This window comes from Cannabis sativa, chromosome 7 (assembly GCF_029168945.1).
Source record: "Cannabis sativa cultivar Pink pepper isolate KNU-18-1 chromosome 7, ASM2916894v1, whole genome shotgun sequence".
NCBI classification, from domain to species: Eukaryota; Viridiplantae; Streptophyta; class Magnoliopsida; order Rosales; family Cannabaceae; genus Cannabis; species Cannabis sativa.
The window spans coordinates 59,170,395-59,242,483 of record NC_083607.1 but is presented as its reverse complement, the minus strand read 5'-3'; the positions used below and the strand labels follow the sequence as shown (position 1 = coordinate 59,242,483).

The 72,089-nt window shown below is 32.0% G+C and overlaps 1 protein-coding gene, 1 long non-coding RNA gene and 1 other non-coding gene across 3 annotated transcripts; 2 read left to right on the top strand and 1 right to left on the bottom strand.

Annotated features, from left to right (window-relative positions):
- Positions 1-36,119: 36,119 nt before the first annotated feature.
- On the top strand, positions 36,120-37,433 carry LOC133039785 (uncharacterized; the record flags this gene model as incomplete). The annotated part of the gene is made up of 1 exon (XM_061118736.1): positions 36,120-37,433. A coding segment is annotated over exon 1 (1,314 nt), but the record flags the coding sequence as incomplete, so codon positions are not given.
- LOC133029422 (small nucleolar RNA R71) lies at positions 36,405-36,511 on the bottom strand. The gene has a single exon (XR_009683543.1). It is a non-coding gene; the product is annotated as a small nucleolar RNA R71 (small nucleolar RNA).
- A 32,023-nt stretch (positions 37,434-69,456) lies between the features above and the next one.
- LOC133029243 (uncharacterized) lies at positions 69,457-69,714 on the top strand. Its single transcript, XR_009683391.1, has 2 exons — positions 69,457-69,598; positions 69,640-69,714. It is a non-coding gene; the product is annotated as an uncharacterized LOC133029243 (long non-coding RNA).
- The last annotated feature ends 2,375 nt before the right edge of the window (positions 69,715-72,089 follow it).

Sequence of the window (72,089 nt, the reverse complement as noted above, 5' to 3'; positions counted from 1 at the left end):
TAGTATTGTCACAAAAAATAGTCAAAACACCCAAATCAAACCCATAATCAATCAACATTTGTTTCAACCACAATAGTTGAGTGCAACAACTGCCAGCAGCTATGTACTCGGCTTCGGCGATGGATAAGGAGATGGAATTCTGTTTCTTGCTATGCCAAGATACTAGATTATTCCCAAGGAAGAAACACCCTCCACTTGTGCTCTTTCGATCATCAGCATTTCCTGCCCAATCTGCATCACTAAAACAAGCAAGATTTGAATTGGTATCTTTCGAGTACCAAATTCCATAATCATGAGTGCTATTAACATATCTAATAATCCTTTTTACAAACTCGATACATGAGATTCCATAGGATTACTTTGATATCTAGCACACACTCCCACACTGTAACATATATCAGGGCGACTAGCAGTTAAATACAAAAGACTTCCAATCATGCTACGATAGAGTGTAGTGTCTACCTTCACTCCATTCTCATCTTTTGTTAATTTCAGTGTGGTGCTCATAGGAGTACTTACCTGCTTAGCCGATTCAAGGCCAAATTTCTTGACAAGGTTCTTAGCATACTTGCTTTGAGATACAAATGTACCTCCTTCCATTTGTCTCACTTGAAGACCAAGAAAGAAATTAAGCTCACCAACCATGCTCATTTCAAATTCACTTTTCATTTGATCAACAAATACCTGCACTTCATGGTTAGATGTAGACCCAAAAACTATATCATCAACATAAATTTGAGCAATGATAAAATCAGATTTTATATGTTTGATGAAAAGAGTTTTATCCACACTACCTCTGTGATAGCCATGAGAAAGTAAAAATTGAGTCAACCTTTCATACCAAGCTCGAGGAGCTTGTTTCGTACCATACAAAGCTTTTTCAAGTTTGTATACATGGTCCTGAAATTGAGGATCTTCGAATCCTTTTGGTTGCTCAACATAAACTTCCTCATTCAAAATACCATTAAGGAAGGCAAGATTTCACATCCATTTGAAACAATTTAATATTGAGGATACAAGCAATACATAAAAGTAAACGTATTGATTCTAATCTTGCAACAGAGCAAAAGTTTCATCAAAATCAATACCTTCTACCCGAGTGTACCCTTGTGCCACCAAACGAGCCTTGTTTCTTACAATTGTACCGAACTCATCACTTTTATTTTTAAACAACCACTTTGTTCCAATAACATTTATACCTTTTGGTCTTCGGACCAAAATCCATACCTTGTTGCGAACAAATTGGTTGAGTTCCTCTTGCATTGCATTGAGCCATTCCTCAAAGGTCATGGCTTCCTTCACATTTTTCGGTTCATATTGAGAAACAAAGCAAAGAAAGCCGATTAAATTAATATACCTTCGCGTGTTACCATGCTTTCTTCGGGATTTCCAAGGATGAGATCTTTTGGATGATTCGGTTTGACTGCGGTGCTTGGTTCTTTACGAATAGAGTCGTTGATGATGTTTGGATGAGTCAAGATAGGCGGTTACGGTTCTCCGGTTTCGGTTGCGGCATCGGATTCGTCATTTGCGGCATCGGCAATGGGTTCCGCCGCATCGGGATCCGCCGTTACAACTTTTGGAGGAGTATCCATGAGACTATCTATCTTGGCTTCGTGGAAAATTCGAAAAATCTCTAAAATCATCAACAACCACATTAGCTGATTCCAAAACAGTTTGAGTTCTCATGTTATAAACACGATAAGCTCTACCGTTTAAGGAATATCCAATAAACACACCAACATCACTTTTAGCATCAAATTTACCAATATGCTCACGATCTCTATAGACATAACACACACATCCAAAAACATGAAAATGACTTACATTGAGGCGCTTACCTTTCCGCATTTCATAAGATGTTTTTGAGGTACTGACGAATAAACACTCGTTTATTATGTAGCAAGCCGTGTTAATAGCTTCAGCCCATAATCGCTTAGTCAACTTCTTGCTATTTAACATCACTCTTGCCATTTCCCGCAAAGTTCGATTCTTCCTCTCAACAACTCCATTTTGTTGAGGAGTTTTGGGAGCCGAAAATTCATGAGTTATACCCGTAGACTTGCAAAAATCATCATACACAGAATTTTCAAATTCCTTACCATGATCACTTCGAATTCGAACAATTTTCCCAATATTACAACCTTTCTCAACTCTTAATCTCGTACAAAGAGTTTTAAAGGCATCAAAAGTGTCGATTTTTCTCTTAAGAAATCTACCCAAGTAAAACGAGAGAAATCATCAACACACACAAAGATATATCGTTTACCATTCAAACTTTCAACTTGGATTGGACCCATAAGATCCATGTGAAGCAATTCCAATACCTTTGAGGTATTGATATCAGACACAGGCTTGTGAGTGATTTTTAATTGCTTTCCAAGTTGACACGGTTCACACTTACCTTCACTTTCCTTACCAAGCTTGGGAAGACCTCGAACAATACCTGCATTTGACAATTTTTTCAGGTTTTTAAAATTGATATGCCCAAGCTTGGCATGCCACAGATCTGTGGTGTTGTTGATAGCTGAGTGACAAGTAAACACAGGGGTTAGAGTGTAACAGTTATCATTGGATCGAAATCCTTGCAAGATACATTCATTGTCATCATTCATAACATAACAATGATCACTATCAAAAGAAACAAGAAACCCTTGATCACGCATTTGACCGATGCTAAGTAAATTAGCCCTCAGTCCTTCAACTAACATCACATTTTTCAGTCTAGGTAACCCTTCAAAATTTAGAGTTCCCATACCAACAACTTTTCCAGATAAGCCATTACCAAAAGTGACTTCTCCACATTGCATAGGCCGTATGTTAGTCAAAAAATCCTTGTCACCTGTCATATGTCTAGAGCAACCACTGTCAAAATACCACATTTGAGATGCAAAGCTTTATCAGAAAAACCAGCTAGACACTTCTTTTTCACCCATATTTGTTTCAAACCTTTATGTTTCTTTTGAGATTTTTTCAAATTATCAAAATAATTTGTTTTAAACAGGTTATTCAATGTGAAACATTTAGGTCTGATATGTCCTTTTCTACCACAAAAATGACAAATGGGAACAAATCTTTTTACCTGAGATCTTACCCTTTTCGAAAATCCTGGAGATTTTGCAGCATCAGAAGGTGTTCTTGCTGCCACAGGCTGTGAAACTGATACGGCAGAGTTTGTAGCCTCATGGTGATTCGTTGGAACACTTGATTTTACAAACTTCGTGACTCCAGAACTTTCCATTCCATTAGAACCAAGGCCTGCAAAACCTCTCTGACCTGCATTCTGAGCTTTTTCAAAAATAGAAGATCCAGGATTAAGCATTTGAACATTTTTCTTAAAGTTTTCGAGTTCCTTCTTCAATAGAGAGATTTTTTCATCTTTATCACAAACACTTGTCTCATATTCTTTTATTTTCAACTCACACATTTCAATCTGATGAGACAATTTTTTATTCAATTTATTCAACTCTCTATTTTCAGAAGCAACCTGAATCCATTTTTCATACATGACTTTGTATGATTCAAGAAGAGATTCTTCACGGATTTCGGACTCATCCGAATCGATTCCTCTTGTTTGGTGGTATTATTCGTACATACCAATCTATCTTTCACCCGTGAGTCACACAACACATTAGTCATAACGAGAGGTTAGGGCAACATTTTCGCAATATCTTCATCACTTTCGGTTTCATCATCACTCCAAGTGACATTGAAACTTTTTTTATTCTTTTTCAAAGTGTTTGCACACTCAGATTGAATATGCCCAAAACCTTCACATTCCCTGCACTGAATTCCCTTTTTGTTAGAGACAGATGGTTTAATGAAAGTATTACCTTTTGAACCTTTTGAAATATTCTTTTTATTTCCCATCTTTTTCATATATTTCTGAAAATTCTTAGTTAATAAAGCAATCTCATCATCACATTCACTATCAGAATTTTCATTATCGGCAACTTTCAAAGCAATACTTTTACCTTTATCAGCAATGGATTTGGGTTTGTCCTTTTGTTTAATCTGTTGATTTAATTCAAAAGTACGTAAGGAACCCATCAATTCTTCCACTTTCATAGTGCTAAAATCTTTAGCTTCCTCCATTGCCAAAAGTTTCGTATCAAACCTTTCTGGAAGGACTCTAACAATTTTTCTCACAAGAACAGAGTCATCAAGCTTTTCTCCAAGAGCAAAATATTCATTAGCAATGTCGTATAATTTTTCATAGAATTCGGTTAAAGTTTCATTATCGGTACATTCTAAGCTCATCAAATTTAGTTTGAAGCATGATAAATCTAGATCTTTTCACATCGAAGTTCCTTCAAACCGAGTTTGAAGAATCTCCCAAGCTTCCTTAGCGAAACACAAGATGATATAAGTTTAATGTAACCCTCACCTACACCATTATAGATAGCATGCAAGGCTTTGCTATTGTAGGCAGATAGTTTATAATCTTCAATAGACCATTCCAGTTCGTATTTTATAATAGTATTACCCGAAGAATCTGTCTCAACCGGAGGAGACCAACCCGATAGAACCATTCTCCACGCCTTCTCATCTTGAGATTTGATGAAGGCTCTCATTCTAACTTTCCAGGAAGGATAGTTAGAGTCATTAAGCAATGGTGGTCTAGAAATAGAACTTCCTTCTGCAAAAAATGACATTCTAACAAAAACGTTATAGGACCACACTAAGAGTTTAGTGTCCCGCTCTGATACCAAATGAAAAACCGAGTTTTTGCAAATATCAGTTGTATATACGAAAATATAAAAACTGTAAGCATTTGCAGCAGCAGAAAGTAATTCTGCTACAAAGAAATCGAACAGTGTAATATAAAATATTTGCAGAAAAATAAATAACTTGACACAAGAGATTTGTACGTGGTATCAGTGTTCTCCCGAACACTCCTAGTCCACGGGGCCACGCCCAGAGAATGAAATCAATTAATAAAGTATCAAAATTACAAAGACAATTGACTTAAACAAGTTTAGACTCCCTCTAAAGTATTGCCGCAATCCTTTGTAATCCACTTTATGAATCTGACTTCTTGAAACACCTTCAAGCCCGAACTCCCTTCGTCTTTGAAGTGTGAGTGCTTACTTCCTCCCGAAGTAAGGCTTTAGCAAGTCTTCTCCCGAAGACCAAGTGCTTACTTCCTCCCGAAGTAAGGCTTTATCAAGTCTTCTCCCGAAGACCAATCTCTTGTTCAGTCAAGTAGTTCTTCACAACCTCTAGGATAGAGTAAGAACAGAAATAGAACAACTAGAACCTAGGTGAACAACTAGGCTCTCACAAAACAAAGAAAGACTCTCTTCTCTCAAAAGATAAATGTAGAAAATGAATAATGGAAGAGGTAATTCGAATGGTTGCTCTCTAGGCTCTATTTATAGATCATAGAAACCAAAGAGGCAACCACAAGTTCGAATTAGCAGCTGTACAAAAACTTTCCAAAAACAAACACGATCTGCTACAACAGATTCGGTTGCTGACGAAGCAGATCTGCCCAGAAACGGGAAACTTACTAAAATCGGGTCCGATCTTCTTTCAAAGCTAGATTCCTGCCAAAAACAGATTATACATTTTGATTGTATCAAGATACAATCGAAATTAAAAAGGAAAAGGCAATAATCAAAGTTTCCCTTAAAAGGACAACTTTCCAAAAGGGAATTTCTTCTCTTTTGAGAAGTTTTCAACAAAGGAAAGTTCAGCTGAAAGTGCAACTTTCCAAACAAGGAAAATGGCAACTTATAACCGAATAAAAGAGGTAAGATTTCGAAAATGAATGCATAGCAATCTTACCATAAAAAGGAAAAATTATTTTGTCACCTAACTTGCCAAAAAAGGACTTTACATAAAGGGTGATAGATGGCTTTTTAACATTTGTGATTCGAAAACTACAAAATAGTACATTTATACACTTATTTTTAAGAGGGGTACCATAAAAGCACCCTATACAAAGTATAAACATAAAGGTTTAATTAATTAATATTGAAATATGTGGAATCATTGATATGTGTAATTAATGCATCATTTATTTAATTTTTATATAAGAAAGTTATTGGCTCAAATTAAGGGTGAGATAATAAGGGAGTTAAGTCGAGTTGTTAATAAATAGTCCTCAAGCCAGAAAGAAACGGTTGTTGAGCACTTAAACAGTGCGTATGTGCATTAAATTAATAATTAATGATATAGAAAATAATATTAAATGCATTTTTTTCTCTCTCATTTTATTGTATTTGTTTTTTATTTGATACAAAAAAAGTACAGTAAAATATTTATTTAAGAATAATTTATTCAACAATAACTTTTAATTTATTATAAAAAAATTAAGTCTCAAATTTAAATCAATTATAAATAATAATATCTTCTAAATTGTAATTAGTTATACATTTCTTAAGTCCCATACTAACAAAATATACTTCTATGTAAGAATAATTATATTTTAATAGAAAATTCTTAGGTGAGAGCATCACTTTTGCTCTCACTCACCAGGGCATTTTTTAAACCATTGATTTTTATTATAATGGTAATAATTTGTTGTAGTTTATTTGATTATCATGAGGTATCACACATAGGATTTTTATTATTTATTTTTAATTCTCTTATAATCTAAGCATGATCTAATTTTTTTTTTTACCTTTCTAAAAAATGAATACGTTAGTTTTTTTTTTTTATGTTTTTAAATTCTCCTATCTGATTTTTTTTTTTTTTAAATTACTCCCTATTTAAATTGTTTCCAACAAAATTATTTCAACTTCACTCTCTATTCAAATTATTTCCAACAAAAATTATTCAAAAAAAAAAAAAAAGAAATTAGTATTTCTAAAAATAAAACCAAAAGCTTCATCTATTTCTATCGCCACCACAACTGACACTACCGAAACCACAGAAGCCAACGCCGACACTGGTACTAAACAGGTTCTATATGTTAGGCTCTCTCTCTCATTTTTTTTTTTCATACTTAATTTTCGTTGAACTTATCATATTTGAATTATATATAGTATGGAAGTTGTAGCTTTTGATAACATATTGAAAACTTTACAAATGTTGGGAACATCCTACGATGAGTTGAAAGAAAGTGTCCGTACAATACGATCTGATATGCCTACCCTATCTGAGGAGGGTAAAAGGCGAGATGAGGATCGAAAACAATTTCAATAAAAAATTTTAAATTTTATCTTGGGAGTTTGGATGAGGGTTCAAATGAGCTAGATAAGAAGAAGAGCAGAGAATTTAGAGTTAAAAATGAATCTGGTATACTTATTAACAGAAACAAGATCATTTCAATCAACAGTATGTTGGTGAGAAGTCAACTACTGAGCCCGTTGAATCGAATTTACCAACACCTTCACCTGCAGTTGATTTTTTTAAAAGTGTCAATGGTAAGACTTCCACAAGTGTATGGGGTACTACATTGAAGAGTGGTTGTGTGCGTGGAAAACGATTAACCTTTGACGATGCAGTGTTTTAAAAGACCATTCAGTTTGGTTAAATTTTTCTTGAACGTGAGATGGGAAATACAGTAAGTGAAGAAGTTAATGGTTTAATCAGAATAATTTGTATATATGTGTATATTAAGTCCTTATGTTCATAGCATCTTTTGTTAATATTTATAATATACTTTATGTAGAAGTCATCAACACGCATGATTAAGCGTTCAGTGAAGTCTACTAGTGATGAGAAGTCTGGTGATAGTGTTGGAGCAGTTAAGGGAGAAATAATAAATCAAAGAAGATGAGAGAGAGAGAGACGGATCAAACCTGTAAGAGGGGTGGCGTTGGTGGGTGAGGTATGATGCATGAGATGATGATGGCTATAGAATTTAGGGATGATGATAAAAGAAGAAAAATAGAAAAACACTTACTAAATTGTTTGTTTTTATTTTTTTTTTTATGTTATACAATACCTTTTTATACGTATATGGTATTCAATTTATTTTTTTTTTTAAATAATATTAATATAACTAAATAGCAGTTTTTTTTTTTTTTTTTTTAAAAAATAATGACCTTCATTATTTAACCAATTAGAATACACCAAAAATGCCCTCATAGGTGAGAGCAAAAGTGATGCTCTCACCTATAAGGAGTACCCATAAAATATATACATATATTTACACTAGATGAGAGTTACGTGGCGAGCCACGTAAATATTATTTTTATATAAACTCTAGTAGTTTTTGTTTAAGAATTCAGTAACTAAGTAACGACAACAACAATGATAGATAGATCTATTTAAGTTTTTCATATTTGTAAAGATTATAAATCTAAAATTTTAATTTTGATTTGAGATTTTGAATTGTTCTGATTTATTTGTTTATGAATTTATTGAAATACTTGAATATTTATTTCTTCTGATTTTGAATTGTTCTGATTTATTCATACTTGAATATTTATATTGACGATTGTTAATGAAATTAGTCTGTAGCTTTATGTTTTTAGAAAAAAAAGGTATTTTTTTAATATAGAGTTTAAATTTTATATTGATGATTGTTAATGAAATTAGTCTGTAGCTTTATGTTTCTAGAAAAAAAAAAGATATTATTTTATATAGAGTTTAAATTTAAATTTATATAAACATATTTATTTTTAAAAAGAGTAATTCATCAAAAAAAAAAAAAAAATCCCATAAATACACAAATAAACTAAAAAAATTATCAAGTCTATGGTGGCTCAAATTTTCGCAGAAACTATATATTTGTCGACCTAATTCATCCTATATGCTAATGTGGAACTCCAGGGACCTCAAGATCGAAATCAACACTGAAAGAAACCAATAAATACCATCATTGTGGCAAAGTAGGTCACATGATCAAGAGTTGTTTGGAGCTAAGGAACAAGAAAAAAAAGAACAAAGAAGAAGAAGAAAAGAACAATAATTCCAATTAAACTAAAAATATAAAATACATATATATATATATATTAATATTTAGCTCATCAATTATAATAAAAATACAAAAATACAGAGCACGGATTTGAGCCAGTATAAAAAAATAGATTGGTCTATTTAAGGAAAACGGGTCAGCCCAAATAAAGTACTACACAAATCCTAGCACGGTACGAAATTACCAAACTATGTTGAGCCTATCCTATAAAACTATTGCACGACACGATACGACCCATATTTTTTTTATGACATGGAAGGACACGATCCACATTTTCTTATGGCACGGTACGATACAATTCATATTTTTTATGGCCCGACACGACATGTGACACGACCTGCATTTTAAAAAGTACAAAAATTATAGGTCTGGTTAGCACGACACACACGTATATATAGCTTTACTCGTATCCATTAATATCCAACGACTAAGAGAGGGTGTCGGGTTGGATGATGAGACTTTTGGGGGAAATCTAAGGTTTAGCTACTTCGAAAAATGAATGTGAGAAGAAGAAGAGGGGTAGAAAGGGAAATCTCTTATGCGTCAATCACAACGACAATGTGCAAGGTTGGTGCAAAAAGTTTGTACATCAAATTTTAACTCTCATAAACCCTATATATAGTGTAGAACTTTTTACAGGTCTCAGCCAACAGGATCATGACACTTTGAATTAAATTTTGAGCCAAAAACACAATAAAACAAAATGCTGAAAAAATAGCTTTTGTGTTCCAAGCAACATGTCGCCCATTACCATGCGACATGTCACCTGGAGCACTTTGATGGTATTTATTTTCATGTTTATTGTAATTTTGTCTTAGCTCCCAGGCAACATGTCACCAACTAGTAGGTGACATGTTACCTAGAGCACTTTGACAGATTCCTAGTTCTGTAAATGCATGTTCCATACAGTGCATGTTAGAAATAATAGAGAGATTACAGTGGAAGAATAAAATAAGATGAATAAAAGACTAAGACAATTACAACTCTAAACAAAATATTACAAGGGCAATATATTAAATAAAGAGTTACAATCCCAAAGCACAAAATACAAATAAAAGAAAAGAGTCACAACTCAAAAATCAAAGATACAAGAAAATGTAAACTATATAAAAACATATATATATAATAGTGTATATATATATGATATAGAATATATATATAATAGAGTATATATATAGGATATAGAATATATATATAATAAATGATATATAGTAGAGATATAAAGAGTGTATATATAGTATGTATATATAATATATATAATACTATATAGTTAATATATAAATATATGATAGTATATATATAAGAGTGTTTAGAGGAGAACAAGAGAACAAAATAAAACTTGAGAATAAAACAAAATAAGAAAGAAGAACAAACACCCAAAGTGGAGATGGGGATCACCAAAAGTTTGAACAAAGTTTCTACACCTTTGTCAAAGAAGATTATTTTCCCCTCTATGAAACAGTTAGGGCTTTGTGGAAATACTTCTAGGAATTATCAAGCCTTAGAACTCTCTAGCTTTGTGTTTGAAAGATAGAAGAGAAGAGTGTGTCTCAAAGGGTGAACCAAGACCTCTATTTATAGTGTTCACAAACTTTGAAATTCAAACATCACACACCCAATGGATGTTACCATTTCTTAATGGGGTGTAAATGGGATTAAATAGGTGATTTGGAGGTTATAGGAGTTGTTAAAAACCATCCCAATAGCAAAAAACTTTTTACTATTAATGCTGAAAAAAATGGTAACTAGATACTAGTTACTAAATTTTTCAGCTTTTGCAAATAACACCCCAACCTATTCCAAACCATTCCTACTTTATTTTATATCACTTATACACATTATAAAAAAAATTCAACCCCCAACAACTATATTTGAATTATAGTTTTGAATTTCAAAAATTAAGTTGTATAACCACTCTTTACACACTTAATTAGTGATCATGTGGAAGTTACAAAATATTAACTCCACCTCTTATGTTACAACTATATGTAACTTCCAATCACATAATATTGTGATTATTAGATGTATATAATTCCCAATTATATTATATGTAATAATATATATAATATATCACAATTTTAATCTTAAAACATTATATTATTTAATAAATAATATAACAGTGCATTCTAGGAGAAACATATACAGTAATTGTGTAAATATCCTCTTTCTTGGTAACCATATACTCTATAAGGCCATTTTAAACCCAAATACATTATGTTGTTATTACACTTAACTAATCTCACATACTCATATTGTGAAAACTAACAAAGAAATAAACACGATAATATGTTTGACCTTTGTTATTACACTTAACTAATCTCAGTACACTTACCACATGAGTCCAAACTGAAACTAGTTCATTGACTATTTAAAGATTGATGGTGGAATGTCATGATGGGGAATGATCATAAATGTTAAGTTGTTGGAATTAGAATAATTTTCAATACTAAAAGTTATGATGGCACAATCAAGCTCTAACTATGGTTAGGCATATTCCATATTTAAAAAGGATCTTTCTGTCTTTGGGTACTATGTGAATATAAAACTGGTAAAAAAGCAATGGGAATCACTAAGGGATATCTTCTGGTAATGAAAGATGTTAATAAGCATATGGTTTGTATTTCTTGAATAGAAAGACCATACCTCTGAATAGCAACAACTATTAACAAATGTAATTCTTATTCAAAATTATGGCACTGTTAACAAATGTAATTCTTATTCAAAATTATATCACTGTTAACAAATGTAATTCTTATTCAAAATTATGGCATGCTAGAATGAGCCATATCAGTGAACACAATTTAGTGAAATTGTCTAAATAAGGTTTATTGTTGGATTATAACCATTCTAACTTACCTTTCTGTGAGATTTGTGTATAGGGCAAACAACACAGGATCAAATTCTCTCACAACAGCTATAAAGCAAAGCAAGCATTAGAATACATCCATGCTGATTTTTGGGGTCCAAGAAAGATTAAAACTCTAGGAGGTAACCAGTATATTGTTAGGATTTATGCCCTAAAAAACCTGTGAAGACATTTCTAATTAAAAATATAAGTTGAACATCCATGCTGATTTTTGGGGTCCAAGAAAGATTAAAACTCTAGGAGGTAACCAGTATATTATTAGGATTTATGCCCTAAAAAGCCTGTAAAGATATTTCTAATTATAAATATAAGTTGAACATTTTTATATATGTTTGAGTATTAAATTATTAATTTTTATTATTGAATAATTTATATATAAATATCAAAAAATTCCTTATTCATACTACATGAGGCTTTGACTTGTAGTTGTACGTAGAATTAAAATCACTTAGACATGAATAAAACAATGAGCAATATATTAAAATTTAGAAATCTTTAATCAATGGTTGCTAGTGTGGTTCACTGATTCCTGTTATTTAGTGCAAGTAATCTCGATTCAGATTATTAATGTAACATGACATCTAAGTGAATGTGTTGTATATAATAGAGATTATATATGACAAGGACTGATATGAATAAAGCTGTCTTTATCAAACTTACCATTTACTATAAAGACTTAATTCATATCATAAAGATGATCAATAGTAGATCAACCTAAATCTTGAGTAATCATGAACTCATGTTCATGTTATTAGTTTCTTTGATTCACTTGTTAAAATTTCTCAGAGAAGATTATTCTTACAACTTTTGTTTTGGGAATCTGATAATATGGATGGTTGGGAACATGATCTACAATTATGGAATCTTAACTTTTCTAACGCATCGAATATTGGTTCCCTTTATGTGTTAATTCTAGAACTGAAAAGTTGCGTGCAAATTTAGATTAGATCTATATTATACTTTTACTAGTGAATTAACGAACTAAAGGATAAAAAAGTAATTAGAAGGGTAAAGCCGTAATTTGACCAAAACTAATTACGAACCAACATTAGGAGGGCTAATTACTAGAATTGATTGTATCGATAGACACTGCAGTGAAACTTAGTAATATTATTCTATAATTATTAAGAGTTCAATTCTATATTTATAATAGAGTAATCATGGAATTAATAGATAATTATTTGATTTATGAGATTCAATAAATAAATCTAGTTTATTGGAGCTTTGAATTTTAGGTCCATGGTCTCCAAATCACCACATTAAAACATTATTAAGGGGTGGGATAAAAGTTGTATATGGAAGTTTAGAAAAATTTATTTTGAATTATCAAAATAGTACTTATTTATTTTTGTAATAAATAATTTATCTTTCAAATTAATTAGAAAGAGAAAAGACAAAAGTTGCAGGACAAAATGCACATCACTGTGTCCAGACACGGTCCATGCGCCCTATTGGTTTTGTCTTTTTGGGTTAATTAATGAATTCAATAGATAAATATTTAAATTTGAAAAGTATTTGAGATATTCTCTCAAGTGGTTGAGAGATTCCCTCAATCAGTTATAATATATAAATATTTATAATCGAATTCAGTTATATTATTTATTAAAATAATTAAATATGATTTAATAAATAGACTTGAATTTAAATAATTAATAAAATAAAATACTTATTGAGTTTATTTAAATATACTGTATAACAAAGTCTTAAAAATAAATTTTTGAAATAAGAATTTTGTACGTAACTTTTCTAAAAGCCTAAATATGTTTTACTAGTAATTTTTTTTTTTATCTCTATCACTAAAGAAATAGTTTTTGCTCATGTATTGAGATTAATACAAGAATTTCATATACACTATTATCCTACTAGCCCACACTAGTCCTTGTGTGTGGTGAAAGGTCTTGAAGATCAAGGTGTGAGTTTTGTCATTACCGTTCTGAGGATACAACTTGCGAAAAGAATCAAGGATACCCTACTAGGCATCAAGAGGTAAATATTATTTTTATCTACTTACTTTCAGTTTAATATATGTACATAGGGTGATCTTGAGCATATGGTACAATGATAATTAGTTACAAGTCTTTCGTTGTGTACCTAATTTAGTATCATAAAACCAACATACTTTTCATCTATTGTTGATATTTCAGTAGGAATTAAAGTTTGGGTATTTTTTTGAAACATAAAAATACTTGTTTGGGGAAACTTAAAAATTGGAAAGTGTATGTTGAAACTCAAACAAATTCTAAAATCAAAACAGACAAATAATAGACTTGAATTCATAAATGATGAATTTATTGAATTGTGTGTGAAATATGGTACACAAAAGACATTGGATTGTGATTAAGACCCCTCAACAAAATGGTATTGTAGAGAAGATGAAAAGAACACTTTTAAATAAAGTGAGATGTTTCTATTGAATCTGGTTTACCAAAGAAATACTAGGGAGAAGCCTTGTATATTGCCTATTATCTAATAAATAGGAGTCCAAGCATAGAAATAAATATCAAAACACCTGAATAGTGGTGAAATGGAAAGCCTCCATGACTGGTACATCTCAGAACCTTTGGTTGTACATCATATGCACACAATGTTGAAGAAAAATTGGGTAAAAGTTCTGTTAGATGCATTTTAATGGGATATCAAGTTGGTGTCAAGGGTTACAAATTATAGTATATTGAAACTAACAAAATTATAGTTAGTAAAGATGTTAATGAACTTGATTTTCCATTTAAAAGGAATGAGAAAGGTATTATTGTTGATGTTTCAGGTTTTATGTAGCAGGTTATCAAGAAAAATTGGAGTCCAAATTCAGGTGGAAGTTGATATCATTGCCTATGCATTGTCTATAGCTGAGGAATCAAGTGGGAAAGAGCCTAATAACTACGCATAAGCTATCAACTGTAGGGAGCTCAAAAGTGGAAGAAAACCATGCATGCTGAATTAAACTCACTAAAAGAAAACAACATTTGAGAATTGGTTTTTAAAACTTGTAAGACAAGAGATCATAGGCTACTACAAATGGATTGTTAGAATCAAAGATGGGATTAGAAAAAGTGAACCTAAGAAGTATAAAGCCAAACTTGTGACTAAGGGATTCACTCAAGTTGAAGGAATTAATTACACAGAGATCTTCTCAACTATGGTTAAAATGAAAGCAATCTGAAGGATGTTAATATTAGTATTTCAAGTTTACTAGGCAGTAGAACAAATAGATGTGAAAACAACTTTCTTGAAAGGCTAACTTGAGGAAACAATCTACATGATACAACCTGAAGAATTCAAGGTGGAATCAAAGAAAGATGAATTGTTTTGTCTACTAAAAGAATCTTTCTATGGATTGAAGCGATCCTCAAGACAATTGTACAAGAAGTTCAATTCAGTTGTAACAAAGGTTGGTTACTCAAGGTCAAAATATGAAACCTATTTGTACTTCACAAACCCGGACAAAGATTCAACAAATTTTCTATTCATCTATGTAGATGCCATGCTCATAATGAGCAAGGATATGTATCATATTACTCGATGAAATTTTTTTTGAAAGGAGAATTTGAAATGAAATACCCTGGGGCAGCTAGGAAAATCCTAGGAAATTAATATTCTTATAGACAAAAAAAAAAAAGAAAGGAAATCGTACTGTCTCAGAGTAACTATCTTGAAAAGGTCATAAAGAAGTTTCATATGACAAATTCAAAAGAGGTAAATGTACCTCTAGTTGGTCATTTTATTCTCACTGCTGATCAATCACACCAAAAAGTGATAAAGAGAATAAATTGATGGAAAAATTTACATATGCTAAAGCAATAGGAAGTGTGATGTACACAATGATCAGCATATGACCTGACATTGCATATGTAGTGAGTATGCTAAGTAGATTCATGTCAAATACATGTGAAGAACAATGGAAAGGACTGAGTGGTTACTAAGATACCTTAAAGATACTTCCAAATTTGGCTTGAAGTTCAACAAGACAACAATAAAGGTTCAACTTGAAGGCTATGTTGATGCTGATTATGCATCTAATAGAGACACTAGAAAGTCAATCACTAGCTACTCCTTCCAATTGAATGGCTGTTGTATCAGTTAGAAAGATCAACTACAACCCATGGTAGCTTTATCCACAACAAAAGCAGAGTTTATGAAAAAAATAGAAGATTTTAAAGAAGATATTTGGATTAAAGGAATCCTAAGTGAATAATAAATGGCGAGAGGAAAGACAACACTGTTCTCAGATAATCAATCAGCTATACACCTCCGTAAAAATTCAGTCAATCATGAGAGATCAAAATACATCGACATCAGATTATTTTGGATCAGAGAAAAGATAGAAGTTGGAGATATAGACCTTGAGAACGTACCAAGTGATGAGAAGTGTCCAATAAGCCACCAAAAATCATGCATCAAAGAAGTGTGAATTATATTAGGTTTCCAAACCAAAGGGAAATCTGACAGAGTCCAACTACTAATGACTATTCGCCAATAATCTTCTAATAAAAATTAAATAATAACAAAATCCAATTATTCAAATCACAAATAAGGGAGATAATAAGAATAAATCATGTTACGACTCTCAATCATCAAGGATTGGAGCACAAAACACATGGACAATAGAGATCTAGGAATCCCCTACCTATATTTGATAAACATGGAGAGAAATCAAGACATGCCTGCCAAAATGACTTATATACATCGTGTTAGACTTTTTATTTGGGCTTACATTAAGTTTTATTGGTTTTATTAAAACTTGGGTTGATTGGATAGTTCTTTGCTGTGTTAGCCCATGTTGTTGGTGATCAATTGTTAATGGGCTTAGCATCTGTGTGTAAAGTCTAGGTGAAGCAGAAGTGTGGGCTTTTCTAGTTGACTGAAGCCTTTGATGAGCAGGCCCAACCCAACTAGGGTTTTGTAGCTAAGTCCCCTCCCTAACTCTACAAATACATATTGTCTCATCACAATTGTATACCTTTTGATAATCAGATAAATAAACTGCTTCTAATTTAGAGATTTAGGGAGGAAGACTTAGTTGATAGTATTGCACTATCAAAGTGGAGTAACTGCTGTGGATCAAATAGAGATAATTGTTATGGATCAATCAGGTACACATACCTAATTATTATATCTTATTATTGTGTTCTATGTTATATACAAATAGATCTTGGGTTAATTGTTAATTTATCTAACATGTGGTATCAGAGTACCTATTGTATATGATTTAGAACCTATAATTTGTATAACAATTAATCTGTGTATGTTAATTTTCTTCAATTACATATTAATTTCGTTATTATTTTATGTTGAATATTTTGTTTTTCAATCTAAAAAATTTAGGGGTTTTATTCCTCATTAAATTCTCTTTCTTTTGATATATTACTTGCATAAAATTATGGAGTAAATTAAGAGAATTTTAAGATTAAATTTTTAGGGTTTATATATTTCTTTATGAAATTAATTTTTTATTTTTCAATTCTATTAATTATAATCTAAAATTGATTGTGCATATCTCATCAATAATTGATTTAAAATGTTTTTAAAAGTTTAATTTCCGAATTGGATCAAATTTTCGGGTTACTTTGCTTCTTTAGTTTTCGGATTAGTTTTAAATTAGATCTACCTAAGTTTATGTGTTTTTACATGAAATTAATACCATAGATCTACTAGAAATTGTAAATCAATCAAAACCCCTCTTTTTCCCGTTCGTTTCGTCACTTTTTTGGCCGGAATTTCATCCCGACCCGTACGGGTCTAAACCGGATCGCACAAACCCGTTTACAGCATTAAGGAGACTGCTGGAGGTTGAAGACAACCTGCTGGGACGAAGCCCACTCGCGGCTGTCGGAGAGTGAGATAGAGTGAGGTAGTTTTGTGACTCCGTTTTGGACGATTCTTTTTTCCAGCATTATTAGATTTAATTTATGATTTTTTTGGTGATTTTTAATTAATTTTTTGACGCCGTTTAATTATAATTATTATTTTAATGATAATTATGCAGTTAAAAAAATTATTAAAAATAATTTTTGATGATTATTCGAAATCCGTAAATCATAGAAATTTTTGGAGTTTCTTCTCGTTCTATTTGACATAGTCACTCTCTTATTTGATTTATTTGGACTATGTAATATCCACTAATATTCTTTTATTCACATCTTTTGATTATTTGTTGTTCTAAAATTATAAAACTTGATTGTTTGATACAAAAATAATGTGTTATGGTGGACACTTTATTTTTTGATTATCAATATAATAAAAGCAATTAATATATCTCTTTTGGAAATTTGGTTGAAAATTATTAATTTTATCACCAAATTTCACATGTTGAAGAAAATATTTTATCTTTTGGTTGACTATATGTGTAATTACTTGCCCAAAGGTAGTATTACATATATTAGTTCACATTCCATGAAGTGAGTTAATATTAAATGTATATATTTTAATTATTTGCCCAAAGGTAATAATTTAAATAAATAAATTTATTATTATTTTTTGCTTGAATTAATACATATTTTTAAGAAATTTATTTGCCCAAAGGTATTAAAATTCTTAAATGATATGTATTTTTTTCTTTATTGTTAACTTCATGAAGGTAGATTATGTGTGTGTTATATTCTCACCCCAAAGGGGAGTTTATAATGACCAGTTGACTCTACAATATTTTCTAATGCATTGCTCATATTGCTTTTTCAAGTTTTAATTTTTTGGATTTTTCGGTCTCCTTTCTGCGAACAACAATAACGTTTTCATCTGAATTTTGAATGCTTCCAACTTTAAGACATGGAAACGAGATGTGAAAATTACTTTAGGCATAATAGATTTGGACTTATGCTTTCGAGAAGAAAAATCTGCTGACCTTATTCTAATATCAGAATTGTTGCCCAAAAATTCTTCATGCACATTGGAAAAATTCAAATCATCTTAGTCTCATTGCTATGAAAGTTCAATTCCATAACATTCATTTAATGCTTTGCCAAACACCTCAAATACAAAAGCGTTTTTCAATGTTGTAGAAAAACTATATGACATTGGTGAAAATGCTAAAGCTGGACATCTTATGGATGAAATGACAACCATTAAGTATGATGAATTAAAAGGAGTGCGAGATTTTATTCTGAAATTTTTAATGTTCAGTCCAAGTTGAAAGATCATAATATTCCTCTTCCTGACTTTTACACCATTCTTCAAGTTCTTCATGAACTTCTTACTTCTTTTAGCTTTACCAAGACAACCTAAACAGTTATAGTAAAATATGGAGTGTTAGTAACCTTATTTCTCAGTATATAGTTAAGAAAATTACCAAGACAACCTAAACACTTATAGTAAAATATGGAGTGTTAGTAACCTTATTTCTCAGTATATAGTTAAGAAAAGCAAGCTAACAAAATGAGAAGAATGAGTCTTCTCACTTTGTTTCTCAACTCAAGCCCAACAAAGGATAAAGAAAATATGAAAAGAAGCAACCACAACCAGGGGCTAAGTGATCTCAGAAGATAAGTGAGAGGGAGTCAAAGCTTAAAGTGACACTTATGTTGGAGTTGATGTTATCTATGTTGGCACACTTATTCTTGAATTACAGTTTAGTGTTCAGATTGTTTTGAACAATACTTTCTTGATTCCTACTTTTAAAGTAATTCAGTTTCGCTTCCGCTTTTAGTTAAACAATGATTTTCTTTTCGTTTTGCCAATTATAGTGTTGACATTATGTTTGACTCCGAATAATTGGAAACTGCTTTTACTCTGATATTCTTTTCAAATTATCATTGACTTCCTTAGCTTCCTTTTTTCAATGCTGTGAATATTGTGGGTAAGAAATCTTATATTAAGATAACATCCTTATTATTATGGAGGGTCATTGTTAGGTTATAATTAGCCTATGTTTCGGGTCTTTAAAGTTAGCATTATCTTGTCTATTGGTGTCTTTTGGAGCAGTTTTACGCTTGATTTTCATTATTTCAGGTTCCCGGAGTGTTAAAGTTCAAATTCAGTCAAATGGAAAAAAACTGGGATAAACTGGAAAAAAATTGGAAAATTCGGCTCCAGAAGCTACAGTAGTCGCGACTTCATGAGAGCCAGGTCGCGACCCTTTTTCCAGGTCACAACCCTGGTCGCGACTTCGAGGTTTGGCAGAACCTTCGATTTTTGAGGTTTGCCTGTAGTCGCGACCAGCTTAAGGGCTAGTCGCGACTTGGTACGGACGTCGTGGTTTTAACCTAATTTTGATTTTTCTCTCAATTGGAGGCACACTACTCATCCATATATAAGGAATACGACACTGAAGGTCAGGATTAAGCAGAAATAGACCTAAATAGTGGAGGCAAGTGGAGAGAAAGCTATCTTGAAGACCCGGAGCGATATCACCTTCTAGTTTCTTTCTTTTACCCTTAAATTCTTCTTTATGTTTGTTTTTGTTTCTGAATTAATCATGGATGTTGTTAGAGTTATTATGAACTAAATTTCCCAATAAGGGAGGAAGATGATTGTTGTTTAAGTTTTTGCCTAGTTAATAAATAATTGCCATTCCTTCATCTTATGTGTGAATATTATCTTTATTTGTGTTTAATTCCATGTGCAAGCTTGATCACCTTTTACATGTTCAATGATCTCAATTCGAAATCTGAAAAGTGAGAATTGAGAATGCTAAAATTTGGATAGTCTAGGTTTTGATGTGAAACGAAAGTATTTACATAGCCTCAGTGACTAATAGATTATTGCTTAATGCTGATTTTGTGTTGATTTAATTAAGAAGTTAATTAGAGAATACATTATTTAGAACCTAAAAGATCTGAAAAGAGTTAGGTTAATTTATAATCTGTCATTCACATTGAGATAAGGATAGCAATTAGGTATTAACATTGGTAGCTTAACAACAGGATTCACCTCCCTAATCTCTCATCGTGATTAATCTTCGTTTATTTTCTCTTTAATTTTCTGAGTAATTTACTTTCAAATCGCAAACTTATTATTTTACCAAATAGAATCATAAGTATAGTTTAGTAGTACTTAATCCAATTCCCTATGGATCGACCTCACTTGCGTGAGATACTACTTGATTGCGTACACTTGCGTAATAAACATAAAATTCGTAACAGTCATATTTCTAAAGAAAAAATAATCGATTACTTCGAGCTAAAATTCTTCCTCCTGTTGATGTTTCTGGTTGGGATACTTGTGTTGATTGTACTTGTGGAAAATTGACTAAAATAAGAAAGCAGACTGCTAACTGTAGTCACTCTTTATAAGAGATTATCGACACTGACATCAGTAGACCTTATTCCACCACGTTGTGCAAAAACAAGTATTTTATAACTTTTATCAATGATTTTCCTCGTTATGGCTTTACCTACTTGATTCAAGAAAATCTAACGCTCTTGATAAAGTCAAAATCTTTTGAAATGTTCTTGAGAAACAATTAGAAGGAGTCATCAAAGTTGTTCATTCTGATCGTGGAGGAGAATATTATGGTCGTTATACAGAATTTGGACTACACATGAGGCCGCCTTTTGCTGAATATTTTTTAGAAAATTGTGTAGTTTCTCAATACACTATGTCAGGTTCACTTGAGCAAAATAGCATTTCTGAAAGGAGAAATCGCACTCTCATGGATATGTTTAGATGCTTGATGAGTAGATCAAATCTTTCAGAGTTTTTATGGGGTGAAGCACTCATGACTGCAACTTATATTTTAAATCGTGTTCCCTGTAAATCTGTTCCCAAAATCCTTTTGCGTTGTGGATTGAAAGGAAGCCTAGTCTTAATCATCTTCATGTATGGGGTTGTCCAGCTGAAGTACGGATTTATGATCCTAATTTGAAAAAGTTAGATTCGAGAACCAATCGCTGTTATTTCATTGGTTATCCAATGCACTCAAAACGCTATCGATTTTGCTATCCTACTCGTGGTACGCGAATTGTTGAATCTCAGACTGCTAAATTTTTAGAATTTGATGTTGCTGAAAATATTCCTTCAACATCTCTTGAAACGGGGGAGTCATCTAAAGGAATTTTTATTCATATGTCTTTTTCAAGAGATGGTAATAATAGCAGTCTTATTCTTACTCTAGTTGATAACACTCTCATTACTGATGAATATATTGCTCCTAATATCTAAGATGACGAGGGTCCTATTATTGATGAGGAACCTATTATTGAAGAAGGTTTTGTTGTTGATGAGGGTCATGTTATCAAAGAAATCTAATTGTGGAATATGTCATTCAAAATGATGGTCAATAAATAGAGGTTATTCCAGAAGTACCTCCTATATGGAGATCTTAAAGACAAAAGATGTCAATAAGGTGTGATGATAATTTTATTTACCTTGGAGAAGGTGAATGTAATCTTGGTCATTTTGTGGAACCTCTCACTTATAGTGAAGCACCTAATTGTCCACATTCTTCAAAATAGATAGAAGCTATGAATGATGAGATTAAGTTCATGGACAAAAATAATGTATATGAGAAAGTTAGTTCTATTACCTGATGGTTTCGAACCAATAGGTTGCAAATGAATTTTTTAAGAACTAAAAGGATAAAATGGGACATATTGGAATGTATAAATTACATTTAGTGGCTAAAGGCTTTACTGAAAGAGAAGGTATTGATTACACTGAAACTTTCTCACCTGTTTCCACTAAAGACTCATTCAGAATTATTATGGCCTTAGTTGCGCATTTTGATTTAGAGTTACATCAAATGATTGTTAAAACTGTTGTTCTGAATGGAGAATTGAGTGAGCAAGTCTATATGTCTCAACCTGAAGGCTTCGAGGAAAATGGAAATGACAATTTGGTTTGCAAATTGAAATGATCCATTTATAGTCTCAAACAAGCATCTCACCAGTGGTACTTGAAGTTTAATAAGGTTGTGACACTGTTGGGTTTCATCGAGAACAAGTTTGACTAGTGTATTTATATGAAGATCAGTGGGAGTCATCATATTTTTCTTGTTCTTTATGTAGACGATATTTTACTTGCTAGCAGTGATTTGTCATTACTAAATGAGACCAAAAGTTTTCTGTCTACCAATTTTGATATGAAAGATCTTGGAAAGACATCTTTAGTTTTGGAGATTGAGATTCATCATGATAAGAATTGAAAATTTCTTGGCTTACCTCAAGAAGCTTACATTAATCGTGTGCTCAAAAGGTTCAACATGGATTTGTGTAAAGCTGATTCGTTCCTATTTTGAAAGGGACAAATTTACTAAGCAACATTGTCCCAAGAACGACTTAAATAGAGAAGCAATGAAGAATATCCCATATGAAAATGCAGTAGGGAGTTTGATGTATGCTTAGGTTTGCACTAGACCTGACATTGCTTTCATGGTCGATGTTCTTGGGAGATATTTATCTGATCCTGGCCATGATCATTGGGTTGCAGCCAAGAAAGTTTTGAGATGTTTGCAAAGAACGAAGAGTTTTATGCTTGTGCATAAGCATGTTGACAATCTTCGAGTTGTTAGTTATTCACATTCAAATTTGGTGGTTGTGTAGATGATTTAAAGTCAACTTCTGGCTATATTTTCACTTTTGTTGGTGCTGTTATTTCTTGAAAAATTGTTAAATAGACTTTTATCATATCATCTACTATATATGTTGAATTTGTCGTATGTTATGGGGCATCTTTGCAAGCTTTATGGTTAAAGAATTTGATTTTAGAGATACGACTAGTTGATCCTATTTCCTCTCCTATACTAATCTATTGTGATAATAATATTGTTGTTTTCTTTTCAAAGAATGATGAGATTAGTAGTGCTTCCAAATATAAGGAAATAAAGTATCTCACTATTAGAGACTTAGTTAAGAAAGGAGACATTGTGATAGAATATTGAAAGACTAAGTTGATGTTTGCAGATCCTCTAACCGAAGGATTAAGTTCCATATTGTTTGATAACATGTTGTTGATATGAGCATTTTATAATCTTTTGTTCCTTTGGGTTAGTGGGAGTTTCTTGTTTTATCTTTTGAGATTACATTTATATGTAATTTACTTGTTGATGCTATGAACTACTTTGTGGGCCAATACTTTTTTGATTATTTGATGTTTATGCTTTCAGTTATGTTTTGTTGTATTCTCGAGAATGATTAAATTGAAAGCATGTGGTTCATATTGTTGTGATCATTGTCTTTTAAATTTATTTGCTTAAAGACAATGATATTTTGTTGGCTTAATGTTTTAAGCAAGTTTAGTGACACTTACTTATTTATTAAGTAGTGTATGTTTAATTTCACTGGCTTATTTATTAAGCATCACGGTATCAGTGAAATTGAGGACTGATAAGGATATTATGTTATTTTGAATTGATCACATGTTGAACATAATTCCTTACCACACTACTAGACTTATTGACCATGTCGATTTGATACTTTGGTATTTTGTGATTATGAATGTCTTTTATTGAGTTAAAAACAATGTGATTGTCATAGTTCATTACCAAAGGTTAAATTGGACCGGTATGTTGAGATGCTATCAGAGAACTATCATTTTTTAAAAGTGGCCACAAATGTTTTCTTGTTGTTCAACCCATGAGTCGTTTTCAAATAAAATTATTTTGATATATAATATATATGTATTAAAATTAATGTAGCCCAAGTGGGAGAATGTTAGACTTTTTAATTGGGCTTACATTAAGTTTTATTGGTTTTATTAAAACTTGGGTTGATTGGATAGTTTTTTGCTGTGTTAGCCCATGTTGTTTGTGATCAATTGTTAATGGGCTTAGCATCTGTGTGTAAAGTCTAGGTGAAGCAGAAGTGTGGGCTTTTCTAGTTGACTGAAGCCTTTGATGAGCAGGCCCAGCCCAACTATGGTTTTGTAGCTAAGTCCCCTCCCTAACTCTATAAATACATATTGTCTCGTCACAATTGTATACCTTTTGATAATCAGATAAATAAACTGCTTCTGATTTAGAGATCTAGGGAGGAAGACTTAGTTGATAGTATTGCACTATCAAAGTGGAGTAACTGCTGTGGATCAAATAGAGATAATTGCTATGGATCAATCAGGTACACATACCTAATTATTATATTTTATTATTGTGTTCTATGTTATATACAAATAGATCTTGGGTTAATTGTTAATTTATCTAACACATCGATGAAACACCGATAATCCAATAATACTCAAAGCTAACATCTCTTGCCAGTATAACAACGAACCCCATTAATATAATACGTAGTAGAAAACCACCATTATTAGCAAAATCAAAACAATAATGAAAATATATAAAACATAAACACATAAAAATAAAAACAAAATAAAAATCATACACGCAAATTCACATGGATCCACATTAATACAGCACACGTGCCCGACCCACAAGAATCCATGCTAGTCTTCCATCCTAACCACACGAACACCCACCAAACAACTTCCACCACCCAATCTGATCGGAGAAAGACCCTCCTCACATAGAAAAAATGGTGAAAAAACTTTGGGGTGATCAACATAGTCACATATTGCCTAAGAAAGCAAAAAATTGGAGACGAAACCACCAGTGAGACTGTACACCCTAACTAGCATAGGCGTGTTAACGTGATTTTAAACTTACTGTGCAGCTCGTTGCTAATCAACGAGGTTATTAGAAAACGTGAATAATTAAAATTTTGCTTTTTAATTAAAACATAACATATTACATTAATAAAATACCGGGATCCCATTTACAAAATACAGTTGTAAAAGTTTGCTATACATATAATCAAAAGTTTGTCGCCCAGCGACTAATCAACGAAAGCCCTGATGTCCCAAGGATCGTACGCTCCAGGCCTAACCGCCCCGACATGTACAACCTCCATCTGCTCGTTCTCAAGATTTCTCAGCTTTGGCCTTGCCCTTACCTTCACATAAACATAGCACTGTGAGTTGACGGACTCAGTAAGAAAAGCATAACATAAACATACAACTAACTCGGGTTATAACCTGGCGTCCATACACCTGATCATAACCCTAATTCCCGTGTCCCACACGGTACTGAGTCTAGAACGTTCATAAGACAATACTATCGACCATAATGTCAGCCTATACTCAATATGCTAGTCATACTCTAGCCATATTGATGTGACAGCATCGATCAGTATTCTAGCCAACATACATTTATCAATAATCAGTACAACTCTATGTATACTATTATTGCTATCAATGTAATCTAACAGGCAATAACACATGTACGCTAAACATGTAATAACATATGCATGATATTACACTAATCTTACCTCAACTCCGAATTCAGGTGTGCCAGTCAACCTGAGTGGAACAACTGCTCGGCGAATTATAGGCTCCTAAATCACATCGATAACAACATGCATAAGTGACTCGCTAAATCACAACCGGGACTAAGGTTTAAAACTAAAACCCTATCTACTGCAACTTAATATACTAATATCCCAAACTAACAGGGAAATTAACTAATTAGAAACCTGAAACTGACACGAAACGATAAGCTGAAAAACCAGTTTTCCTCCTTGATGCAAAATCTGGGTAACCGGTTTTACAAGCAGTGTAAAACCGGCTAACCGGTTACCCGGTTTTACCCAGAAAACCTACAAAAATCAAACCCCTAACCAAATCGTTTCCAAACTCAACCAAACTTTCCAGACCTGCATATTATACCCCAATAAACAATTTCCAATAGATAAAACAACTACCCATGCGCAAAATTCAAAACTACCATTGATGAGCCAAGCTTGAGTTCAAAAACTCAAAGCTTGCTCATCCAACTAACTAACAATCAAAACCTGCTCAAATCACCTTATACAATCATAAATTAACTACTGAAAACAATAGCAAACAACTACAACAACTACAACAACCAAAACAACATTTCATGCAAAATTTCTTTTCTTACAATTCAAGAAAAATATGAAGAGAAAAGCTAAGAACCTTTACCTTGATTAAAACCACTTAAAACCTTGTTGAATTTCTTGAATATTTGAAGAGCAAAGTAACCCTAGCTGCTCTAGGGTGGAACGAAAAAGGGAGAGAGTTTGAGAGTGAAATAGCCTTTTCCTTGATTTTTTTCTTAAATTGAAAATAATGAGGAAAATAAATCTTTTTCTTTCCTTTTGTTTTAATTAAATTCTCAGCCAAAATATACTTAAATAATCAGATTAATAAATCAAATTAAAACCACTAAAGACAAAGCATAAATGGGCAAAATGGCCAATTTGCCCTTTCCCCACAAAACAACATAAAAGAGCACTTAGGGGTAATTTGGTAAACTCAATAATCCCGACTATTCGCGACATTCTAATGTCTAAACTATTGTCTTGCTATACTAAAAATACTAAGATGTGATTCAAAAGCCATACACCGCGTTCCAATGTTGTCGGGCACCAAAATATGCAAAATTATGAAATTTCTATATGTGACATAAAAATGCATTCTGAATTCAAATAAATCATCATAAATAATTAATTCAATATTAAAAAATTAACTTTCATAATAAAGCCCTAATTATTTGTTGATTTCCAAATCAAAGCTAAGCGGTCTTTACAGAGACAAAGGCATGAAGAGAAAAATGAGATCGAAACATCAAAGAAGGGAGACAATTGGGGGTATCACTACTATGCAAAATAACCACTTTCGATTAGAGCCACACCCAACCCCAGAAGAACGTTGGCGAGCTCTGGATGGAGGAAAGCAGAACCCTTTGCGACAGAGGTGAAAATATAATACCGAAAGTTTAGAAAGAAACCCTAATGAGAGCCTAATATGAATTATTTCTCTAGTTAGAAATTCAAGTCTGCCACATTTTAATATGCTTCACAATTATAGGAAGATTATTAACTAGAGCCATCACATTGAAATATTTTTAACCACAACATAATTTTTGTTATTAGAGTGTTCTAGATTCATTGATGTTATTTCCATATGGTATTTTTTGTATATATATGGTAAGAGTTATGTGCAGTTTGAATATGTCTTTAGCTAAGTATACTCTCAATTATAAACTTAGTGCTATTTTGAATGACAGTAATCTTTCATATTGCCTGTTGCAATATTTTGTTGTAATCTTTTTTCTTCTTTTATGATAAATTTTGAATAAAAAATAGTGAATCTTGTTTCAAAAAACTGTGATTATTACAAGAATTTGTCAATAGGATGGGCTCAACTAGGGTTTTTTCCTAAACCCTCTGAAGCGGTTGTTGCACTTTTACTTCTGACCAAGGCTAGCTAACCATTCTTGGCCCTGGGTGTGGCTCTAGTTGAGAATTTTCACGAGTTCCTTGGCTTTGACAAAGTGGGTTTCTCCTTTTCCTCCAGTTTAGTATATGTTTTTTGGGGTCTTTTTCTTCGAGTGAAGGGTTTCGGGGTCATGGATAGCCAACTATGGTCTGATTTGTGTGGTGGCCATCTACGATTCCTGGTTTTGCTCAATGGGTGTGGATCCAGTGACTTTTGACAACGAGTGGGGGCCTGATAAGCTTTTTGCTCTAGATTAGGCATATGGGGTTGGGCCATTTCACGAGGGATTTCAGTTTGGGGCGAACCAGGGGTTTGAGATTAGTCTGATCACTATAGGGCTCTTGGTTTGAGGCAAAATAGTGGTTTGTAGTGGTCGACATTTGGGGTTTTGATTTGGCCAGGGTGTTGGTTGATGGTGTTAGGGGTTTGTGTAGAAATTGATTATAGGGAATAGAGATCATGGGGGACTTCGGATAGCCATTTGACATATGCTTGTTTTAATTATTAATGCCCTTATTTTTGTGTTTTTTTTTTCTTTTATGTTTGTAGTTATCAATAATGGTGTTGCAACACCGTTCTACTATTGTTATTATATTAGGGATAATTTTGTTTTATGATGAGGAATTTAAGCCATGTTTTCTACTAGACCGATGGTGTGCACTCCAAATTCTAATGACTCAAAGCATTTTGGTGTTGGTTGTATGGTTACACCTCTCCGTATTCAATTATTAGGGATTCTCCAGTTCAATTCTTCTTTAGAATTCATTAATATATTATATTTGTCATTGTTGATTCATTTAGGTTAGAAATTTAGAAATTTTCCTATTATTTTTAATTATGCTTCATCGTGGTGTGTTTAAGTGGACTTTTAGTACAAAGTGTTGTTAGTATTTTTAAACGGCTTGGATTGTCTATGTATGTTTGATTCGGCTCATTTAGCAATATCTGCATATAATAAATTATATCTCTATTAATTGATATGTTAATAAAAATTTCTATTTATATTTCAAAAAAAAAAAAAAAAACTGTCATTATTGAAAAATCTATGGCCATATGTAAAATTTGGATTCACAAATATAATTACACATTTAATACATATACCTCCTTTAATTTCTTCTTAAACATAAAAAAAAGTCACATTTTCCTTTCAAACATTTTTCTATAAAAGAAACAAGACATTTATTGTGGTTGTATGTTATTCACACAAGCCACGTGTGTTTGCAAGTTATGACATAAAACGTATGTCCACCAACCCCATATATGACAAAAAAGTCAACAAAATTTTGCATGGGATATAGAGAAGAAAACCACATATATAGAGGAGATAAAATAATAAAACCGTAGAAGAAACAAAAAACACCAAAACCAGATACTGCTTTTGATGAGTGGTTTCTTTGAAATTCAAAATGGGATTATCAAACTCTAATATTACACTTTCAAAAGAACTTGATGGAGATTATGTTATTATTGATTCAATTATAGCATTGAGAGAAGATTACATTGATATTTATGCATAAACATATTAAAACTATTCATGAAAGAACTTGAATTTGATAGAGATTATATTATTGATTCAATTATATATAGCATTGAGAAAAGATTACATTGATATTTATGCATAAACATATTATAATTATTCATGAAAGAACTTGATAGAGATTATAATATATTGATTCAATTATAGAATTGAGAAATGATAACATTGATATTTATGCTTAAACATATTACAATTATTAACTTCAACTATTCATGACTTGCTAGCCACATTATTATTACTGAAATTGAAAGAAAGCGATAAAAACAAAGCTAGAGATGTAGAGATAGATCCAAATTAGTGCTAAGTTCTTCATCATCAACCTCATAAGAAGATTTTATATCCAACCCAGAAAAGGATTCCACCATATCTTTGAAAAGAAGAAGCTCAATTTTCTCACCATCAACATGTTTGTTTGGTACTCCAACCACATTAGTCACCACCTTATCATTTTCATGCATCTTAGGTCGTTTCTTCGAAACTCGCCTCGAAAATTCATCTTTCTTGTAGTGTACTTCGGAAACTCCATCAGTGAAGCGCCTTTTGTTACGACATTGACAGCCATATCCTTCTGGCTTAACTGTCAATCGAGTTTGAGTTGATAAACGAGGTAAGATTGGCGGGGTTGAGACAAAAGAGGGATTAGTATGGCGCGAGGGAGCAAAGGATGGATAGCCAAGATTATTCATATCACCACGGTTTTGATGATTTTGATCAAAGTTTGGCAATAAGGGATTTTCAGTATTGAATTGGCAATAAGGGTTAGGGTTGATGTGCCTTGTTGGAGAGCTAATGATTTGATTCTTCCATGGATTATCTTCTCTAGAGAAGTAATGAATATGAGGATGACAATCAGTTGTCATGAAAGGATTAGGGTTAGGGTTTGCAATACTCAAGGAATCATTACAAGTATTGGAATGATTGAGTAAGCTCAAGTTCCTCATCCTTAAACTTGAATTAACATTATTTTGATGAGACTTTAGATGACTTCCTAAGGCACGAGAACTCTTAAAAGATTTACGGCAATAAAAGCATGTATAGTTAACACGACGCTTTTGAACATTTCCTCTATGAGATGTTAGAAGAAAATTCATTTTTGACACTGAGTTTTTATTTTCTTCGAGGTGTGGAGATTAATGAGTGAAAACAACCTGTATTTATACTAATTTATAGGTCATAGTGGTTAGTGAAATTTATGAAAATGACAAATATAATAAAATTTGTTGAAGAGAAATAATACCATTGAACACACATATGGAAAGAAAAACTTACATGCAAAAAAGTAATGAAAGAAATCCTATATTAAGGACAAATATGTATCTCAGATTTCCATAAATGCTTAGAGAAAATGCACCTATCAACTTTGCCCGAACAAATGTCATTGTATTCTTTCATACTATATTTGTTATTGCGGAGTAATGAATTGACTTAATATAAAATTTATCCGTTATAAAATACTTTTAGAAAATACGAGTTGATAAGATAGCAGATACACTGAATCTTAATTAACCTCTCATTGATTATTTAAGACACACACAACTAATATTTTCAATTCTACACTACATTAAAAAGAATAATTTGTGACTTTACTTACAGTTAAAGTGGAAAATATAATATAAGCGTCTTGTTTTGTGACATGGTATTTTGTGTTCGCAGTGACCGGCTTGAGATAGTTTAAGATATTCTTCTATCGTGCTTGTGTTTGAAGAAAATGTTTTAATTATATTTCTTTAGCAATCTTGAGCTATGGTTAGATTTGTGTTGCATAGCTTCTTATCAATGTGATAACATCACATGATCATGGATTTACAAAATTTGTAAATTTATGAATTTTTAATCATACACGTATGACTCATTCTTAGAAATGAATTAAGTTCATAACTATTGAACTTGAACTTGAAGTTTATCAAACCTGAAGTTCAATGTCATATAGTATATACGGGTTCAAACAATTATTAACCTATTGTGATATATTGAAATAATCCCTACAGGTGTATTAATATTATTGATATCACAATTTTTTAAAAAAAATTCTCGATCAGAAGGGAGAGAAATACAATTGGGATCGATGATGATTTTTGAAAAATGATTCTTGCATAAAGTATATAAGAACGATATAGTTCAAAATGATATATACCAGTTGCAAATGATATATACTAGTTGCAAATCAATATTATTCAAAGTTGAGTTAGAATGATTCTAAAAATACCTGAAGCGTAAATGAACAATGTAGAAATTATTAATAAATGTTCATTTAATTTGTCCTGAAGTTGTTAAATTTAGAGGTACTCATGTAGATACCTTAATGTTATAAAGTATTGATAATTTAAAAATAATAGCCGTGATGGAAACGGTACTATAGAAGAGACTCCCAAGAGAAGTTAGACATAACCTATTTGATCATAATTGAACCCTTAAAATGGTTCTATATAGGTACCTATAAATGATAAACATATTTAAAACATATATAATTTAAAGAGATTTCTATAAGTTATGTCAATATGAGAGGAAATTATCATATAATAAAAAAATTTTGTCGATAATATATTATCATAGATGTTGAATATTTGCATATGTAATAAACTAACATGAGAAACTAAGAATCAGGGTATTAGATTTGTCGAGAATTATCGACATACATTTTATTTTTGGCCAAAATATTATGACGCAGTCCAGACAAGTTCACTCACATAAAGTGAAGTAAGACCTGTAGGATGTGCAAACAAATATTTTTAATGAGAATTTGCATATATGTATTTGTACAAAATGAATGGTGTACAAAGTTTACATAGATATGAGATTGATTGAAATAAGGCGTAAATATTGAGAAAATCTAGATTTGATTATAGCCTGGAAAATATTTTATGAAAATTTATAAGCGTCATATAAATGTTGTAACGAAAAGTTTATTTATTTGGAGCTCCTACTATATTGATTTGAAATATGCCTTATCTAAAATTCTAGAAGAATTTAATACATGTCTTAAGTGATTTAAATTCAAAGTAGCCCACGCTATATGACAAAGATCTTTGTATAAAATAAAGACATGTAAGTAAATTATTATTTAAAGAACATGTATGATTGTCTATGTAATACAAATTCGTAAATTATACGTTGTGTTATACTCTTGAAGAGTTTTTTTATAAATGATTGAAGAACAAACTTTTATTTCTTTTTGTATATTGAGAAAAATTAAATGTACATAGTTTGTTCGTTGGTAGAAAAGTCTTGTATAATTTCATATGCATCAAGACTTATAGATATATATGATTATTTGATATGGAAATTAAGATCATACAATAAGAATAGAACATATATATGGTCTTAGAGTACCATCATTCTGGCAAATAAAAATTTATATTATCATTAATGTGTTATGTTCATATTACTTAAAATTCCATACTTTTGTATGAACAATATTGTATAGATACACATGCATGAATGATTAAATAAGTTAGATAAATATTGATAGTTTTGGAGCCCCTCACCCATAATTTAGAATCTACACATACTCTAAAAGAGTTATAGAAAATATATGATCATAGATAATATACAGTGATATTTTAAAAGTGATAAAAATAATATTATGAGATATATTATTACCAAAATAATTATAGATCATATGTGCATGAGGGGGAGACATATTCATGTTGAACTCTTTTTTCTTAGCTCGGGTTTTGTCGCACTAAGTTTTTGATGATAAGGTTTTTAACGAGAAAACTTGAAAATAATTATGAATATGAAATATATATATTGCACTTTTCTTTCCTTAGCTCAGATTTTGTTCCACTGGATTTTCCTGATAAGGTTTTTAACAAGACAACTTTAAAGGCCAGTTTGGCACAGCTGTGCTGTGGGAAAAAGCAGCTGTAGCTGTGCTGTGAGAAAAAGCAGTTGTAGCTGTTCTATGAGAAAAAGCTATTGAGTGTTTGGTAAATATAATTTTAAAACAACTGTGAGTTAAAAAAGTTGTATATAAGTATTTGGTAAGCTAAATGATTAAATAGCTGTTAAATATATAATTATTAAAATAGGTATGACATTTGTTATCTAATTTATTTAAATAATTTTATACATTGATTAGTGTTCAAAAATACACTTTTATTTATTTTAAATGATAAAATAAATTGAGTTTTAATTGATATTTTCATGAAATTATTGTAATATATTTTATAAATGAAACTATTTGATTTTGATTCAATTTATGTCTTTCTTGTAGGAATTAAAGTGTATTTTTGTTGAAAGAAAGAGGAAGGAGCAAAGTTGAAAAGAAATGAAGAAAAAAATGGCATTTTTGTTGAAGTCCAAAGCAACCCAACCCAAAAAGGTTAAGCCTAGCCCATGAAGCTCATCATCAATTTTGTCTCTTCCAAAGCATGTGATGCAATGATGATAAGTCTAGGTCATCATCAACCCTATTTTCCTCTTCCACACTCAACCTTCATCCAAAGAGTAGAACTCAAAATCACAATGATAACAAAAATAATATTAATTTTATTTTTGATTTGAAATGTCAAATTTAATCTTAATATTTATTTTATAATCCCAAATTTTTATTTATTTATTTTTAGTCCTTTTATGGCTCTATAAATAGGAGCTCATTTTAGTAATTTTTGGTGTGTAATTTTTAGTGTAGAAAAACTATAGCAAAATTCTCTCAACTTTTCTTCTCATCTTTTCTCTTTAGAAATTTTATGAGAATGATTAGCATAATGGCCTAATCTTCCTTGGAAGGTTAGGGATGATTCCATATGCAAAGTGAGGTTATTTTGTATCTTTGATTCACTTTTTGTTGTAATGTTTATTTGAGTAATGCAAGTTCATATTCCACTTTTATTTTTATATTCTTCTTCCATCTATACTATCTATGCTATTATACCAAATATATATATATATAGACTTAGTCATGCTCTTTCTATATATTTTTATTTAGTGATTATAGTAATGGTAGTATTGCTCATTTCTATCTTTTATGTTCATTTTTATTTACTTTTTGTTAAATGATATATAGGTTTAGTCATGCTCTCCCTATGTGTCTTAAAATTAATAAAAGTAATATTAATGTCCATTTCCTTCACTATCACCTCCATCTCCATCTCTATCTCTTTGTCATTATTTTTACTAAAAATATATAGGATTAGTCATGCTCTTTCTATGTGTTACTATTTAGTAAAAATAATATTGATGTTTAGTTTTATATTTAATCTTTTATTGCATTATTGCTTGATGTATAATGTCATTTCTAGGTTCTACATAAGATTAAATTATTTCTTTTATTTTTAAGAACTTGTATACTCAAAATATAATGAACTTTAATGTTACATCATTTGTGTCAACTTAGTGAATCAAAGGTACAAAATAGCTAAACAAGCATATGAATGATTCTTGAAGCCTTTCTCTCTTTTACTATTGATTACACATCTATTTGCTTTCTTTTAATATTTATTATCAAATTAAAAATCACAAAATCATTATCACTTATTATTAACCTTTTGTTTTTATTTTTCTACTAACGCTTTTGTCCATAATCACCTTCCTGTGGAATCGACCGCCCGATCTATACTACAACCACCGCTAGTGGAAGTCACATTTGGGCGTTAAATAAATTTTGGCGCCGTTGCCGGGGAGGTAATTTTTCGAGAGCTAGTGAAATCTACAATCAAGAGGTTAGTAACTTTTTTTTGTTACATTTTATTTTCTTGTGAATATTGTCTTATGTTGTGTAAATATTTGTAAAAAAAAAAGTTTACCAAGAATTCAAAGTATGCTCTAAGGTTGCGGTTTTATCCGATCTTCCTTATCAGAAATGATTTCTTGAAAAAAAAAAAAGTCTATTCCCTTTATTTTATTTTTTTATTTTTTTACTTTAATTTTTGTTTAGTGTGATTGTTTATACTATCTTTTAGTTATTGTTTTCTTTTTTTCATTAGTGTTTTATTTGTCTTTTTCTTAGTACTCATAGCATTTAAGTCCTCTAAAAAATCATAAAATAATAATAATAAAAAAAGTAAGTTATAAAAACTCCTTCATAAAACGCTTAGTATTTGGTACAACAATGTAATATTGTATATGACACAAACCAAGATTGTTCTGTCTAGAAAGATTGGTTTTTAAATAAGGTTTGTGTTAGTGTACCCTCCACCTTACCTGGGAACCTCGGTTCTGTCTAGGCAAGGTTGGGACGAAGCGGTACCTTGGCAACCTTTCCAATTGGTCTGGGAACATTTTTGTGTTAATCATTGTAATATTACATTTTTGTGCTATTTACTATAACAAAAACAACCTTGTTTTATCAAAAATAAGCAACTCATTTTTGCTTAGAAAGGTCTTTGGTCAAAAAAGTTAGTGAACCCTTCACACTTACCTGGTAACCCCGGGGAGTTCTAGTAACTTGTGAAGGACCATTCTAAAAACCTCCAAAGTAACCTAGGAACAAGTTGAACAAAAAAAAATTAAATATATTAAAAAAAAAAAAAGCACAAGAGTGGATGAGTAACTCTTCTTCTGACGAAACCACTTCTAGTGAAACTTCGTCCAATCCATCCACTACTCCTTCTCCCATTCACACGATAATCGGTAATCCTTTCGCAATGAATAATAATAATGAAATACAATAGAGAACACTTAATAATTACCTTCACCCCACCCAAACTTCCATACCATCATGCTTCATATTTCCACCTAATATGCCAAGTCTTGGTGTCAAATCCGGCATTATTCAACTTTTGCCAACTTTTCATGGAATAGAAAATGAAAATCCATATGTGCATATTAGGGAATTTGAGGAAGTTGATGACACTTTTTATGACCGAGCAACCATCAATGATGCTGCACGCTTAAAGTTTTTTCCCTTCTCCTTGAAGGATAAAGCTAAAAGTTGGTTGTATTCCTTGAGATCTAGGTCTATCGGAACATGGGAAGAAATAACCAAAACATTTTTTGTTAAATATTTCCCTGTCCATAAGACCAACAGTTTGAAAAGACAAATCTCAACATTTTTCCAAAAAGACAATGAAACGTTCTATCAAGTCTGGGAGAGATTTAAAGATCTCTTAAGTCAGTGTCCACACCACGGGTACGAGAGTTGGCGCCAGTTCGTAGAAATGATGTGCAACGGTGAGTTCCTTCAAAAGGAACCCGAAGAAGCTCTTGAGTTTCTCATTGAGCTTGCTGAAAAATCTCACACATGGACTGGTCCAAGTGCTGCTGAAAGCACCAACAGAAATCGACCAGCTGGGATTTACCAACTTCGGGAAGAGGACAGCTTAAAGGCCCAAGTCGAATCTTTAAAAAAGCAAATTGAAATCCTTACGACTAAAGATGGCCAAAAAGGGTGCATGGTTGCCCAAGCACAATCCAGACCACTCGAACCTTGTTTCGTTTGTGGAGAAAATGGGCATTTAGCTAAGGACTGCTTAGTTTACAAAGAAATGAAGGGGGTTCATGAGGAGCAATGCAATGCCTTAGGGCAATATAACAAGCCATTCTCCCATACGTACAACCCTGGTTGGAGAAACCACCCGAATTTCAGTTGGAGAGATAACTCTAACCAAGCTCAAACATCTGGAGGACAATGGAGAAATGAGCATCAAGCTCAACCTCCAAAGGCATATCCTACGCCTCAATACAATGCTCAACAACAAGGGAACTCCCTTGAAAGCACTATTCATGCATTCATTGAGGAACAAGCTAAAATTAATCGCCAATTAAAGGAAGATGTCCAAGAAATAAAAAGTCAATTTTCAAAATTGACCGCATCCTTGGCTATTTCTGAGAAAGGCAGACTTCCTTCCCAGCCTCAATTTAATGCACAAGGGCAACACATGGTTGAAATCTCCACCTCTAATGATCCCATCGTTAAAGGGGTTAACGCCATCACAACAAGAAGTGGTAAAGCTTTGGAAGATCCATCCATCAAAACCACTACTTCAAATTCAAAAGTTGCCCCTGACAGTGCACCGATAAATGCTCAAGCAAAAGTACCATTTCCCTGTGCTCTTAGACTCCGTTGGGAAAATTCCTGAAAACCGAGCTGAACTCCTTGAGCACTTGACACAAGTGAAGATTAATCTTCCTTTGCTTCACATCATAAAACAAGTGCCAGCTTATGCCAAAATCATCAAGGACTTGTGCACTGCTAAGAGAAAGCACCATGTCAAGAAGACTTCTTTCTTGACTGAACAAGTGAGTGCGGTGATCGAACAAAAGACACCGCCAAAATACAAAGATCTTGGTTGTCCCACCATTTCATGCCAAATTGGGACTCATGAAGTCAGCCAAGCTTTGCTTGACCTTGGCGCGAGTGTGAATCTCATGCCTTACTCTGTGTACTCGCAACTTGGTCTTGGAGAAATGAAGCCAACATCTGTTGTGCTGCAGCTTGCTGACCGCTCTATCAAAAAGCTTCGGGGTCTCGTTGAGGATGTTCTTGTTCAAATTGAGAAATTCTATTATCCTGTGGACTTCCTTGTTCTAGATACTCAATATGTGGTCAACATGGAATCCAAAATTCCCATCATCCTTGGAAGACCATTCCTTGCCACTGCAAATGCTTTGATCAATTGTCGTAATGGTCTAATGAAAATATCATTTAGAAATATGACACTTGAGGTCAACATTTTTCACATTGGGAAACAACTTTAAGAGGATGAAGAATGTCATCAAACATTCATGATTGACAATCTTGTTTCTGAAGAGATTCAATTGCAAAGAAATTTCGTTAATCTTGATGAACTCCTCTCTCGCCTTGAAAATGAAAATCCCAGTTTTGTTGAGTCCGCTCTTGCTACCGATGATCAATTGGACACACAAAACAGAGGGAAGAAATTTTGGAAGCCACACTTTGAAGCATTACCTCGTGAGAAGGAAACGCTAAAAGCTTCTGCCGAAGAACCTCCCAATGTTCAACTGAACCAACTTCCAAAGGGTTTGAAACATGTTTTTCTGGGAGATGGCCAAACCTTTCCAGTTATCATCTCGTCCGACCTTCAACTTTCTCAAGAATTGCAGTTACTCGAGCTACTGCAAAAATACAAACTTGCGATAGGTTGGACGTTTGCTGATATCAAAGGTATTAGCCCTCGAATTTGCACCCATCGAATTAATCTAGAAGAAGAATCTATCCCACGAAGGGACCCTCAAAGAAGACTGAACCCCACAATGAAAGAAGTGGTGAAAAATGAAGTGTTAAAACTTCTTGATGCTACTATCATTTACCCGGTGGCCGACAGCAAATGGGTCAGTCCAGTTCAGGTAGTACCTAAGAAATCAGGTGTTACTGTTGTCCAAAATGACAAAGGGGCCCTTGTTCCCACCAAAACTGTGACGGGTTGGCGCATGTGCATTGATTATAAAAAATTGAATGCCGCCTCCCGTAAAGATCATTTTCCGCTCCCATTCATTGATCAAATTCTTGAGCGCGTAGCTGGTCATCCTTTCTATTGCTTTCTCGATGGTTATTCAGGTTACTATCAGGTTGAGATTGCATTAGAGGACCAAGAGAAGACAACTTTCACTTGCCCTTTTGGAACATATGCTTTCCGGCGTATGCCATTTGGACTGTGTAATGCACCAGCTACTTTCCAAAGATGCATGATGAGCATTTTCAGTGACATGATTGAAAACACCATGGAAGTTTATATGGATGACATAACCGACTTTGGAAAATCTTATGACGCATGCCTTCTCAATCTTGAGGCTGTTTTAAAACGTTGCATCGAGAAAGGTCTTGTGCTTAATTGGGAAAAGTGTCATTTTATGGTATCTTCTGGAATTGTCTTAGGCCACATTGTTTCTGAAAAAGAGATTGAGGTTGATCAATCTAAAATTGACCTCATCTCTAAACTTCCTACCCCTAAGACTGTCAAAGACATTCGGTCATTTCTTGGCCATGCTGGTTTTTATAGGAGGTTCATAAAGAATTTTTCAATGATTTCTCGTCCATTATGCAACCTCCTAGCCAAAGATGCTACTTTTGAGTGGACCCCAAAGTGTGAGGAGTCCTTCCAAACACTTGTGAATTCACTCACTTCTGTTCCCATTATTCAATCACCCGATTGGAGTCTTCCTTTTGAAATCATGTGTGATGCCAGTAATTTTGCTGTTGGAGCTGTTCTTGGACAACGAAGGGAGGGGAAACCTTTTGTTGTATACTATGCAAGTAGAACTCTTAATAGTGCTCAAATGAACTATTCCACAACTGAAAAAGAGTTGCTTGCCGTTGTCTTTGCTCTTGACAAATTCCGAGCTTACCTGATTGGATCACCTATTACGATCTTCACCGATCACTCCGCCCTTAAGTACCTCCTTAAGAAGGATGCTAAGGCACGCTTAATAAGGTGGATCCTTCTCTTGCAAGAATTTGACATAACAATCAAAGACAAGAAAGGTGTTAAAAATGTAGTCGCGGATCACTTGTCCCGACTTCAATTTAGTGATCCCGCTGATGGCCCACCTATTCATGATGATTTCCCCGATGAACAATTATTCGTTGTTACTAAGTTACCGTGGTATGCACCCATTGTTAACTACTTAGTAACTGGTGAGCTCCCTTCTGAGTGGAGTTTACAAGACAAACGCAAATTCTTGGTCGAGGTGCGAAATTTCTTTTGGGATGATCCATACTTATTCAAGTATTGTCCCGACCAGATTATGCAAAAATGCATTCCCGATGATGAGGTGTCTAGTGTGCTAAATTTTTGCCACAATGATGCTTGTGGTGGTCACTTTTCTGTGAAGAAAACTGCTGCAAAAATCTTACAATGCGGTCTTTACTGGCCCACTTTGTTCAAAGACACCAATGATTTTTGTCGCTCTTGTGTAAGGTGCCAAAAGTTAGGCTCCTTGTCCCGTCGGCACATGATGCCCTTGAACCCAATTCTTGTCATCGAAGTATTTGATTGTTGGGGGATAGACTTTATGGGACCATTTCCACCTTCTTTTGGTTACCTTTACATCCTTCTTGCTGTGGATTATGTTTCAAAATGGGTCGAGGCGGTACCTTGTCGAAATAATGATAACGCGACTGTTGTGAAATTCTTAAAAGAAAATGTGTTATCGAGGTTTGGTACCCCTCGCGCTATCATTAGTGATCAAGGCACTCATTTTTGCAACCGATCTTTTGAGGCTCTTATGCGAAAGTACGGTGTACTTCACAAAGTTGAAAATGCCTATCATCCACAAACCAATGGTCAAGCTGAGCTAGCTAATAGGGAGATCAAAAACATTCTTGAAAAGACGGTAAACCCCGACCGCAAAGATTGGTCAACACGTCTTCAAGATGCACTTTGGGCATATCGCACTGCTTACAAGTCCCCTCTTGGGATGTCTCCTTATCGGCTTGTCTATGGGAAAGCATGTCATTTACCTGTCGAACTTGAGCACAAAGCTTATTGGGCTATTAAGGCCCTGAACTTCGATCTACGTGCGGCAGGTATGAACCGAAAACTTCAATTGTCTGAAATTGAGGAGTTGAGAAATGATGCTTACGATAATTCTAGGATCTACAAAGCAAAGCTGAAAGTTGCTCACGATAAACAGATCCTAAGAAAACATTTTGAGCCGAATCAAAAAGTACATTTGTACGATTCTCGTTTGCATCTCCATCCCGGTAAGTTGAGATCGAGGTGGACTGGTCCATTTGTGGTGAAACAAGTATTCCCCAATGGTTCTGTTGAAGTCAAGGACCCAACCAATGGGAGAATTTTTCGAGTCAATGGCCAGAGACTAAAACATTACATTGAGAGTGTGAGCCTTGTTGAAGAGGTCCTTCTTGAGGACCCAGATTATACACTCTGAATCTTTATTTTCCCTATCTATATATTATAGTATTTTATTTTATTTTTATTTTTGTTTTGTGTTTTTTTATTTTTGTATTTTCTATGTTTGTTTTGGGTTACTGTTATCAGGTTATCTCCACTCTCACCCCGTGCATATTATCGTCGATCAGGTGTACTCTTTTCCCTATCTTTTTCATTTCATATTTTTTGTGACATTGAGGACACTGTCTAATTTTGAGTTGGGGGTGGTGAGCTCTGGTGAGCGTTCATTTAGAGAATTGTAATTGTCTTGTTGAATTTTTTAAGTCAAATTGGTGAGCGTTCATTTAGAGAATTGTAATTGTCTTGTTGAATTTTTTAAGTCAAATTTTTTCAAAATTATCCAAGCATGATAGTAAAATTACAGTTTGAGTCAATATTTGCTATATTTTGTTACCAAGTTGTGATTTTCAGAGTTCTTTTGTGCACTTTCCAAACATGTGGTAAAATGGTTGTAAACACATATAGTTAAGAAAAAATTTGAGTGTAAAGTTTTTCATTTTTGGTGAGGTGTGAGAGTTGAGAAAACAACTTTTTGAACTTTCATTGATCATTTGAGTTGGTAAAGTTAAACTTTTAGAATTTCAATCATGACATTTACTAGAGGGATTAATTTATTGTTAAAAGAGCCTTTGTGTTTATTTCTTTGTAACTTTATTGTATTTCTTTATATCTTTATTTTTATATGTTGTCTCTTGTCAAAAAAAAAAAAAAAGGAGAAGAAGAAAAAAAAAGTAAAAAAAAAAAAAAGATCATCAAAAAAAAAAAATCATCAAAAAAATATATATAATGAAAAAAAAAGGAACAAGAGCAACATCATTTTATTTTGATTTTCAAGTAGTCTCCATCTTTTTTTTTTTTTGAGAAGAAAAAAAATAAAAATAGCAAAAGTAATATCATTTTATTTCTATTTTCCTCCATTCTTTCCATATCTAAAAAAAAAAAAAAAATCATGTTAGTTTATTTTAATTAAAAAAAAAAAGAGAAGCATCACATGTCTCTCTAAAGAAAAAAAAAATTGTTATTATATTTCTTTATTTATTAGTTAGTTAGTTGGCTCTTTATTTTGTGAGTTTTTCATGTAAATCCCAAAGGTTGTTTGTCATTTGAATTCTATTGGTTTGATATGTCTATCTTGTGATCAATATTTGTTCAAATTGCTTGTCCTAAAAAGTTTATCCTCTCTCATTTGTGCGTTAATTGTTACATTTCCAACTCCAAATAGTGTCACCCTTCCAATATAAATACTTTCAATACCCGTGAAAAAAATTAGAGTTGAGACATTTACACTTTTGAGATTTTTCGATACTATTTGTGTTAAGACTTGAAATAAAATAAATACAGTTTGGTGCACACACACACAACTCTGTTGTTACAACTGAAATAACACTGATAGCAATCTTTAACTTTCTACTAATATTTTGAAAATGCTTGGATATTTTGCGTGATTTGACTTGTTTATTCAACTCGATTATTCTTTTTCTCCGCTTAAATTGCTAGGGACTAGCAATAAGCTAGTTGGGGGTTGTGATTAGTGGTTAAAAATACACTTTTATTTATTTTAAATGATAAAATAAATTGAGTTTTAATTGATATTTTCATGAAATTATTGTAATATATTTTATAAATGAAAATATTTGATTTTGATTCAATTTATGTCTTTCTTGTAGGAATTAAAGTGTATTTTTGTTGAAAGAAAGAGGAAGGAGCAAAGTTGAAAAGAAATGAAGAAAAAAATGGCATTTTTATTGAAGTCCAAAGCAACCCAACCCAAAAAGGTTAAGCCTAGCCCATGAAGCTCATCATCAATTTTGTCTCTTCCAAAGCATGTAATGCAATGATGATAAGTCTAGGTCATCATCAACCCTATTTTTCTCTTCCACACTCAACCTTCATCCAAAGAGTAGAACTCAAAATCACAATGATAACAAAAATAATATTAATTTTATTTTTGATTTGAAATGTCAAATTTAATCTTAATATTTATTTTATAATCCCAAATTTTTATTTATTTATTTTTAGTCCTTTTATGGCTCTATAAATAGGAGCTCATTTTAGTAATTTTTGGTGTGTAATTTTTAGTGTAGAAAAACTATAGCAAAATTCTCTCAACTTTTCGTCTCATCTTTTCTCTTTAGAAATTTTATGAGAATGATTAGCATAATGGCCTAATCTTCCTTGGAAGGTTAGGGATGATTCCATATGCAAAGTGAGGTTATTTTGTATCTTTGATTCACTTTTTGTTGTAATGTTTATTTGAGTAATGCAAGTTCATATTCCACTGTTATTTTTATGTTCTTCTTCCATCTATACTATCTATGCTATTATACCAAATATATATATAGACTTAGTCATACTCTTTCTATATATTTTTATTTAGTGATTATAGTAATGGTAGTATTGCTCATTTCTATCTTTTATGTTTATTTTTATTTACTTTTTGTTAAATGATATATAAGTTTAGTCATGCTCTCCCTATGTGTCTAAAAATTAATAAAAGTAATATTAATGTCCATTTCCTTCACTATCACCTCCATCTCCATCTCTATCTCTTTGTCATTATTTTTACTAAAAATATATAAGATTAGTCATGCTCTTTCTATGTGTTACTATTTAGTAAAAATAATATTGATGTTTAGTTTTATATTTAATCTTTTATTGCATTATTGCTTGATGTATAATGTCATTTCTAGGTTCTACATAAGATTAAATTATTTCTTTTATTTTTAAGAAATTGTATACTCAAAATATAATGAACTTTAATGTTACATCATTTGTGTCAACTTAGTGAATCAAAGGTACAAAATAGCTAAACAAGCATATGGATGATTCTTGAAGCCTTTCTCTCTTTTACTATTGATTACACATCTATTTACTTTCTTTTAATATTTATTATCAAATTAAAAATCACAAAATCATTGGTTACTATTATCACTTATTATTAACCTTTTTGTTTTTATTTTTCTACTAACGCTTTTGTCCATAATCACCTTCCTGTGGAATCGACCGCCCGATCTATACTACAACCACCGCTAGTGGAAGTCACATTTGGGCATTAAACATACACATTAATATATTTATAAATATTATTTATTATATTATAAATTACAAAATTATCTTATAATATTTAATTCTTTTAAATATTTATATAATACAATAATAAATTAGACTTTTACTACTACTAATAATAATAATAATAAGATGACTGTTGAGTAGTTTTTGATCAGAGAAGGGGTTTTTTTTTTTTTTGAATAAGGATGAGAATGAAAGAATGTAAGAAGCCCTAAAATAAATTGGTAAATAGGAAATTTTAAAATTAGATGAGGGCAATTGGGTCAAGTGAAAAATTCATTAAACCAAAATTGTAGCTTCCCTTAAAAGCTGAAATCCCAAAGCTAGGGTGGCCCAACTTTTCCTAAAAGCTATAAATTTCACTTAAATTTTTGAAAAAGCTATTTTTTTAAATTTTACCAAACAAATATTAACTCATAACTTTTTTCAAAAGTGATTTTAGCTTTTTAAAAAGCTCCCCCAAACGGGGCTTACATCATGTTAACATACTTTTACTTTATGAAGTAAGTAGTGAATGTGTGGGAGTGAGATCATTGACATAATATATTCAGATAACATATAGATTACACTCAATAAAGAAGTATCAACAGAAGCAGTACTCTATGAAGATATTACTACTTGCATCCCTCAACTAAAAAGAGGGTATATTATTGAAGGAGATAGAATTAAAATTATTTCACCGAATTCTTCTTTAAACATTTTAAGAGATTGCATATTAGTGTCCAACATATTCAATCAATTGTTAATCTTACAAACTTATTCACAAAGTAATTATTAATATCGACATTTGAGAAGACGACCACTAGTACAAAAATAGTTTTTTCTGACATTTTTAAATAGTTGTTTAAAGTATTCCCGCCAGTTTCTATAATCGTTACCTATACGACCGTCAAAAAACGGGCATAATAGGCGACGGTTCAAAACTATCGTTAATGTGAATTTCTCGATGGTTTTAAACTGTCACCTATAACAGGGTATAGACGACGGTTTAAAACAGTGTCCTATACTATAGGCGACAATTTAAGGGTTTAAAATCGTGCCTAGTACTATAAGGCACAATTTTAAACTGTCGCTTATAGTATGGGACACAGTTTTAAACTGTCGCCAATACTCTGTTAGCGGTGACGGTTTTAAACTGTACCTTATAATACTGGTCACGTTTTTTATTATAAAAAGTTTTTTTCAGGGATGATGTTTTTTAGTCATTACATTAGAAAAATAGGGAAAAAACGCAGATTTTTTGCAATTTTTTCCCTACAATAATTTTTAAATTTTTTACAAATCTGTATAGTCACAATAATCAAACTAGCTAATATCATCTAAATATATTTAAAATTCTGTTTAGTGATAATAGTTAAACTAAGGCTAATATCATCTAAATATATTTACAAATCTATATAGTAACAATAAATCGAGATATATACACACTGACTAACACGACAACTGTTGTCGATCCGCTTCCGCTTTCACGTAATGAATCTACCAATCTCGCATAACATTTATCTTATCATTTGTGTATGCAGTAGAGAACCTATCATGTTGTGTCAACACATGTATTGGATCTTCTATGGTCATAAAAATTTTGATGAATTTCATGACATAATATCCACATTGTTTGTTGTCTGGTTGTTCAGGACATATAGGAGTCATCCACTGGATAGTTCGATCAGGCCGACCTATCATTTGATTATATACGGTGAACGATCTACACAAAAAGTAAAGTTAGCATATGTAAAGTTATAAATATAGAAAACACTTACATATTGGAATGTTGAATATAGAACTTATGTGATTATGATGAATTTCTAAATCATCCGGTATGTTGTCATTGCCTGAATCTAAGTATGCCACCGTTTGCGTACTTGGTTGGATGAGTTCAAGCATCCAATGAAACATTTTTCTGCATGAACAAATATGTACAAAATTGTTAATATATAAATAATAATAAATATTATGAAGAGTTATAAATACTAAAATATTTATTTTAAATCTACATATACCGATTATGGTATGGGGCAATAAACCATTTGTCTAGATTAGTCATCCTAGTCATAGGAGCAATTACACCCAGATTTAAAAATTCATATATTCGATTCAACCCATTAATTTCCAACAATATTTCTTTCATGTGCCTAATACAAAGTCATAATTAATAACCGTCACTGTCAAAAGAACATTATCAAGTTTATTATTAAGAGTTAGAAATCATACTTGCACCAAACTCTTAATGGTTGTGCTCCCAAGTATTGCATGGTGCATAATTTGTGAATGTCATTTTTACCAAGCCAAATAGAGTCATCTTCGACCCCAAATAGATCATAAGAAACCTGGAATTGGATTATGGACGACTTCGGCCACCTTTTGACGGAGTTCCAGAAGGTAATGATTGAGCTAGTTTTCTGCGTGGTTGGACATAATGACCATGGCCTGTTGGCTTACTCAGCCTCTCAGGGTATTTTGGAGGCTGTGTTGGAGGACCGAGTAAATCTTCAAAGGCTTGTCTGCTTCTCTTCACGGGTTGCTTTTGAAGTTTCTTGGTGGGTGGCTGTGTATATATATATGAAAAAAAAAAATAAAGTTAGATATGTCATTAATGAATAAACACAATAACTTAAGTAAAAAAATTGAAACATACCAAGTATTTTCCAACAGGTGTAAGATAGTCTTTCGGCCATGCTACGTAAGTTTCTATAGCTTGACCTACTGTTGTCAATGAATCTTCAGCTATGGGACACGGTAGCAGTGTATTCTCTACATTGACTTCTTCGATCAATACCCGACGATAATCTTTGTGCAGGTATTCATCATTGTGAATGGAGAACTTTCCATCTTTCAAATATTTCTCCTTCACAGTGTGCCCAGAAGCAACCTTCAGTACCATCCCACTAGGCTCCAATCGATAGTGCATCCAACACGGTAAGGTCTGCAAATCCAAATCAAACAAGCAACAATTCAATTTGTAAATTGACCATATTTATAATTTTGCATTAGATCAATTCGTAAAATAACATTAAGATTACCTCTTCTGAACTACCCCACCAGTAGGTGGCGGTGCTACTGCTGGAGAAGAATCCTTTCTAAAATGCGGTGGTGATGAAGTAGAGACATTAGCAGCACCCGACTGTTGTGCTACAGGATGTAGTGGAGTATAGACATTGGCAGGACCCGGTGGTTATGCTACTGGATCGGAGGCAAGGTCAGCATGGGGTTGTTCATTTGATGCTCCTCCAACACTGGAACCAGACGCAATGCTGCTATGCTGGGAACTAATCAGACGAATGAGCTCATCCATTTTCTCCTGTAGCTTTCTATTGCTTTCCTCTGTCCCACGGACGAGTCTCTCCAAATCAATTGATGCCTGGTTTGACCCATCAGCATTTTTCTTGTTAGGGCGTGGTGTGTTGAAATATTTGGTTTGGGTGACGTCGAAACCCATGGCTTAAACACGGCCACCATGCTCATCTGTCCCCAACTCCATGGTTAACACGTCCCTTTTACCTTCCACTTGTACAACACCCTCTTCCACTTGCTTACGAAAGTCATCCTACAAACATAACAAATAGAGTTAGAAATAAATGATGAAGCATAACAATTAATACAAATGAAATTAAACTTTAATTAAACTTACAATCCGTTTAACAATTTTTGCAGTTGGGCCCTCCACCTCGCCTTTCGTGTTCATGTGAAGTCTTTTCCATATTTCAAATCTATCAAATTAAATTTAGTAATTTGGTGGCCTGCCTCTTTCTGTATTTGTTCTTGAACCATCCTTACACCACCTCGGCCGATGCGATGGTTGTATATATTACAAGCCCTACTCTGTTGGGCCTTTTTCCTCCTCACCTCAAATTCTGAACTTAATCTCGTAGCCACAAACTCTCTCTGTTGTTGCAAATCAATTATTTTTTCATAAAGTTTAGGTGTCTTGTCGAGAAGTTGGAGAGCCACATCTTTAAATTTAAAAATACCATCTATTAGGGTATTTTTCCAATCTTTCCACATCTCTCTACTTTTAGAAATGATTAATTTCTTATCTATCTCCGATACATCGAACGCGGCCTGTCAAATTGACAATCGTAGTTATAAGTACAGATTATAATCAATAGTAAAGAACTCGAATAATAGAATTAATTTTACCTTTATGTCATCCCATAATTAGTTTTTAATATCCTGTCTCACTCTAGGCCACGATATGTCTTGAAATGGAACATTAATTTGCACCCATGTTCCAATTTGGGTAACTTTTGCCGTCGCTCCCTTTCCCAGTTTTGTTCGTAATTGTTGTACTCAACCTCCAACTTTTTTCCCTCGCTAACCATTTTTGTTAAATTGCTCCGTTCGCTTCTCCTGCGAGTACTTTTCTATGTTGGCTGTTCAAGATCACCACTACATTCTTCTTTCATGGATGGTTGTTCAGGATCAACACTAGATCCCTCTAGCACAGATGGACCATCATCACCATCATAATCTAACCAAGCACTCTACTCATCATCCCCACCTGGTTCCATGATAGAAAATCCTACACAAATTTAAAATCATACATTAAAATATACAAAAATATGCAAATGAATAGCTAAAAGTAAATATATCAAAAAGACTAAATATCAATACGTGTTTGATATATGACTCATGTATTAATAGATTCGTTCAACTATAATCCTTCACCATCATCACGAGATGATATGATATCGCCCCCAACGGTGACATCAATAGGTGCTGGAGTGATTTGATGAATTTGGTCACTAAGCATGAGATCATCGCCATTAGACTCTTGATTATCAAAATCTTTTAGTTGCGTCGTCAAGACAACTGACTAGCATGCATCTAATAGATCGCTCACGTAAAACACTTAATTGGCTTGGGACACCATTATAAACCTATCAAACTTATGTCCGATTCGATTCAAGTCCACTAACTTGAATCTAAATTCATCGTCTTTAACCCCATTATCACTTCTACCCAAATCACAAAGAAAAATAGGGATTTGAAAACTATTGTAATCTAATTTTCAAATTTATTGAATTACACCGTTTAAAAACTTATCACATTCAATAGGATTTTTGTCTTTTGAACTAGATATTTAGAAAGTCTTAGAAACTATCATAATACCACTATTTTATATTTTTCTAGATTTATCACAAGCTTGGGTGCAAAATTGAGTACTATTTATATAGTACGATGGGTACTTGAGTACATCACACAAAGGATCTTGTGATATGGAAAGTAGTGTGTTGGATACATTGTCTGGTGATTCACACATTTCCACATATACCTATGAACATACAAGTTGATTAGTGAGCCAAGGTAAATCAATATATGATGCATAACAAAACATTAATGTTAATAGTATCTGTTTTTTTTTAACCATGGACTGAAATTTTGATAATATTCATCTTGTACCCATTTTTGATTCCGTGCCTTAGTCGAATTAGTAGTCTTGATCCAATTTAAATGTTCCCTTCAAGTATTCAATTGATTAATTTTGATTTCAATGGAATATTATTAATTTATTTTAACTATGAAAATTTAACTTAAACTTACTCAATGTACGGTTAGACCACGTCAGTATTTTACAACACAAGCCGGTGCGCTTCTTCACGATTAGCTCGGCTTACACCATAAAGAGAAACACCCCTACTCTCTCTACTTATTTCCCTATAGTCTGAGCAGAATTCAATCGTCTCTTCAATGATGTATGATTCAAGAATACAACCCTCTGTTAGGCTAAAATTAGTCTAAGTTTCGGGTCATATTTTGGGTTAGTTTTCACTCTTTGTTTCTAGTTTTAGGGCTATTTTACGCTTGATTCTTTTGTTTCAGGTCCTTGGGTGTTTAAAGAGAGTATGTACAAGAATTGAGGACAAGTGGTGAAGGAATCGAGAAGAAAAACCAAATATTGTGTCGCTGCCTGTTCCAGTCGCGACGGGGAATTTGCCAGTCGCGACGGGAACTGGCAGAAACTTTTTCAAGAATTCAAAGTTTAACCCCGTCGCGACGGGGGCTTTGCCAGTCACGACGAGGACCCAGAGACGGGATTTTTGGGCAGTTTTGTAATTTCACGAATTTTAAAGATGAGATTTGGTTTAAATAGAGAGAGTTCGTGAAAATTAGGGTTCATTCAGAATTGGAGCCCTAGAAACAAAGGAGGAGGCTAGAAGAGCGGCTTGTGGCGACCCGAATCAATTGCTTCAACTAGTTCTTTCTCTTCTCTTTAATTTTTCTATGCTATTTTCTGTTTCAATGTTAATTATGGATTTGATTATGGATGTTTTGAACTAAACTCCTATTTAGGGAGAATGATGAATGATGTTTAAGTTTTCCATAGTTAATGATTAATTGCCATTCCTCCATCTTGATTGTGAATACTATTCATATTTGTGTTTAATTTCCATGTGCAAGATTGATCACCTTTTACATGTTTTTATGATCTTAATTCGAAATCTGAAAAGTGAGAATTGAGAATGCTAAAATTGGATAGTCTAGGTTTTGATGTGAAACGAAAGTATTTACATAGCCTTTGTGACATTTAGATTATTGCTTAATGCTGATTTCATGTTAGTTTAATTAAGAGATTAATTAGAGAGCATGAGATTTAGAACCTAGAAGATCTGAAAAGAGCTAGGTTAATTCATAATATGTCATTCACCTCAAGAGAAGGATAGCAATTAGACATTAACATTGGTAACTTAACAACAGGATTCGTCTCCCTATTTTCTTATCTTGATTAATCTTCCTTTGCTATTTTTAATTTTCTGAATTGTCTTATTTAATTCATAAAAAGTATTCTTTTACCAGATAGAATCAATAGTATAATTTAGTAGTAATTAGTCCAATTCCCTGTGGTTCGACCTCACCTGTGTGAGTGTACTACTTGATTGCGTATACTTGCGTAGTGATTATAAAATTAGCAACACCCTCAGGCCTACTTCTATTTTTGACATAACCCTTCAAAATTTTCATGTATCGTTTAAATGAGTACATCCGTCTCAAGTACATAGGTCCACATAAATTCACCTCTCTCACCAAATGCACTGTTAGGTGAACCATTATGTCAGAAAAGGAAGGCGGGAAAAATTGTTCCAAATAACACAAAGCATCTATAATTTCTAACTTGAGATTCTGTAACTTAGTCACATCAACCACTTTACAACAAAGAGATTTGAAGAATAAACACAACATTGTAATTGCATATCTAACATTCTTAGGCAACACATAACGAATACTCACTGGTAGAATATGTTGAATCAATATATGGTGATCGTGAGATTTTAGACCACTCAAAATTATTAATTTTTTTCATATCTACCCAATCAAAGACATTTGAGGAGTACCCTTCAGGTACTTTCACTTAGGAGATAGAATTACACAAATATTGTTTTTCTGCTTTAGTTAGAGCATGATAAGCAGGTGGTAAGAACGTTCGTCGACCAATAACTTGTGGGTGTAAATTGGCCCGAATCCTAACTCTTTCAAATCTAGGCGAGATTTGATTCAATCTTTGCTCCGCCCAGGAATATTGAACAAGGTATTAAGCAAGGTGTCTGACACATTTTTCTAATTGTGCATCACATCCAGATTATGACGTAACAACAAATGCTTCCAATACTCGAGCTCAAAAATATTGATATCTTCTTCCATGACCCTTGAGGTTCATTTGTAACAACGTCACTTTTCTCACGGTGACCTTTTCTTTTCTTTGGATTCGCTTTGTGCTTTCCAAGGTTAAATTGAACTTTATTTAACTTTTCTAATACTTGTCCCCTTGCAAAGGTGGCGGTGACAATTCAAATTCTTATTTACCGTCAAATACTTTTTTCTAAGTCCTAAACAGATGCTCTTTTGGCAAAAACTTTCAGTGTCCCATATAACACATTTTCTTTGAGTATTTTAAATACATAGAACATGTTTTCTCCTCACAAATAGGACATGCTTTGTACCTTTTCACACTGTATCCCTATAGATTTTTGAAAGCTAAAAAATCATTAATGGTCCACTGTAATATGGCTTTAAGATTGAATTCTTCTTTCTAAAAGACATCGTATGCAGGAACACCCCATACCACAATTCACTCAAATCATCAACTAGAGGGGCTAAGTACACATCAATGTCATTACCAGGCTGTGAAGGGCCTGCTATTAACAGTGTAAGCATAGTGAACTTCCTTTTCATTACCAACCAAGGCGGCAAGTTATACATCACAAGCAAAACTAGCCAGCAACTATACTTACTGCTAAGGGTGGTATGTGCAATCTTCAATCAACACAAAGAACCTGAAATCTATAAAATATTTAAAATATTAAATTAAAAGCTTACTCGAACAACATCACACTAATACCTAAACATAATTAAAATTAACAATCCGAAATAGTTAAATCTTTCCCTAACTATACTAAACTAATACCAAAATATTTTTTTACCTAAATTTATGCATTTATATATAGTCTTATTAACAGCAATTTATAATTTTACCTAACCTAAATTAAAATAACTAATTAATTTTTTCAATAACAATTGGAATAAATAAACTTTTTACAACCTTTGTTTTTTTTTTCTATTTTAATTTTATTTTTCTAAATATATTTTACTCATTAAATCTTTTACAATAATAACTAACTTTAAAACACATAATTTATATATATTCAGCAAAAATATATATATAAACAAATAAAGAAAAATTTATTCAGTATTAAAAAATTAATAAATAAATGCATAAATATATGTTCATATTTAAAAATATAATAAATATATATCTATACCTTGAGGAGGGGACCGGTGGACATTCGATGGTGGATGGCAGATGGAGAAGAGACGGAGACGGAGGGGACCGGTGGACGGTTTGCTCGTGGGTTTCGAAGGTTGCTCGTGGGTTTTGAGAGGTGGTGGTGGGTTTTGAACGGTGGTGGATTTCGTGGTGGTGGGTTTCAAACAGTGGTGGGTTTCGAAGTTTTGAAGGTGGGAAAACCGGTGGCGGAGAGAGATTTTGTCCTTGTCAGCCGCACTGGTTATAGGGGTTTTCTTTATGAGGTTAAGTTATGAGTTATGTGTGAGAGATTGGGGGGTTAGATGGGAAAACCAGTTTGGACTACTTATACCCATACCCGACGGTTTAAAACCGTCAGGTATAGTATAGCTAATGATTTTAAACCGTCGGGTATAGGCCGGCCTAAAAATTCACGTTTTATAATAAAACTGTCACCTATTTTGTTACCTACTGCTTTAAACCGTCGAGAATACTAAATTTTATTTGTCAGTTTTACACAGTTACTTAATCTTTTTAGCGACGGTCCTGATATTTGTGGTAGTGGACATACAAGATTAGAATTCATCGATTAGAAGATCTCCACGAATGCCTAAATAAGAGGGCGTTAGTTTATACTAAATTAACTAAAAAGAAAATTAAATCATTTTATTTTATTTACAAAATTAAAAAAGATAATAATTAAGAATATTATAATTTGACTAAATAGTCATTGTTATAAAATATAATCATTATTTATTTATAGACTTTTAAAGGGATATTTATTTTTTCCATTGAAATTAAAATAAAATAATAAATTAATTAAGAAAAAAATTTCATTCCTTATAAAAAAAAAAAGGGAGAGTCTTTCATTTAGTTTATTTTTTCCTTGATGTAAATGAAAGTCACCAATTTCTCTTATTACAAAGTTCAGTAAATAAATAAATAAATAAGAATCAATACTACAACAAATTTTCATTCTCTTTAAAACAAACATATGACTAATGTATTCAAATGTCATTCCGAACGACTTTTCCACTATTTAAGTAAAAAAAAAAACTACTTAATTATCAAAAAAAAAAAAAAAAAAAGTAAAAAAACTACTTCATTTAAAACTAAGGGGAAGAAATATCATTTTAATATAAATATTTATTCTATATAAAGTGTGCCTATATAACCGAATTCTTAATTTATGAGAAAATCATGGGTGACTTTTATTTATATTAAAAATAAAATAATTTATTATTAAAAATAAAATAGTTTATGAGAAATTCATGGGTCACTTTTTATTTATATATAATAAATATATAAAAAGTTTAAATATATTAGCAAAATAGTGACTAACATCCAAATTTCAAAGTTGACGAAAAATCTGCAACTGAATGAGGTAAAAACTACTACAATATTTACTTTATAAAACTTTTATTTCAATATCTTACTATTATTAACACCATTTGATTTGGATGTAGAAAAAATATTTTTGGATTGAGGCGGCAATAAAAATAACTGATACTGTCCAGAGTTTTTATTACATGTCATGTGACGCATGTCATAAAAAAATAGATTTATATAATCGCAATAAAAAAATTATATGTGACAAGCCAACATGCGGCCAGGAAAGATTTCCTACACCACGGTATTTTACAAAAAATATATGATGTTATTGAAATTAAGTTAAAATAAAAAATAAAAAATAGTAACAATCTTATTATGCATTTTACAGTGCTATAGCATATGTTGAACTTGATGACAATACAAATAGCCTATCTGCTGTCATGTTCGCATATATTGTGGAAAAAATATTTTCGTGTATTGTTGCCCAACTAATGAAATATACTACAAAGGTGTAATTTTAAAAAAATAAAATAGTTTTACATGTCTTTCATAAGTTGATTTTTTTAATTAAATAAGCTATGCATACCATGTCTAATCATTTTAAATAAAAATACATCACGGTTTGTAACACCGCCGCTTTGTCGACACTACCATATTCAATTTATCAACGAAAAAATGGACAATCCAGATATATGCGGACCCGGCTAGAATGAAAAGTGCAAAATACAAAAATTACACTATTGTCTCTATCGAAGCAAATGAATATTGAAATCCACTAATGACTATCATTAGTTTTCTTATCTACAATTTTTAGACAAATGTTATCTTCAATTATCAATAATTTAGAGATTGATTTTTAATTTTCTTTTTATCTTACACCCATATAAGTAATGTTTCTTTAAGTATTGGAACATCAATTTTTAATTTATTTTTGGATTAACTTAAGAACATATTTAAATCATTAAGCTTTCTTAAACATTAATATATTTTCGATATTCACTTTTAATTGACAACATTATAAACTATAATATTTAGATATACATAATAATAATCTCACCTAATAACTAATAATATATATATTTTTTTTAATTTTTAATTGTATCACTTTCAACTACCATAGAAAAAAACTAGCATAAAATTTAGTATACGTGCCTTGCACGTAACTTTTTGCAAGTATATATATATATATTTATATATATTAAAATTTATTTCATTATAGATTCTCATTCTCAATGTATTCTTATTTATTTTTATTCCTCCCAACAATATAATCTTAGTTACAATTAAATCTATATTGGTTACTTATATTGTATTGATGATGAAGATTTGTAATATCAATAATTAATGGCTAAAAGTATAAGAGTTAATTATCTTGTAAACTTAATTTGCTATTGACAATAACAACTCTATTTAACAATCATATCATGAAGACACATTTTTGGACAAATATATAATATCTTCTTTACTTTGTGATTGAAGTCGATTTGGCATGAAAAACATAAAGTTGATTCATTTGCCAATGAGATTAACTTTTCATGAACTGTTGCAAATACCATAATTTTATAGTGAATATAGAGAAATAACACTTTACACTTTTTCTTTTCAAAGCTTTTAAAAAATAATATTATATATTTTATAAGATTTTATACTATGTGTGAAGAAATATGTTTTTTTTTTTTCAACAGTTGTTTTACGGGAAAAATAAAAAACCTAAAGAATATAGAAAAAAGAAATAGTGTAGAGTAACTAGTTACCCTATAACAGTTATCACTCTTCAACTACAAAAAAATAACTACCTTTAGTTACCATTTTTTAGTCGCAATATAATTTTTTTTGTGACTAAATATGACTTTTAATCACAACAAAAAGTCACTTGTGACTGAAATATAGTATGTAGATACACGTTGTCACTAATTTAATTTTAGTCACAATAAATATTGTAACTAAAAACACATTTAGTCACAATTAATTATAATTTTTGTGACTAATACCTTTAGTTACGGATCTTTATTTAGTCAATAAAAGAATAATAATTTATAATTAGTCACAACTTTTTTACTTTTAGTCACAAATTTTATTATGACCAAAAGTAAAATTTTTACAGTAACCATTTACATTATACTATTTTTTCCATACATTTTATTTTTCCCATAATATATTTTTTAAAAAACATATGTAAAAATGAAAATTCCCCACTTTTAAAAGAGATTAATTTGCTTTTGCATTAAAAAAAAACAAAAAAAAGGAAAGCTAAGAGAGATAGAATTGATCTTGTTAAAACTTAAAAGAGAAACTATAATGAGTTTATCTTTGGGCTTCGGTTTATTGGGTTTCAATAAAAAGCCCATTGTACTATAAATTCATATATGCTAAATGTACATGTATGTTCCATAACACATTTTTTTACCAATCTATCTTAAATACAAAAACAATAAAAAAAATTACAAAAGTACCATCTACAGAATTTTTAACATTTTATAATCTACATAAAATGTGATCTTTTTATTGTATTATTGTTATTTTATTGTTAACTTTTATTATTTGTATATTATTTTTTATGTTGATTTGTTGTTATTTTGATATTTTTGTGTTACCTTCGTGTGTTTTTCTTATATTTTTATAGAATACCATAAAAAATATATATAAAAATATATATGTAAAAATATAAAATTTTTACAAAAATTTAATATTTTATATAATTATCCCATATATTTTCCTTTCATTATTTTCTTTTTTATTATTATACATATAATATTGGTATGTTTTTCTTTAATAAAAAAAAAGGTAAGCCTTATTTTGGTGTCCTAATGGCACTACAAAAAACAATTAGTTTTAGTGTTAACTTTTTAGTCACAACATAATTTTTTTTTTTTTGTGACTAAATGTCTACATAATTTTTTTTGTGACTAAATGTGACATTCAGTCACAACAAAATGTTACTTGTGACTAAAACATAACATTTATTTACAGGTTGACACTAATTTAGTTTTAGTTACAACAAGTATTGTGACTAAAAACACATTTAGTCACAATAAATTGTAATTTTTGTGACTAATACATTGAGCCACGGACCTTTTAGTCACAACATAAGAATAATGTTTTATAATTAATCACAATTGTTTGACTTTTAATCAAAAATATTGTTGTGACTAAAAGTAAGATTTTTTGTAGTGACATTGATTATATGTTACTGACGTTGTTGATATAAATTAGGATTCCTTGAAAATCAACGTTAATAACTAAGGTGACGTTTGTCAACATTTTTTTAATCAGTTTTCTGTTTTTAAAATTAGAAAGTGAAAATATTTTTTAAAAACATGTTCTATAAAACTGTTTTCACTTTTCAATTTTTTTAATTGAGAATCAAAATTTTAAAAACAAAAGAAAATTACTTTCAATATTTTTTCAAACAATTTTTTTTTTCTTAATCAATATTTCAGACTCCGACCAGGTCGAACCTAGATCCCCCCACAGTCCTGGCACTGAACCTGGCCTCAAACCCGAACTCGAATTTGACCTTAGATCTAGACCCAGTTTAAATAAAATCAAAAAATAAAAATAAAAATGAATTTCACAGGACACACTTTTATTTTCTGTTTTTAAAATTGAAAAACAAAAGTAGTTACAGAACGCGTTTTTGTTTTTCAAAAACAAAAATTTTACTTTCATTTTGTGATTAAAAAATTAAAAAATAAAAGTGTTACCAAACGACACCTAAGTTTTATCAATAGTATTGGTGAATCTCTACAAAATTGATCCAAAAAAGTGTCTCTAGTCGTTTTTATTGTAGTCTTGGTTTTGTGTACAATTCAAATTTAATGTTGTGAGATAATTTTACATAAATTGCCTAAGATGATTTTTTTGTCACATTTTTACGGACTATAAGTTATTTTTTTGTGGGTATAAATAATATAGAAGAATAAAATCTACGTATGATAAACAAAAAATTTGCCCTAAGGACTGTGCTAGGTTTCTCCTTTTCCCTCTGAAATTGTCAGTGCTTTTTTTTTTCTCCTACCAAGGCTCGCCAGCCAGTTTTGGCCTTTGGTGTGGTTGTGGCCAGGCATCTTCAAGAGTGCCCTAGCTTATGGAATGGGTTTTTCTTCTTCTTCTTTTGTTTAGGTTTTGGGTTTTTAGGGTCTATTTCTTAGGGCAAGGGTTGGGGTTTCGTGGTTTGCCGGTGTTGGCCATTTGGTCTTTGCGGTGGGTGTCCGTGGTGCTTGATCGAGCTTCGTGGGTGTGGATATGGTGGCCTCTGGTAGTGGGTGAGGGTCAAATCTATATCTTTTGGGTCTGGTTTAGGCATTCTGGCGTTCTTGCTGCGTGGTGTTGGTGGTTAACGATTGGAGTTTTGCTTTGGTCGGAGAGGAGGTTGATGGCTGGAGTGGGGGTTTATTTCCAAAAATTGAAGCTAAGGAAATGAGATTGTGGGGGTTTTCAGACTGTTGTGTGGCATCTGCTATGATTATAATGTCTTCAATTTATTATTGCTTTTTTGTTTTAAGCTTATTTTCAATAATGGTATTGATACACCATCTTGCTATTGTTTTGGTAGTAGGGCTTTGTTCATTCATGGCATAGTTTTTTGTCTTGCTTCCTTTTGGAATGTGGGAGATTCTCAATTGACTCAAAGAATTATTCTAGTGTAAGTAGCATGATTATCTTTTTCCATGTTCAGATCTAAAGGATTCTCAAATTCTTATTGGCCCCATAATTTATGGTGCAATTGTTTGGTACGATTGTTATTACTATGTTTGGTCATTTGTTATTGCTAGAGTTGTTATTACCCAATTTTTATTGGAGGATCTTTGGATGATAGTCATTGATAGGTGTGATTTGTCACATGTATATTTATAATTAGTGCGGTCCCATGCTTAAGAAAGAGAGAGTGAGAACTTATGATCAGTTAGATCAAGGGTTGGGCTTGTTGGTGGAGAGGCAGCGCTGATCCGTTGGTGATTCGAAAGAGAGAAGAGACAGGGAGAGAGAAGAGGAGAGTCTTGGGGTGTTGGTCCTTTGGGTTTTGACAATAGGTGCGACGGGGATGGTGTTGGTTCGACGATGGGTGTGACGAGGTGGGCAAGGTCTGACGATTGGTGCGACGGGGTGGCGTGTGGTCCGACAATGGGGTAGAGAGAGAGAGAGAGAATGTTAAGTTTTTATATTATTAGGTTTAGTTAATAAATGGGCTTGGCCCATATCATATTGTAATTTTTTTTTTCAAAAAAGTAAGCCTTTTTATCATCGGTTGTGCACAAACGTATTTTACTGTCGGTTTAACAACCCATGGGAAAGACCTATGCATTAGTTATAAGCCGATGCTAGCATGCATTGGTTACAAAAAAATCTTACTTTTAGTCACATGATTGAAAGTAAAAAGGTTGTGACTAATTATAAATCATCATTCTTATATTGTGACTAAAAAATCCATAGCTAAAGATATTAGTCATAAAAATGACAGTTTGTTGTGACTAAATGTATTTTTAGTCACAATACTTATTGTGACTGAAAATAAATTAGTGACAACTTATATTTAAATATTATATTTTAATCATTAGTAACTTTTTGTTGTGACTAAAAATCACATTTATTCACAAAAAATTTATGTTGTCACTATTAAAAATGGTTTTTTTTTTTTTTTTTTTTTTTCTATAGTGGCACAACCAACAATAAATTAATTTCTCCACTAACTTTTTATAACGGTTTCGAGTTTTAATCGCCGTGTTGACCGACGAAAAAAGCTTATTTTATAGTAGTGTAAATATAGAATAATTTTAACAATTTATTAACAAATCAATATTTATCAAATATAACATTCTACTATATAATATTATATTATAGAATACAATATTACTTTTCTTTTTTATTTAAGCGTTTATATATTATATCAACATAACCTGAGACTCGAACCCAGGACCTTCAATACACATGCACCCCCTATAGCCACTTGAGCTAGCCTCAAGTGGTTATAGAATACAATATTACTTAACACAATATTATACAATATAATATAATACAACAGAGTATATATACTAAACGAACCCAATATAAACTAGAGTATATAAGTACGTAACGATCACAATGGAAGTAATTAAATGGAAAAGACATGCATGGAAACAAAACAAGTAGCTAGAAACCCTAGAGTCTAGACGTATACAAAATAAATTCATCATACGTATACAATATATATATATATACACATATATGCATTTCCATAAACAAATCATATATCAATAATTCACATCACATTATTTGGTCGAAAAGCATTATTTACTTGACTAATAAGTTATTGGACAAGAAAATATAACTGTTATATGATATTTATATAATTATATACATATCAATTTCGTACAGTGGATTATCGATCAAGTGGAATATTGTTCACTTTCCTATGGAAAAATGAGGTGAATAGTATTAGCACTTATTGAGCTTTAAATGAAAAGGTGATCAGATGGGGTAGGTAGAAGTCATCACTCACATATATATATATATCTGCAAGTGGGATTATATATATATATATATATATATATATATAATTTTCTTTGTGTGGATGTGAATATATGCATTGTAATTATTTGTGTGGCCTTCGTAAGATAATTAGGGTTTTCCACATGTTATTAAATTACGTGTGCCAAAGTATAATAAATTAAACAGCTATATATATATATATAATGACATGATTTCAATTGTTGTTATTATTAATTTGACGATCGATATGTATGGTGATGAGGACTTAATTAGGGTTACATTATTGGTTTTTATTGGAACAATAATTAATAATTTGTTTTGGTAAAATTATTTAATATATATATATATGTTGTTGACTATATTAGTTTTTGAACAACTTGCTTTGTTCCACTTCCACAATGCTTGCATCCAATAAGAACAGCATCAAATCACTCACGTACTTTTCATCCAATTAATTTACATTATATATATAAATATATTAATTGTTGTATCGATCGATCAACCTATACCACACATTTATTCATTATTATTTTTACACTTTTCTCTTCCTGTTTTATTATATATTATTATATTTTATGTTATACTGACTAGCTAATCAATATAAAAAAAAATTGGGATCTATGTAGGTTAAATTTAGTCGACATGTCTATATATGAGATATATTCCATGTATTCTAATGCACGTATGGTATATAAAATTTAAATACATGTATGGTATATAATTATATAGTGATTATTTTACAGGATTATATATGGCCATTTTTCCGAGAAAATTATTATTAGGTGAGACACATTATATTATTGGTATATATAGTTAATCCACTCTTTTTTAGACAGGTTAGATTTAGATATTTAATATTTATATGAAGTTAGTAAAAATACTCTCTAGAATGTCACTTTTGTCTCGGTAAGATATTTGGAAAGATTAGATCAATGTACATATAAATATATGAAACATTAATTTATATTTTACTAAATGTTAAAAATAGAAATGTCCACACTGATTGTTAGGTATTATTTTAAGTTAATTTTGAGTCATATTTTTAAATGTTTTTGATTAGTTTTGTTATCTCTCAAAAAATCCAAAATAATGGTGCATGAATTTTTACTCTAGATATGGAGGTCCAACAAGGTGGAACTTATTGGCCATGGAGGAGCTCATGGACCAAAGAGGAGCTCATGGGCTATGGAGGAGCTCATGGACCAAGGAGGAGCTCATGGACCAAGGAGGAGCTCAAGGGCCAAAGAGGAGCTCATGGGCTATGGAGGAGCTCATGGACCAAGGAGGAGCTCATGGACCAAGGAGGAGCTCAAGGGCCAAAGAGGAGCTCATGGGCTATGGAGGAGCTCATGGACCAAGGAGGAACTCATGGACCAAGGAGGAGCTCAAGGGCCAAAGAGGAGCTTATTGGCCAAAGAGGAGCATTTTGGGCGCACTAAGCTCCCAACTCCGTCAGGCGCCAAGGTGCAACCGTCAGGTGCTAAGGTGTAAAGGGCTCCTCAGCTGTCAAATTATCTCAAGGACCTGATGGACACGAACCGACCCAATTAGCTCCCCTCAGGTACCCATGACCATCCGGGTCCGCTAAATACGAGGGACGCGTGCTGTTAGAGTTGCTCCGAAAGTATAGTCAAAAAGTGATTAGTCAAGAGATATTTATTTTTTTAAAATAATTATTTTATTATTATTTTGTATCTTGAACCTAACCGAACTATAGTTACGGGAGGGCATACCTATATTTAAGGGATTTTAAATCCTAGATGAATATCTATATAAGGGGGGGTGAAATCACTTGTAAAGGGACCCTGAAATTGATACTCACGAGATCATACTCTTGAGCTCCATCTCTCAAATTCTAAAAACTCACTTGAGGAGTGAACTCTTGGAGAACATAACTCTGGAGAACTCACCTCAAGCATTGAGATCAATAACACTCCAAGTGGACTAGCCTATTACCGCTGAAAGGGGGTGAACCACTATAAAATTCTTGTGTTCGTTTATGGTGAATTTCTTTTTGCAAACCGGTTTACTTTGATTAACTATTGCTTGTGTTCATCTTGCTCGTTTTACGATCTTCTTAGATCCGTTGACGAAAAACCGCGTCAACAAGTTTCATTTTATTTAGTTTTATTTTACAATTTAGTTTGTTCGTGTTGTCAAGTTTTAACAAATAAGGAAGAAATGTAAATTTGTCGTTGGCACACCAAATAAAGTGGATACTTTAGAAGTTTTGTGAAGTTTTGATAAACTTTTTGGGTTTCTAAAATTAAAGAATTGAAAAAATTGGTTCAGTGTCATGCCATAGAAATTCATTGCCAATGCACTAAAGTGGAAAAAATGGCAGAGAATAATTCTTACGAAGGCTGAGAGATGTGCCATGGCATGGTAGAATTTTTGTCCCAAAATTTTTGGTCAAATCCATTTTGGGCTTGTTTAAGTTCAGTATAAATTCATTTCTATATATCTATTTTATTGATAATCAATGTGTATAATAGAAGAAATATAGTTCCATAAGGGCATAAAACCTAATAGAAAGAGAATGAGAATGAATGAAAGTGAAAGTAAAAGTGAAAGGAGAAAAGAATAGGTGGCCGAAAGGAAGATGAGAATGAGAATGAAATAAAGTTTTTGAGTCATATCGCTTTGGCGAATTTATTTTTTACTTAGCAAGTATTAGCCCATGATTTTCGACGCAATTGAGCTTAACATCATTTGGTCACTAATGCTTTGAATACCAACATATTATGTGTACGTGTTTCCACAAAGAGGATACGTAACGTATCCAAGTCAAGGATAGCCAACAAAAGCCCAATCACGGATCTAATTGAAGTAATGGGTTAGATCTACACGAAAAGATGAGTCGCAAGGCCATCCAGAATATAGACCACTTGCATCATGACCCAAACCTCTCAAGTTTCGGGAAGGCATCATGCCCATAAAGGAAGAAACAACAGAAGCCCTCCGAATGAGCCATTGGGATACTTCCAGAGGGTCATTCCAAAAGACATGATCCCAAAAGCCAAGGCCCTCTAAGACCAAACCCCACAATGTTAGGGCTTTGTCCTATACGTCAGACTATAAGAGTGCGCACTCCACTAAAGGGAGTATACCCCTTGTCTGACGACCACTACTCTGACAACTACAGTGCGTAGAGGTAGCATACGGATGTCACCTATCGACATCAAGTGGTCTCCCATCGTACGGAAGATGGGCCCAAAGTTAATGTATTAAATGTAAGAAAACTTACAAAAATACTGGAATTTGGGTTAACTTTTACAAAAATACTATCACATGGAAAAGTTTTCAAAAATATTGTATTTTTATAAAACACAAGTAGAACACAAAACTGAACAACTCAAAACAATAGTAGAACAACTAAAAAATACCAGTAGAACACCAGTGAAAACTTAACACAGTATACTGCAATATGAAACTTATAGAAAAACACAGTAAAAAAGTAAAAAATACTGCATGACAGTATTTTAGTAAAAAAATAGCAAAAGTTAGTATACCATGTAAATTTTTTTATATGTATTTATCCCATTAGTGGGCCATGTTTACATGCAAACCCCTAAACCCTTAAAAACACCAGTAGAACACCAGTAAAAATTTAACACAGTATACTGCAATATGAAACTTATAAAAAAAACAGAGTAAAAAGTTAAAAAAAATACCGCCTGGCAGTAATTTTGTAAAAAAGTAACAAAAATTAGTATACCATGTAAATTTCTCTATATGTATTTACCCCATTAGTGAACAATGTTTACATGCAAACCCTAATAAGTCTCAGTATATCCATACCTGGATCCTAGCCTATAAATACTACATTATACATTCATGCAAATGGTAAAAAATTTATTACTCAAACACGATAGCAGAAAGCTAAAGTTCTTAAGCTTGTCAAGAACATTGATGTAATACTTTAAGGTTACTTAGCCTAATACCATTTACTTCATGTGGATTAGGGTTCATTAATACCCGAACCACCTAAAAATCTTTATCTCCATCTTGTTTATTTGATTCATTTTATTAGCTTTTATTTTATTATATTGAGTTTTTTTTTTTTGAAAATCTCGGTAAACATGTTGGTGCTTTCATTGAGAGTTGAGAAAAGATTTGAAGCTACGTTGTATCTGCAAAAATAGTGGCTACCATTCTGTCACAAAGCCTACTGCTCATGGTCAGGACGCTATAATGGATGACGTTAACTTGCATCTCGCGGTGCATGCCTAAACAGGGAAACTTCCAAAGTTGGCAGCTGTCCAGCCAAGAAATTGGTTGCCCAACAATGAAGTCATCATAACATAAATCAGCATTCATTACTACAAAAATTTATTTTTGCATCAGTCAACACGTCGTCAATGCCAAAAATCGACACAAAAAAACTACAATAAGATTTTTTGTTAGTTTAGAACCAACGCCATATTCAACATTTGCGACGGTTTAAAAATGATATATTCAACATTTTTGCGTCTGTTTATAATAGACACAACCTAGCGTCTATTATAAACCGACGCATTAAATGAAAGGAAAAAAAAAGCCCAATTAATAACACATAAAACCCTACATATATAAACTAAATAATATAAACCTAAACCTAAAACCCAACAGCCGCACCCCATTTCTCTCTCTCTCTCTCTCTCTCTCTCTCTATATATATATATATTTATATCTTGACAATCGATCCAACCCCACCATGCTGCCTCCTCCGATCGTCTCGACATTGCCTCCTCTAATTGTCTCGACACCGCCTCCTTCGATCATCCTGTGCTACCTTCTTCTCCATTTCTTTATCTTGTCTCGACACCGGCTCTGCCACCCACACAGCGACGAGCCAAATGGGCCATGAATGGCCTCTTCCTTTCTCTTTCATCTCGACACCATGTCGGTTACCATGTAAGTTTTCTCTGATCTCTCTTTCTTTCAATCTCGTGGTTGAAATATCTTTTTTGTACAGATTTTTGAGTTGGGGACGAAGACGAAGAGGACAACCATTGTCTATTTTTTGGTTTTGATTTCATGATGGTGGCTATTGTGTTTTGTATTTGAATCTGTTTTAAATTTTCTTTGTATGTTTATTTGTGTAGATCTTAGTGTTGTTTAAATTTTATGGGTATTTGCTTTAGATTTTGGTGTATCTCGGGATGAATATCTAAATCTATTTTTTTAAATTTTTTTTATTGTGTCGGTACAAAATTGACAAGAATGTTGTAAATAATTTTCTTTACACTATTAGCGACTATTTTCAAGTGTCGCTAATTTTTTGTACCGACTGTTGAAAACTGACGCAAAATAATATAATTTTTGCATCTACAGTATATACGTCGATTTTAGCAACTGATGCTAAAAGAATATATGTCAATTGCAAACTGACAAAAAATACCATGTTTGTAGTATTGATTCTCCTCATCCCCTTCATTCTCTAAGAACTTCCCTCTTTTGTGTCGATAAAACAACAGACCATTTATCATTAGCCGGATCAAAAATGTAAAAAACTTGTACTGCTTGGCTGGCCATAATGAATAGATCATTCTTGCTTCACCTCTTACTTAAATCAACCAAAGTAAAACTAAGCTCGTCAATTTTTACTCCAACATTATTTTCAACCCAAGAACATTTAAAAAGTGGAATTCAGAACGCAAAAATAATTGAGCTCCCATATTTCTTCAATAACCCCATTATACGTCATGGTACCTAAAACAAGGTTTCTATCTTTTGCACTTGCAAAATGCATGATTTCTGTGACGATACATATGCCACTATTTTGAACCTCTCGAGCATCCTCTCTTGACTTTGTTTGAAAAACGTTTACCCCTTATAATGTACGCTTCATGTTCACCATGCCAATACCAAGTAGTATAACTTCTATTGAAACCTCATAAATACACATGGTCCTTAATCATTGTAATATTTCCTTAAGATCCATTATAACAATCTACACAAGGACAATGAATATGTTCAGGATTTTTAGAATTATTTAAGGAAAACTCTAAAAATACATCGAACCCTACTTGAAATCACAATATGTCTCTCTCCTCACGCATCCATGATTTATCCATAACAAAAAAAATTCAGTATTTATTAACTAATTATAATTAGTTACTACTTACACAATGTTTAGTTCATGTTATTAAGTTGTATAAATTGTAATTAATTAACTAGTGTAGTGTTTAGTTGAATGTAATGGATATGAGAATGGAATGTACTTTCTTACAACTAGCAAGCAATTAACTAGTTATTTGTGTTATGTACTTTCTTTTAATACTTATAATTTTTTAGTAAAATTTATCCTAATTCTACTGAAATTTCTGCAGCATAACGACTGTAATTAGACGTTCTCAAAAATTTTAAAAATGCCTAAAGTAACAAAAAAAAAAAAAAACAAATAAAACAATACTAAACAAACAAAATAACATTAATAATATAAAATTTATTCACCCATCCGACCCCAGTATATGTATTCGCAGAACCTACTTCACAATGGTTGAATATTTAAAATATTCAAACTCAACTAACATGCATATTATTACACTCATCCAATCGCAGTACAACATATCACAGAACCTACTTCACTACAGATGAATATTTAAGATATTCAAACTCCACTAAACATGCATGGATTATTAATTATAATAACAAAAAAAGTTAGTGAATGTTTATACCTATAGCAAGTTAAAATCTGATCAACACCAAATTGTGCCGAACCGCAAAAATTAGTTCACAACCTACAATTTAATGAAATACAATAAATTAAAATTTTAATTATTTAATTACTTACTACTTATAAAAAAAAATAGTAACAAGTTACTACTTACTAAATTATATATAAAGATTTTTTTTGGAAAACAAATAACATATACATACATATATAATCAAGTATATCTCACATTAACACAATTTCAAAAACTTTATTTCTAAACGAATTAAATCTCTCCTATATCATTCTCATTCACAATAAATATATATATATATACATACATATATATTACTTAAAATATATATAATACAATTTACATAAATAATATACACAATACATATATATAAACACATTATTCTAAAAAAAAACACATATTCAATAAAAACACAAAATATATACATATATATATTATATCAAGTTAATAAATATTTACCTTATAAGCGCAATCCGACGACCAATTCTGACAAAAATCCGGCCACCATGCGTACAACAACATAATGTTAATAAAATGAAAAATTCCAAAAAAAATTACAAAAACGAAAATAAAAATAATGTAAATTAATAAACTAAAAATCATATTTATACCTTAATAGACGTTGAGATTCAATATTTTCTCCACTAAAATCGGTGGCTAGAGTTATTCCACCACCTTTTTTTTAATAGGGTCAGGTTTAGTGAATTATGGGAGAAAAAACTAAACTTTTTTAGTGTATAGGTTTAAATATTGAAAATAGAAGATTTTTAAAAAATGGGGTAAAATGGTGTTAAAATGAGGGAGATATATGGATTTTTAAGGGTGGTTGGCAAGGGTTTTCATGGGCAGTTCTGGGTTTTCTCTGGTATATCGTGTTGCTGAAGAAGAAGAAAATGGGGAAGACGAAGGTTAGCGTTCTTTTATATAACCCTATGGCGTCAGTTATTAGGGAATAACTGACGCTATAGGTGCACACGTGTCGTATAAGGAGTGCACATATGATGTCGGTTATTCTATAATAGGGTTAATAAAAAATCTTGAAAATTGTCCAACCCCCAACCGACGGGATATGGTATATAATTAATTTCTATACCTACGGTTTTTACCAAAAAACTGCATCTAAATGTCAATTTCAAACCAAACGGGTATTATCACACCCTTTAGCTTCTTTTTTTATAAAATAAGTTAAAAAAAAAACAATTTTTAAAGGCCCATATTGTAGTAGTGGTTATAAATAGATACAACATAGTATCTATCTATAACCGATGCAAAAGATCTTTATATGCCAATTTTAAATTGATGCAAATTTCGTCGTCGATCGTAAACCGACAAAACATTTTAATGTGGTTTGTTTTTTGCATCGATTTTGGGCGTTGACTAATGCAAAACACTATTTTGTAGTAGTGTAAACATAAGACATATGCAAGCTTAATTAAGAACTCTATTTATAGGTTTAAAACAAGCTTTCCTCCAACTATACATAAAAAATTGGGATGTCATTTCTTCCTTTAGACTTTGAAGAGAGTGTTATATACCCAATCTAAATTCTCGTTTGTTTTGTTTTACAAATCTTAATTTAGTTGATCAAAGATAGCTTTTTCAATAGTTAAAGGTACACAATCTTACTCCTATATATAACATTTCATTTTATTTTGCCTACATATTAGAATTGTTATGGCTATAAATTTAATCATATCATTGGACCACAAAAATAAATTATATTGTAATTAATAGTTGATTTTCAGGAAAAAATCATTTTTTTTGTAGTGATATAATAATCTTTATTATATTATATAATATATATAAATGATCAGTGCATCAGAAATTAAGAAACGAGTCATATTAATTATATACAGTGCGTTTTCAAATCTAAGATGAAATTTGATTTTCTATGCTTAGAAAATCAAAAAATTTAATTTATAAACCAATAATTAAAACCCTAAAAAAACTATACCTTTTTTTTCAAAACCCCAAAAATACCCCCAAACTAAAACTATCTCTCTTTCTCTCTCTATCTAGCCGGTCCCAATAATCCCACACCCCAGGTCCGATGGTCGGACCATGGGGTCCGATGGGGTCCGACCAATCGGACCCATAGGACCCCAAGGTCCGACCATCGGACCTCTCTCTTCCCCTCTCTCTCAAATCGCAGGAAAAAAAAAAAAAAAAAAAAAAAATTAAAGCCGACCATCGGACCCATCGGACCCGACCATCGGACCCATCGGACCCATCGGACCCGACCATCGGACCCTTTCTTCCTCTCTCTCCAAAATCGCAGAAAAAAAAAAAAAAAATTCAAAGGTCCGATGGTCGGACCTTGGGGGTCCGATGGGTCCGACCATCGGACCCCCAAGGTCCGACCATCGGACCTTTGTCTTCTTCCCTCTCTCAAATCGCGGGAAAAAAAAAAAAAAAAAAAAGTTTCGTAGGCGGGGTTGCTCTTTCGGGTTGGGGTTGGGGTCGGAGGGGTTGGGGTCGTGGTCGACGGGGGTGAGGGTGGTGATCGGCGTTGGGGTTGACGTGGGTGGGTGAGGGTGGTTCGGGTGAGGGTGGGCGGTTGGGGTGAGATAGAGGGAGAGAGAGATGATGCAGAGAGAGAATATTGTGAGGGGGGTATTTTTGGGGTTTTGAAAAAAAAGGAATAGTTTTTTTAGGTTTTAAATTTTTGGTTTAAAAATCAAATTTTTTGATTTTCTAAGCATAGAAAATCAAATTTCCCTATAATTTGTCTGGTTCATGCACCAGGACAATATAATATATTTATATATAATTATGAAAATAACATGATTAAAAGATTTTACAACCAAAAGTAAAAAGAAAAAAAAAATCATATCAAATGGTGGAAGACTAACTAAACCAGAAAGCTTCTTTTTGCCAACATTTGTCAAAGATTTCAAAAAAAATTTCATGAAAAGTATGTATATATGTTTTCAGGGTTATTTCGTGTAAATCACTTCACTTTTTATATATTTTCTTTCTTTTTTAGTTCTTTTTGCATGATTTTCACGAATACAACTAATAGTTTCCACAATATATAAATAAATTTATCAATGAAAATTTTAATTTTATACTCAACTACAACAACCATAAAGGAAAAGAGTAAGTAAGCAATACCACTAGATTGAGAAAAAACTATTGTTATGTTATTATTCCTTTTCTTTAGTTAATTAATTGTTTTACTTCATACCTAATTCTTGGATTTTCATCAATTGATATCTTATTGATCATTATTTTCTAGATTGATTTGACCTCCTTTGTTCTTTAATCGTTTAAGTGCATGCATATAGACCCTATGAACTAAAATAAAGGAAGCATTAAAATTAAAAAGGAGTCAAAAGAAAAACGTATGGTAAACTAATAATTAATAATCTTAAGCAAGATACACTACTAAAATAAAGAAGTTTAGACACGATCTAAAACAATCGGATATAGTATTCTTGTCGGTTCATAAGATCGACATTGTATGCTACAGACGTAAAACAGGATGAAATAGGCATCGGTTGCAAACAATCGGTAATGAGCATTACAAACCGTTGGAAACGACAATAAAGGAGTACATGAATAGACAACCATTTCAAGTGGTTGCTAAGGAATACAAACCATTTTAAATGGTCGTTGTTAAGTTTAGTTACAAGTCACCAGTTACTAACACCTCATGTGAATTATCCAATACCTATTTTGAGTTGTTGCTCTGTGTTTTAGTTTTGTAATTGTAGCTTAGTTCATTGAAGATCAATAAAACAAATACAATTTTATCTTTCCTGTTGAGTGTTGTGTACCTTCAATTCAAGTAAATTCTCATTGTTTGTCATAATTGGTTTGTTCTTGATTGAGGTGATCTGAGATCACAACAAATGATATCAAAACAAGGTTGAAGGTGCTCCAAGATTTCAAGAACAAATTAAAGATCGAACTCTATTCAAGAATAACATTAGCAAAGTTTGAGGTGGATAAGTCCATTGGAACTAATGAGTACTTTAGTCTATGGAGAATCAAGATGAAAGTTCTTCTGGTCCACCAATGGATTGAAACAGCCATTAATTAATGAAGAGCTTGTGGAAGAATTAAAATAAGAGAAGATTCAGAAAGACATAGAATTGAAAGCTCACAGTTACATATTGCTGAGCCTTGGTGATGAGATTCTCACGAAAGTTTTAGATGAAGGATCTGCTGTAGGACTATGGAAAATTTCAGCATCAATTTTCTTTAAGAAATCATTGGCTACACAATTATTGTTGGATTATGTTTTACCAGGATCTAGATCTACTAACAAGTATGTTTCATTAACATCCTAATATGAATTTCTAAAACAATGAAATAAACACATATAAAGTTTAGTAAACCTTACATTGGGTGCAGCGGAATAATATGTCTCCTTCCACTCATATCTTCTAACCCTTGTATCATTACTGTCGCAGAGTATCACCAAGATCTGAGTCTGAATATCCTTATTTTCAGTTTGGATTCTTCACAATCTTCCAGACTATGATTGAGATACCACTTGATGTGTGTTGGCACTCACTCTATCACTCAAGGTTTTCGAAAATTTGAAGAAGA